Raw genomic sequence first — 71632 nt, forward strand, 5'->3', positions numbered from 1 at the left:
GCTACAGGAAGGAAAATTTTTTTTTATTTCCAGAAATAATACCTCGGGTTAAGAACTTTGCTTCAGGATGAGAACAGAAATCGCCCGGCGGCAGAGGGAGGCCCCATTAGCTAAAGTGGTACCTCAGGTTGAGAACAGTTTCAGGTTAAGATCGGACCTCCAGAACGAATTAAGTTCTTAATCTGAGGTACCACTGTACAGTGTAAGCAACAGGATAATGTCAATGGGCAGGGAGTTCCGAAGTGTAGGAGCCATCACACTAAAATATCAGTTACTTACAAGTGTGGAATGAAAATTCTTAAAAATGCCAGTTCTGCAGCTCTAAGTTGGGCATATGTGGTGTCAGCTGATGTTTCTGTAGTTACCTGAAGCTGCTTGCTCAAATGGCTGCTGATGGTTAGGCTAGGAGATGCTGTTTCACTCGCACTGATGGCTCAGGTGGCTACTGAGGAATGCTGTGCCCCGCAAAATGAGGTCTGGGAAAGCAGTTGAGAATGGCAATATTGCTAGCACAGGAGGCAGTTGTGCTTGTAGTCGGAAGGAGGAATCCAGAATGTAGCAGCTAGCCTGGTAACTGGGATTGGTTGACCAGTCCTGAGATACCTACATTGGCTCCCAGTATGTTTCCGAGCACAATTCAAAGTGTTGGTCCTGGCCTTTAAAGCCCTAAATGGTCCTTGGCAAAGTATACCTGAAGGAGCGACTCCACCCCCATCGTTGAGCCCAGACACTGAGATCCAGTTCTGAAGGCCTTCTGGTGGTTCTCTCACTGTGAGAAGTGAAGCTACAGCCAACCAGGCAGAGGGCCTGCAGTGGCACCGATCAGATGTCAAGGAGATTAGTAACTATGCAGTCAAACCTTGGTTGTCGAATGTAATCTGTTCCGGAAGCCCGTTCTGCTTCCAAAACATTTGACAACCGAGGCCCGGCTTCCGATTGGTTGCAAGAGCTTCCTGAACTCAAGTGGAAACCGCATTGGAGATTTAGCGTCCAAAAAATGTTTGAAAACCAGAGCATTACATTGCAGATTTTCAGCGTTTGGGAGCCGAAATGTTTGAAAACGGGGCCATTCAGGAACTGAGGTTTGACTGTATAACCTTTAGAAGACATCTGAAGGCAGCCCTGTATAGGGAAGCTTTTTCAGGTTTAATGTTTTCTTCTGTTCGTATATATGTTGGAAGCTAGAGTGGCTGGGGCAACCTAGTCAGTAGGGTGTGGTACAATTATTATTATTATTATTATTATTATTATTATTATTATTATTATTTTAAAGAGGAGGACTATGTAGATGCTGTTTGCTTTGGGGAAAAGTGATACTGAGTCACAGAGTAGTGCTATCTGAGTGCCTATGTTCTCCCTCCATGCTCAAGCCATATATATTTGTAAATATATAGATATGGGTGGGTTGGGGACTACTCTTAAGCATCCAGTGCTTTTTCCTTCTAAGCAACCCCATTATCATTGCAATTTTTACTGCTAAGAAGAGGAGGCGGGGAGGTTGTGAATGAAACTGGATTGTGCCAAACCAACAGGCGCAATGGCAATTCAAAAACCCTTTGCTTGAAATTGTAGGAGGGGAGAGTGCTCTTACATTTAGGTACTCTCTGCTCGTCAGGTTCCCATGGGCATGTGAAAGCCACTGTAAGAACATGATGCTGAACTAGATGGGCCATTGGCCTGATCCAGTTGACACTTCTTATGGTCTTAACTGGGTGAATATTCAGCCTATGACAGCTGAGTTATATGTGGCATGAAAACGTTTGCTGTGCCTGTGTAATAGCCCTAGTTGTAGGAGAGGGCCTAGCTATGGAGTCTGTAAAAGCAGAATACGGAAAAATGAGAGATGTACTATTTGGGGCATGCTGTTATATTTGACAAGGAGCAATATGGATCTCATTAGAAAGATCTTTCATCTCCCACCCCACCTCGCTGCCCCATCGTCATTATGCAAAGCCTTCTAAAGCTTAGGAAAAAGTATAACAGCATTTCTCTCTGGCTTCAATTTCCCCAGCACTAGGCAATCCAATCAATAATTTTTTTGGTCATTGGTTTAGCAGGGAGAATGAATTGGTCCTGCTGCTAAATTTTAAACTCAGTTTTGTTTTGAGTTTCTCTCTGGGTTTCCCTTTCTTTTTGATGAGGTTTCCCATCTTAACCATTTTCTGCATTTATTGCAGTTGACAGCTTTTCCCATTCAAATGCCTGAAACGTTTTAGTTTGGAGCTCAAGTTCCAATCTGGCATACAGAATGTAATCCTTGGGAATTCAGTTCTGAGCGATATTAAATTGTACAATTTCAGTTTTGATCTCAGCCTCTCTTTTTCTGGGCTTACTCTGTTGGATCAAACTGGGGAAGGAATTTCTATCTCACTTCCTGAATTTATTTACTGTATCTATATACCGCCCTAGATCCAGAGATCTTTGGGCTGTTCACAGAAAAGATCATAATATATAAAATCAAAATAAAACCAATAACCCAAATAACACCCCCCCGAAGAGCCACATTTTAAAAGGGCATAGTATGTAAATCAGATCAACAAAGGTCTTAAAGAGGAACGTTTTTCCCTGGCACCGAAATGTGTATAATGAAGGCGCCAGGCAAACTTCCCTGGGGAGAGCATTCCATGGATGGGGAGCCACTGCAAAGAAGGCCCTGTTCTCATGTTGCCACCCTCCGGACCTCTCAAGGAGGAGGCACACGAAGGAGGACCTCAGAAGATGATCTCAGGGTGTGGGTAGTTTCAGATGGAAAGAGGCGGTCCTTGAGCTATTGTGGTCCTGAGCCATTTAAGATTTTATAGGTCAAAACCAGCACTTTGAATTGGGCCTGGAAACTAATTGGTAGCCAGTGTAGTCGGACCAGGATTTCCAAACTGTCCTCAGAGGCAGCTCCACGTATAACACATTGCAGTAATCTAACCTTGAGGTTATCACAGCATAGACAACAGTAGTTAGGCTGTCCCTGTCCAGATAGGGGCGTAGCTGGGCCACCAGCCAAAGCTGATGGAAGGTGCTCTGGGCCACTGAGGCCACAAGTGCCTCGAGCGACAGCAAAGGATCCAGGAGGACTCCCAAGCTGTGAACCTTCTCCTTCAGGGGAAGTATAACCCCATCAAGAACAGGAGATCTCCCAGCCATCTGGTCTAGGGAACCACCCACTAACAGTGTCCCAGTCTAATCTGGATTGAGCTTCAGCTTGTTGGCTCTCATCCAGTCCATTACTGAGGCAAGACCCTGGTCCAGCACTTCCACTGTCTCACCTGCAGATGTAAAGGAGAACTAGAGCGGAGTGTCATCAGCATACTGCTGACAACGTACTCCAAACCTCCGGATAACCCCACCCAGTGGTTTCATATAGATGTTAAACAATATGGGGGATAGGATTGAGCCCTGCGGAACCCCACATTGAAGGTTCCATGGAGCTGAATGCACTCCCCAAGTAACACTCTCTGGGGACGACCATCCAAGTAGGACTGGAACCACCGCAAAGCAGTTCCACCCACCCCTACTTCGGAGAGTCGCTTCAGAAGGATACCATGGTTGATGGTATTGAAAGCCGCTGAGAGGTCAAGAACAATTAACAGGGACAGGTTTCCCTTGTCTCTCTCTCGACAGAGGTAATCGTACAGGGCAACCAAAGCAGTTTCTGTGCCAAAACTGGGCCAAACCCTGTTCCAGGAAATCAGTTTCTTAAAAAAGTGCCTGGATCTGGTCTGCGACCGCTCACTCCAGAACCTTGTCCAGAAAAGGGGGATAAGTTAGTTAGGTTTTCTGAATCCAGGGAAGGTTTCTTAAGGCACGGTTTTACCACTGCCTCCTTCAGACTGGCAGGGACCACCCTCTCTCATAAAGAGGCACTGATCACCTCCCTGGCCCAGCCAACTGTTCCCTTCCTGCTGGTTTTCACGAGGTGAGTCCCCCCCCCCCCGTGGAAATAATGACACATGACACAATTATTAAGGTTAATGGGCTAAATAAGGCCACAACTTTTATTGGTTACAGGTGATGAGCGCTATTGGCTTAGGCATTGGTCCTAACCGACTATATCCGACTATAGCCCATCCGCTAGAAGTCCGGGAAGGGTTAACCACCAGTAGGGGGAGTCCTGCTGATGCACATCAACTAGGAACTCCCCCAGGGTCACCGCTAGGGGGGCATGCCTTAGGCCCTCACCTCCTTAGGCTTCGGACAGGGCCACGCCCCCCGGAATCCTTCACTGGACTACCCTTCAATATGTGGGGCAGGTGATGGCGTAACCTCCCCTCTTCCATCTACAGAGCAATACCAATGCCTAACCGCCAATACCAAGAAAGTTGTAATGATTTGCTATGAGGTAGGCAAAAACCAAGTGGCTGGTGCCAATTTGCCAAGTGGAAAAATTCCTACCAGGCCCCTCAACGGCGACCAACCAAGGTCCATAGCAAGGTCAAAGAACGAAAACCTTATAGGGCAGGAGGGTGGGAAAAGCAGGAACAGCTGGTAAGCGGCAAAGAGGGAGATCCTTGGCCATGTCCTGCTTTAAATAAGGCAGGCCACACCCCCAGAGCCAGCTGATTGGCTGGCCAGGAGGTGACACAGCCAGGAATCTCCCCAATTGTGCGGGAGTTGTGTTCCAGCCACCACGCACATGGTGGGGCCGTGAAGCCTGCAACTCCACCTCCTCCGAAGGGCAGAAGTGGCTTTATCAGCCAAGAAGGGCAGGGGTCTAGAGCGCAAGTGGTTGCCCTGACTGATCCAAGCACCTTGTCCACATCCTCAAGCCTTACCAGCTGACTAGACTATGCTCTGGACGCGCCATGAGATTCATCTGCTTTAACAGCAGAGTCAAGGTCTTGGGGGATGCAAGCAATTTTATCCTCAAAATGCTTTGCAAACAAGTCACAGTGAGTCACCGTACAACCTGGAAAAGCTCTGCCGGATGACATAATGAAGAGTTGTTAGGGGTTGTTAGATGCTGTTCACAAGTTCAGTATGCTCAACAGCCATTATGCTCCTTAAAGAAAAATTTCTTAGCCCCTAGCCATCAAAAGCACCTGAGCAAGCAGCTTCAGCAAACTGCAGATCAGTTGATGACTGCTGTTCATTAGCAATCAACCAAGTGGAACAAACAAACAAGATCATAATCTCTTCACGGAGGCAGACAACATCGCAGCATTTTCATTGCACCAGGGATGGGGAACATGTAGCTTTCCAGTTGCTAATGGGCTGCACCTTCCACCATCCCAGACCATTGACCATGCTGGCCAGAGCTGATGGGAGTTGCAGTCCAACAACTTCTTGAGGACCACAGGTTCCTTATTCCTAATTTACAGAACTATTTGTCACAGTGATACAAAAAAAAGCATAGCTGAGTTCATTGGTACTCGCTTCTGGCTGAAATAGAAACCTTCAGTCCTCTGCAAACTTGCATGGGAGTAAGGGCTGTTGAACATGGTGGGAGTTAAGGTCGTAGTGGATAGCTTGATAAAGACATCGACCTAGTATGCAGCAGCTGTGAAACAGGCAGGAAAGGAACTGAAAATAAAAGTGACCGTATCTTGATGCTGTTATACAATTCTATGGTGTAAATGCGTTTGGAATACTGTTGGAATACTGTTCTGGCCACCTCTCCTCCAAAAGGATATTGCAGAGTTGGGGGGAAACCCAGTACAGTGGTACCTCGGGTTAAGTACTTAATTCGTTCCGGAGGTCCGTACTTAACCTGAAACTGTTCTTAACCTGAAGCACCACTTTAGCTAATGGGGCCTCCTGCTGCTGCCACACTTTTCTGTTCTCATCCTGAAGCAAAGTTCTTAACCTGAAGCACTATTTCTGGGTTAGTGGAGTCTGTAACCTGAAGCGTATGTAACCTGAAGCGTATGTAACCCGAGATACCACTGTAAAGGGCAGACAAAATGATTGAAGTGGTGGAGCAATTCTCCTATGAGGAAAGGTTGCAGCATTTGAGATTTTTTTTTTATGTTTACGGAAAAGGTGAGTAGGTGCTGGCATGACGGAAACCAATAAAATTCTAAATAGCATGAAGAAGGTAAAGATAAGCCCCCCCTTATAATAACAATATAACTTTTTGACATCCAATGAAGCTAAATGCTCAGGACAGATAAATAGCAGGTATTTCTTCACACAGCACATAAACTGTGGAACTTGCTTCTGCAGGAGGCAGCAATAGTCCGTCCCCAATTGAGATGGCCATAAAAGAGGATTGGACAAATCCATGGAGGGTAAGGCTAGCAATAGCCCTGAGTGCTCACTGGAAGGAGCACCTGAAGCTGAGGCTCCAATACTTTGGCCACCTCATGAGAAGAGAAGACTCCCTGGAAAAGACCCTGATGTTGGGAAAGATGGAGAAGGGGATGACAGAGGATGGAATGGTGGGACAGTGTTCTCGAAGCTACTAGCATGAGTTTGACCAAACTGCGGGAGGCAGTGGAAGACAGGAGGGCCTGGCGTGCTCTGGTCCATGGGGTCACGAAGAGTCAGACACAACTAAACGACTAAACAACAACTACAAAGGCTAGCAATAACTATTAGCCACAAGAGCTGTGCCTTGCCTTCATAGTTGGAGGCAGTAGTGCTTCTGAATACCAGTGGCAGGAAGCCACAGGAGCGTAGCTGTCAACGTTTCCCTTTTTCAAAGGGAAATTCCCTTATTCCGAACAGGATTCCTAGCAAGAAAAGGGAAAAGTTGACAGCTATCCACAGGAGGGGAGAGGTCTCTTGGGCTTGAATCCTGCTTGCAATTGCCAGTTCCCCACAGGCATCTGGTTGGCCACTGTGAGAACAAGACCCTGGACTAGAAGGGCCTGATCCACAGGCTCTAACTTCTGAGTAAACATGCATTGGATTGTGCTGCCAAGCATGGAAGAGTAGCCATATCAGTGCTTTCCTCACTGGTTGTTTTTAATCAACATTTACCAACCCAGTTCCCTCAGACGTTCTGTATTATTTACTCTCATCAGCTCCAGCTAGTGCAGCTGTGCTTGTTGGGGCTGATGCAGAGTGGTTGTTACCCAAAACACCTGGAGGGAAAATAGTTTGCTGAAGATTGGTTTTAATGACTTCATTTTCAGTGTTTTTTATTTTATTTATTGGTATAGAGGTTTTTGTCAATTTGGTGGTACAGTTGTACCTTGGTTTTCAAATAACTTAGTTCTTGAACGTTTTGGCTCCCGAATGCTGCAAACCCAGAAGTGACTGTTCTGGTTTGCAAACTATTTTTGGAAGCTGAACATCTGATGGGGCTTCCATGGCTTCCGATTGGCTGCAGGAGCTTCCTGCAGCCAATCAGAAGCCACACTTTGATTTCCGAACGTTCTGGAAGTTGAACGGACTTCTGGTGCATATTTTGTTCGACTACCAAGGTCTGACTCGATATAAATCTTGTCAAGTAAAATATAACGGGGATCTCATTTAAAAAAATAAAAAGTAGCTGGAAGGAATAAGCTACACTGTTGCATTGCTGAGAGAAATTACTTTCCTCAACAACTGGCTGTGCAGCATGCTAGAAAGGATGTTCCTTGCTGTATAATTTAGACTCCTAATGGCTAGAGGAAATAACTTCTCCATTGCTGCTATTAACCTGTTGACACTGTTTTCTTCTCTGCTTCTTTTGGGTGCCCCAACATTTCACAACAGCCTATTTTCTGAAATAGCACTCCAACCATCGCCCCTCCAGATGTTGCAGCTCCCATCATCATAGGTGTCAACGCTTCCCCTTTTTAAAGGGAAATTCCCTTATTCTGAATAGGATTCCTCGCAAGAAAAGGGAAAAGTTGACAGCTATGCCCATTATCCTGATCATTGGTTCTGCTGGCTAATGCTGATGGGACTTGCAGTCCAGAAGCATGGGGGGGGGGCGGTGCCACAGGCTCCCCATTTTTGCCATATAGAAAGCTGCCTTGCACTGAGTCAGGGCTGTTGGTCCATTTAGCTAAGGATTTGCACTGGCAGGCAGTGGTTCTCCAGGGATGCAGCCAGGAGCCTTTTCTGCCCCTTCCTGGAGCTGCTTGGGATAGAATTTGGGACCCTCTGCGAACAAACGCTCCTTTTTCTTAACAGGATTGCAGCTTGCTAGTTTGCCCCATCCTTTTTCGTACGGCGTGTTTCAAGTGTGTGTTCTTCTTTAATAGTCGGCAGAGTCCCTTATTAGCCATGGGCGGGGTGGGGGGGAGAGAAAGAGGCGGAGAGACAAACAGATGGTATTTAGGGCTCGAGATGCTGTGGTTTTGTAGAGTTTGAGAGAGACAGAGACAGGAAAGGGGAGAGTTAACAATTCTTACCCATGTATGGAACAAGCACAACCTTCTTTGAATCCTGTTAAGCAGAGCCCGTGGGCCTCAGATCAGGAACTTTATCTGGCTAGTAATCTATAGGCACGCTAGCTTTCGAGTTGGTGTGAGGGAAAGCCGGATGCTAAGTGCTTAGTTCTGATAGAAGGAAGCATCGTTATATGCACGTGAGGAGTTATTAAATATACCCTCACACTGTGTATGAGATACCATGGCGGCGTTCTACAGCTGTCTGAACTTTAAAAGGTAAGTGACTTTAATTATTCTTCGCTTCCCACCTCCTTCTCCCATATATCTTTTGCAGCGTGGAGACTTTTGCAAACACTTCTTTTTCTTCCTTTAATCATTGTATGATATTGTATGCAAGAACAGGGACCGCTTATCAATTGTTTTAGGTTGTAAGCCTGCAGGCAGAATCTGTTGGTTTTGTTTTGTTTTTTTTAAATGCTCTGTGTAAATGTCCAGGTCTTAGGTGTTTAAGAAAGACCATTCTTTTTTCACATGCAAAGGATGAAGCACCAAATGAATTACCTGGCTTTCCTGAAAGTGCAACTTTTGATATAGAAATGGATAATGATAATTAAGGTTGCAAATGTACCTTGGGGTAGTGTGAGATAGTGAGAGATGCTTCTGCATAAATATGAACTGAATCACTGCAATCCTATTAAGTTACCTGGAAGTAAGCCTCATTGAATAGAAGTGAACTTACTTCTGAGTAGACGCTTTTAACAATGCAAAGTGGGATTTCCAGTATGAAAGTGTATGTGCTTTTATTGTTTCTACAGTGTTTTTTAAATGTGCATTATTAGCTAGAGAAGATACTTTCAGGTGTGCAAAGTTGTTTGTGAAGTTGAAAGCAGGAAAATATGTCAGTGTGTCAAGTTCTTGGAAACTAGTTGGATTTAAAACACTAAATGGAATTGAAGATGAGAGTGTTCCACTTGCAGAAAAAAATGAAGGTTTTTTTAAAATTTAAAAATGAGTGTGATATTATAAAGCAACATCTTTGCAGTTTTAAAATAAATAGGTTTTTATTTGTTTTGATTAATTGCTCTGTGGCTGGAATCCATGCAGCAAATTGCAAAAGGGAAGAAGAATGGAACAAAGCAGGGTTATGTCTGTGTTCTTCTTCTTCTTTTTTATTAAGTTATGGTCCATTAATTTTAATATGTACTTGTCAATCACTGAAATTAGTCATTTAAAAATGTGTACTACTTCCAGTGTAGTATCAGAAGAGGTGTACCAGCTTCTGGGAATTGCAAGTTTGGAGAGTGCTGTTGCATCCATGTCTGGCCTGAGGATTTCCCATGGACATCTATGAGAATAGGATACATGGAGTTTTGGTGTGACCCAGCAGGAGTCGCTTTATGTTCTACAGAAAGCAGCTTTGCCAGTCCTATACATGGTGCATTGCTGAGCAGAGGGCCTGCAAAGTGCCTTTTGCTGTGGTGCCCAAGTGTCCAACTCCAGTTGGCTGTTGGGTACATGGGAAGCACTGTGGAAGGGAGTTTGATGGACAGGTGGTTGGCCTGCACAGCTGTGAGAGGTTAGCAAACCTTCACTCCTTTCAAACTATGGGTTATGAAGCTGGCTTTTTTCAGCAAACCATAGTTAAGGTTAGTTGCGCCATTGGGGTGGCAGAGACCCCCAAAAAATTTCAAGGAGGGGCCCGGGCCCCCTCAAAATTCCCTGGCGGTCATGTGCACATGCCACAGGGTGTCACACGTGCAAGCTGTGGGGTGTGCACACAACACATCAGCAAACCCTGTGGCGCATGCAAGTGACTTGCCCCACAGTGTGTGCATGTGGTGCGAGCATGCCGTGGGACACACTTATGTCATGTGCGCATGCCCCTCAGTGTGCACACACAATGTGCTGACGTCACATGGCCCCAGCCACCTCAATCACAGGGGCAAGGCAGTGTGCATGCTTAAGGTGAACTACAGTTTGTCAAGTCTGTATGCAACACTAAATTGCAGCTGATCAGAAATGGTAATGAAAGCTTCTGATGTCTTCCTTTTCAGGTGTGCTAAAGGAGGATAATGAAAGAAGGGGACATGCAAGGCTCACCTAGACACCTTCTGGTCACTCCAAACCAGTGGTGGCAAACCTATGGCATGTGTGCCAGAGAGGGCACTCAGAGCCCTCTCTGTGGGCACACGCACTGTTGCCCCAGGGCAGTAGCTTCCCAGCCGGGGGTGGGGGAGGAGGAGAGGAGGGCTCTTGCGTGCTGTCCAAAGCCTGCGCCACCAGGGCCTGGCAAGTGAGCGAGGGGCTGAGCAGGCATTGACTTTTAATGCGCCAGGGCCTCCCACCTGTCTGTTTTTCCTACTTGGGAGTAGAGATGGGAAGGCCTGGAAGAAAAAAAACAACCAGGAAAATTGGGGGGAGGAGAGAAACCAGGGTTTTGTGCCTGGTCTCTCCCCCCCCCCCCCAATTTTCCTGGTTTCTTTCCAGGTCTTCCAGCACCCCCACTTTGGAGCTGCCTGCCGATTGACACCAGGCAGGTGCTCTCACTGTACCTTTTCTGGCAACTGCTCAAAACATTTTGGTTAGGGCCAGCCTACCTGGACACGTAGAAGCTGCATGCGATTTACGGTACTTCCTTTTAACCACTGCTGACTTTAATCATCTTTTGAATACTCTTAAATACCTGCTTTTAACTGTTTTATCAATCATTTTAATATTCTGTTGTATATTTCTGTAAACTGTTTAGAAAGCTCTCTTACCATCATGCGATGTATAATATATAATAACAAATTCAATTAAAAACACACACACACACTCTCACTCCTTTTCCATTCAAACAGAGTTTGAGCCTTAGTGCAACATACTATTCAGTAACTGGATGTTGGTTACTTCTGGGCCTGGCATGCAGAAAATTTGCCTTATGCTTTGCCCCGGCTGTCCTCAAGTAGAGATGGAAAGGCCTGGGGGGGGGGGGAATTGGTAAAATTGGGGGGGGGGGACAGGTATCCATCCCACCCCACCCACGTTTTCCCCCAAAGCAGTTTTTTAAAACTCCATGAGAAAAATACGAAAGAGGAAGAGCAAGAAGAAATGGAAAATGATAGCATTACAGTGGTACCTCGGGTTACATATGCTTCAGGTTACAAACTCTGCAAACCCAGAAATAGTACCTCGGGTTAAGAACTTTGCTTCAGGATGAGAACAGAAATCGTGCTCCGGCAGCGCGGCAGCAGCAGGAGGCCCCATTAGCTAAAGTGGTGCTTCAGGTTAAGAACAGTTTCAGGTTAAGAACGGACCTCCGGAACAAATTAAGTATTTAACCCGAGGTACCACTGTAGTTCAGAAAATGAGATAGAATGAACCGTGTGTATATGTTGTGTCTTCTGGTTTTGTTTTTTTAAAAAGCACTGCTCAAAGGGTAGACTTTCTATGGAGCTTAAATATTGAGGCGGACCTTAACTTTATGTGCTGTTGGTGCTAAGGGGCAAATCTGATTATTTTTTATGTTTATGGTTTCTTGCTTTTTTTGTTGCTTTTGAGGGAAAGGAGGTGGCTACCCGTTTTATTGCAAGCATAATACTTTTAGCTACACTCTGTTTCACGCAATTTGTAAAACTACTCCACCCTGAACGTTTTTTTCAATTTTTCCAATTTTTCCATTTCCCCCCGGGGAAAAACAGGGCAAAAACCATTTTCCCCCCTCATGGCTTCAAAATTTCCATAAATTTTACATCTTTACTTGGGAGTAAGCCACCCTGAGTTCAGCAGAGCTTAACTCCCAAGTCAGTAAGCATATAAAGACGGCAACCTAAGACGGGTCTGCTGGGTTTACAAGTTCGCTGTGCTTTCCTGCGGAAGCCAACAGAGAAATCCATTCCGTGGAGGCTGCGATCAAACGACAGCCAAAGAAATGGCAAAATATAATAATAATATATATTATTTATACCCCGCACATCTGTCTGGGTTTATTTTTTTAAAAAATATTTATTTGTATGTGCGCACGCAGATAATCATTACTATCTCATATTAAAAATTGGGAGATGGTGGTTCTTAGTACAGCCCTCCAGTGTACAATAGTGGCCAAAATTGTGGAACCTTCTGGAAAAAATGTATTTCTGAGGTTTGATGGTTCATAACACCACTTTGTTTTGGAGTAATACCAGTGCTTTTTTTTTCTGTGGGGACGCAGGGGGATGCATACTCCCAAACATTTTGTGAATTTAATGGGCGAAGAAATTCACTGTATTTATTTCCCCCAATTTGAACTGTATTTATTTTCCCCCGGTGGCAATTTTCTTGAGTCAAAATGACAGTACCCCTAAACATTTTTATTTTTTTTTAGAAAAAAAGCACTGAATTATACTATAAAATTATATATCAATGGAAAGATAATTTAATGAAGAATGTAATACAATAACTTTTAGGAAGCATTTTTTATTACAGCAGCAGTCATAAAGAAGAAACGTGAAACGCACAGAAAAAATGAGAGACACAGGTTAAATTGCCGTGTTGGCACTTTGCGATAAGTGGGTTTTGGGTCGCAGTTTGGGCACTTGGTCTCTAAAAGGTTCGCCATCACTGCTCTAAACCATGGCAATAAATATGGTTGATTATGGCATCTGAATGCAGCCCATCTCTTGGTTGTGACCTGGGAAACCTAGTTGTAATTAGGAATGGGTGAATCTGCCAGTTTCAGTTTCCCATACTTTATCATTTTCCCCATATTAAATTCAGTTTGTCGCATTTCCACTTCAGTAGTCCTCATGAAAATTTGTCAGCGTTTTCACGAGCATTGCTTTTAATATATACGTTTTTGTATGCAGTTTTCCCTAATGTAACACATCTTTGCAAAGCAATTTCCCCTAACATAAATGCATTTGTGTGTGCGTTATCATTAATATATGCTTTTGTATGCACACTTTCCCTAATATACACATTATTGCACAAATTGGGTTTTTGTTTGTTTGTTGTTTGTTGGAAAACTACATCACAAAATTCAGAGAAATGAAAATTTTAAAGGATAGTTGTGTTGTAAATAACTATACAACTTTTGGAAGACCCCTGAAGACAGCCCTGTACAGGGAGGTTTTTTATGTTTGATGTTTTATTGGGCTTTTATATTTGTTGGAAGCTGCCCAGAGTGGCCGGGGCAAGCCAGTCAGATGGGTGGGGTACAAATAAGAAAATTATTTTAATAATAATAATAATAATAATAATAATAATAATAATAATAATAAATTTTGGTTTGCGTATTGTTTTGGTAAGTGTGAATCTGATTCACATTAAATTGCAATCCAAACTGAATATCTGCGCCCCTCCCGCATCCCTAGGTGTGGTCGCTGGTCTGTGAGATCTCAATCAGAATGCCGAAATAGGTAAGATGAAACTTTTAATTTGACCACTCTGGTGTTGTAGTGTGTGTGTGTGCATGGACACACACTCTCTCACACTCGTTAGGGTTGTATTGTACTCATTTCACAGAACATCTTCCTTCTGCATGGCAAGGGGTGCTGTATAACTCTGAACTTTGCCTATGCCAGCAAAAAACTCTGCTGTACTTATTTCTTTCTCTCTCTCTTTTCTTTCCCCATATCGTCTGCCTTTCTGGAGCTCAGAGTGCAAATTAAATCCGTGTTGTTTGCAAAAGTAGTGTAATTTTGATTGTCAAGGTTTGCTGTGTCTTAGAGAAGTAGGTTATCAATGACTGCTAACCTCGAGGAGTATGTTCTGCCTCCAGTGGCAGAGACTAGAGTACAGTACCAAGTTCTGAAAACCATGGTGAGGGGAGAGTTCTATTGCACTCACGTCCTGCTTGTGTGCTTTCCATAGACTTCTTGCTGACCACTGTTAAAATAGGATATTTGGCAAGTTGGTTCTAGAACCACAGATTCTTTTTTTGGGGGGGGGGGGGTTTCTTCCGCCCAAAAACGATCTTTCTTGAAACTTAACTTATATACATAATAACCAAAATTCCCAATGATTCCCTCGCATAAAATATAATATCTAAATTACAACAGCTGCATAATTATGCACTTAATTATAAAATGCAGCACTCACCCTCTACTTCCCTCCACAGCAATTCAACTTCTTTATATTTCTTTCTACCTTTCCCCCCTTGCATTCTGTAATAAATTATTTTTGTTAAATTCCGATTTTTCGTTTTCTTTATTGGTTTTGTTATTGCTTACATTTTTTATTCTAAGCCTATTAGCATGTCATTTTTAGAACAATATTTTGACAATATTTTGAACAATCGCTATTTAGCACCATTTACATTACAAAACAATAGGAAATTGTTATCGAAAATTTACACTCTGTTATTGGACTATGATTTGATGGATGAAGAGGTAAAAGAAACAAGGGTCAAATGGGCACAAGATATCGACCACGCTTTATATTTAGAACAGTGGGAGAAACTCTGGCGTGAGGATATTCGCTTTACCGCCTGCTATATGATAAGGAAAATTTTGTTAAAATGTTTTACAGGTGGTATTTAACACCAGTTAAACTCGCCAAAATTTATAAATTAAAATTCAACCTTTGTTGGAAATGTAACAAAGAACCTGGACTAATAATTCATATGTGTTGGGGTTGCAAGGAAATAAAGAAGTTTTGGGGAATAATCCAGGAGGAACTTAAGAAAATGCTAAAAAAAACCTTGATAAAAAATCACGAAGCTTATCTGTTAGGGTTGGTTGGCAAAGACATAGTACATATGAAAAAAATTTTTTTTTTTTAATATGCAAGAACAGCTGCCAGGGTAGTGATTACCACTAAATGGAAATCCCAGGACACGCCAACAAAGGAAGAGTGGATTTGTAAATTGAGTATAGAGAATGGGCAAAATTAACTTCAATTATAAGATATCAATCAAATCAAAAGTTAAGAATGGAGTGGAAGTATTTCGAAGATTTTATGTCAAAATATAGAACCACAGCTTCTTATTATATTCTAGCATGTCAGAAGCTACACAAAATATTTGGCATACAAACCTTTGGGCAGACTTGAGATTGGACACCCCTAAAAATGTGCCGTAAATTATATTTAGTTCTCCTCTCCTGTGCCTCAATCCTTTCCCCCTTATCTCAAACCGGCAGCACCGTCCTATTGCTAGTGCAAAGTGAGAACATAAGAAGACCTTCATAGACCGCAGTATGGTCAGGGAAATCCAGTCACATAATTTTTGTTGCATCAGTTATCAAATATGGAGGTGATCATTATTATATTGGAGTTTATGGATTGGGAACCTCAAGGCTAGATTGCTGCAATGCACTGTATATGTAGGGCTGCCCTTGGGCCTCATTCGGGAGGTCCAGCTGGTGCACAATGTGGTGATCAGACTATTGATACTTACTTTATTTATTTCTTTACACCATTTCTAGAACACACTCTCTCTGTGCAATGTGCAGAAAACTTTAGGCAAGAACAGACCACTTAAGCGACAAATATTACACAAATACAGAGTTAATTTATAAGAATATTACATTAATACGGTACAAAACATAAACAGATATCCTGCAGCAGAAGGAAGGAAGGAGGGAGAGAAGGCAGCTGGCTGGAAGAGGCAGCGTGGGGAGAGGCAATGGAACTCAAATATATGCTTTATTAACAATAGTGCAGTAACTCCCCCTTACATCTCAGACCAGCCAGTACAGAGAAATTATCTTAGTGCTCTAGATAGTATACCCTGTGGGTGTGAGCTTAATCTGTTTTCCGTCTGTTTTGATGCCATGTGCACAACTGCATGCAAGGCTTAACATCTGCACATTTACTCGTTCTAGAAGACAACACTTTATGCTTGGTAATTGTTTCAAAACATTTCAGTAAAGTTTGTAATAATAATAATAATAAAAATAATAAGAAGAAGAACTGGTTAACATCAGGCCACCTATCTACCTTGTAAAAAGCAGCTGCCCGTGAGAGGCTTTTGTTGGTGGGAGTTTATTTTCTTTTTCTTTTTCATGTTCAAAGACATTTATTGAAACTTAACATATATACATAATAACCAAAATTCCTAATGATTCCCTCATATAAAATATAATATCTAAATTACAACAGCTACTTAATTATACAGTTAATTATAAAAGCCACCACTCACCCTCTATTTCCCTCCACAGCAATTCGACTTCTTTATATTTCTTTCTACCTTTTTTCTTTGCATTCTATAATAAATTATTTTTGTTAAATTCTGATTTTTCCTTCTTTCTTTATTGGTTTTGTTATTGCTTTTTTTTTTATTCTAAGCCTATTAGCATGTCATTTTTAGAACAATATTTTGACATATAATCTTCAAAATACTTCTACTCCATTCTTAACTTTTGATTTGATTGGTATCTTATAACTGAAGTTAATTTTTGCCAATTCTATATACGGTACTCACTTAATTTGCAAATCTACTCTTCTTTTGTTATTGTGTCCTGAGATTTCAATTTAGTGGCAATCACTACCCTGGCAGCTGTTCTTGCATATAAAAAAATCGTGTTTTTTTTTCATATGTGGTATTTCTTTGCCCACCAACCTTAACAGATAAGCTTCAGGATTTTTTAGCAAGGTTTTTTTTTTAGCATTTTCTTTTTTTTTTTAATGATATTTATTAAAGTTTCACAAAAAAAAGAATCACATTAATAAAAAAAGAAGAATTTAAGAATAAAAAGAAAAATACACAATGCAAAATGCAAAAAGAAAAAAGAAAAAACAGTTAAAAACAATTCCGTCTTTTCATCACTTCTTTTACATTTACTTGTTTCCCGGACCTCCTCATACCTTCCTCTTTTGTACTCCAATTCAGTTTGTTAGTCCAGCAATTTCTTTCCCTCCTTTTTAATCCCAATCCTTAATCTTAATATATTATAACATTAAATTTTTACCTATTAAAAACCAATTTTTCCATTCTTTTAACCTTTTTAATCCTAATCCTTAATCTTGATATATTTATAACTTTAAAGCCTGTACAGCTAGAAGCCACTTAACTTCAATCCAACATCACTCTAACATTCATTAATTTTGCAATATTTCTGTAAATAATCTTTGAATTTCTTCCAATCTTCTTCCACCGACTCTTCTCCCTGGTCATGGATTCTGCCAGTCATTTCCGCCAATTCCATGTAGTCCATCATTTTCATCTGCCATTCCTCCAGTGTGGGTAGCTCTTGTGTCTTCCAATACTTTGCGATGAGTATTCTTGCTGCTGTTGTAGCATACATAAAGAAAGTTCTTTCCTTTTTTAACACCGATTGGCCGACTATGCCCAGGAGAAAGGCCTCTGGTTTCTTCAAGAAGGTATATTTAAATACCTTTTTTAATTCATTATATATCATCTCCCAGAAAGCCTTAATCTTTGGGCACGTCCACCAAAGGTGAAAAAATGTACCTTCAGTTTCTTTACATTTCCAACATTTATTATCAGGCAAATGGTAGATTTTTGCAAGCTTAACTGGGGTTATGTACCACCTGTATATCATTTTCATAATATTCTCTCTTAGGGCATTACATGCCGTAAACTTCATACCTGTGGTCCATAACTGTTCCCAGTCAGCAAACATAATGTTATGTCCAACATCTTGTGCCCATTTAATCATAGCAGATTTCACCGTTTCATCCTGAGTATTCCATTTCAGCAGCAAGTTATACATTCTTGACAAATTCTTAGTTTTGGGTTCTAACAGTTCTATTTCTAATTTTGATTTTTCCACCTGGAAGCCAATTTTCTTATCCAAATTGTATGCCTCCATTATCTGATAATAATGAAGCCAGTCTCGCACTTTGTTTTTTAGTTTTTCAAAACTCTGCAATTTCAATCTGTCTCCATCTTGTTCCAAAATTTCCCAATATTTTGGCCATTTGCCCTCCATATTGAGCTTTTTCAAGGCTTTCGCTTCCATTGGCGACAGCCACCTTGGAGTTTTGTTTTCCAATAAATCCTTGTATCTTATCCAAACATTAAACAGTGCTTTCCTGACAATATGGTTTTTAAATGCTTTATGTGCTTTGACCTTGTCATACCACAGATATGCATGCCATCCAAATACGTTGTTAAGACCTTCTAAATCCAAAATGTCAGTGTTTTCAAGAAGCAGCCATTCTTTCAACCAGCAGAAAGCTGCTGATTCATAGTAAAGTTTAAGGTCTGGCAGGGCAAATCCACCTCTATCCTTTGCATCTGTTAATATTTTAAATTTTATTCTGGGCTTCTTGCCCTGCCAGACAAATCTAGAAATATCTCTCTGCCACCTTTTGAAACAGTCCATTTTGTCCACAATTTGCAATGTTTGAAACAAAAACAACATTCTAGGCAATACATTCATTTTTACGGCAGCAATACGATCCAGCAGTGAAAGCTTCAAGTTTGACCAAATTTCTAAGTCTTTTTTCACTTCAGCCCAACATCTTTCATAGTTATCTTTAAATAAGTTCCCATTTTTTGCTGTCAAGTTAATCCCCAAATATTTAACTTTCTTAACCACTATTAAACCTGTCTCATTCTGAAACCTCTCTCTCTATTGGTGTTAGATTTTTCTCTAAAACCTTAGTTTTTACCTTATTCAATTTAAATCCAGCAACTTGACCAAATTCTTGAATCAATTCTAAAACCCTTTTGGTACTAGATTCTGGCTCCTGTAACGTCAATACTAAGTCATCTGCAAATGCTCTCAATTTGTACTGTTTGGCTCCAACCTGTATACCTTTAACCAACTGATCCCTTCTAATCATGTTCAGCAAAACCTCCAGGACCGAAATAAAAAGCAATTGGGAGATTGGGCAACCTTGTCGTGTCCCTTTTTCAATCTTAAATTCTTCCGTCACCACATTATTTACAATTAATTTAGCTTTTTGTTCTGAATAAATTGCACTTATACCGTTTTCAAAACCTTGGCCTACCCCCATACCCTGTAGGTTCTTCTTCATAAAACTCCAAGAAATATTGTCAAAGGCTTTCTCCGCGTCCACAAATATCAAAACTGCTTTAGTGTTTATATTCACTTCTAGTTTCTCCAAAATGTCAATTATGTTTCTCATGTTAACAGACAAATGTCTACCCGGGAGAAAGCCCGCTTGGTCTTTATGAATCTCTTCCAACAACACTTTTTTCAATCTCTTAGCCAAAATGTCTGCAAAAATTTTGTAATCCACATTAAGTAATGATATGGGGCGGTAGTTCTTAAGCTGCGTCTTTTCAGTCTCTGTTTTCGGTACAAGTGTAATATAAGCTTCTTTCCACGACTCTGGTGCCTATTTCCCCTCCATTATTTCATTACAGACCTCTTTCAAAGGTTGTACCAGCCATTCTTTCAAGGATCTGTAATATCTAGAAGTCAGTCCATCCGGTCCTGGAGATTTACCCAATTGCATATTTTGAATGGCACCTTCTATCTCCTGTTCAGTTATTTTGTAGTTCAACATTAATTTATTTTCTTGAGAGATTGTTTGTAATCCATTTGTTTTCAAAAATCTATCTACATCAGTTTCTTTCAATGGCCCTTGTGTATATAGTTGTTTAAAGTACCTCTGGAAACAATTTCTAATCTCAGCTGGGTTCTGTATATTCCTTCCTTCCACTTCTAAATTTGTAACTGTATTTAATTTTTGTGTTTTTTTTCATTTGCCAAGCCAACAGTTTCCCGCATTTATTAGCCGACTCGAATGTCTTTTGTCTCATTTGTTTAATTTTCCATTCTATCTCCTGATTCGTCATTTTCATGTATTGCACTTGATATAACTTTAGTTCTCTCAGAATCTCTTGGGACTTTAGTTTTGTTCTCAATCTTTTTTCACTTTCCTTTATTTTCTCCAATATTTTGTCCTTCTTCTCATTTTGAATTCTCTTCTTTAATGCATTCTGTTGTATCAAGAACCCTCTCATAACCACTTTACTTGCGTCCCAGATTACTCTTTTTTCCACATTGGTGCTCATATTTATCTCAAAGTAGTCTCTCAAGGTTTTTTGGGCCTTCTTAAGCACTTCTTCATCTCTAAATAAGGTGTCATTCATCCTCCATCTAAATGAGCCAGTTGGTGTTAGTTTCATTTCCATCTTGACAGCATTATGGTCGGAGCAAGTTTTCGGGCAGATTTCCACCTTTCTTGTCTAGAGGTGCCATTCCTCTAGTTACCCATATTTGGTCAATTCTTGTCCATGTCATTTTGGCTTCAGAAAAGAAGGTTCCCTCTTTAGCCATGGGGTTCCTTGTTCTCCAAATATCAGCTAAGTCCAAGTTGTCTGTCATCTCAAAAAAGGTTTTCGGTAGTCTACCATCCTTGGTGACTACCTGTCTTTGTGCCTTGTCCATATGTGTAGATACCACTCCATTCATATCTCCCATTTTTTAGCATTTTCTTAAGTTCCTCATGTATTATTCCCCAAAACTTCTTTATTTCCTTGAAACCCCAAAACATACGAATTATCGTTCCAGGTTCTTTGTTACATTTCCAAAAAAGGTTGGAGTTTATTTTCAATAGGGTCGGGATAGCATGGGGATGAGGGACCAACTCCCTTCTCTTGCGGGGGCCCAATTAGTGCCATTGCCTTCCGTTAAGAGTTTGGGTGTAATCCTTGATGCCTCCCTTTCCATGGAGGCGTAGGTTACAGCAACAGCCAAGGCGACATTTTTCCACCTTCGCCACATCAAGCAGTTGGTCCCTTACCTTTCCCACCCCGCCCTGGCCACAGTGATCCATGCGACGGTCATCTCCAGGCTTGACTACTGTAATTTGCTCTACGCGGGGCTGCCCTTGAAGCTGTCCCAGAAACTCCAGCGGGTGCAGAATGCTGCAGTGAGGCTCCTCATGGGGTCTCTGCCATGGGAGCATATTCACCCAGTGCTTTTCCACCTGCACCGGCTCCCGGTGGAGTATAGGGTCAGATTTAAGGTTTAAAGCCCTTCACGGCCTAGGACCCTCGTACCTACGGGACCGCCTCTCCCGGCATGCCCCGGAGAGCCTCAAGGTCCATAAATAGCAACACCCTAGAGGTCCCGGGCTCAAAGGAAGTTAGATTAGCTTCAACCAGAGCCAGGGCCTTTTCAGCACTTGCTCCGGCCTGGTGGAGACCAGGGCCCTGCAGGATCTGATTTCTTTCCGCAGGGCCTGTAAGACAGAGTTGTTCTGCCTGGCCTTTGGCTTGGAGCCAATTTGATTCCCTCCCTCTTTCTTTTTTCTTTTCCTTTCTCCTCCTGCCATGAGGCTACATTTTAATATTTTAATGTTTCAATATTTTAATTGTTGTATTTTAATCTTGTTTTTAAGTTGTATTCATTCAACTTGTTTTTATTATTGCTTGTTAGCTGTCCTGAGCCCGGCCTTGGCTGGAGAGGGCGGGGTATAAATAAAAATTATTATTATTATTATTATTATTATTATTATTAATAGGGCTAGACCCTACTGAGCCCACAGACCGTTAGTTTGATTAGCTGCAGCTGTTCAGGACTCTCCCCAAATCAGCCCACCTGAAAAGGAGTTGCCTCTTTGGGCCACCCACTTTATTGTTTCATTGGGCATGGTTTCGTGTGTGGCGTCCCTTTCTCTGGAAGGTTTATGTTTTCCTCTAGACCAGGGTTTCCCAAACTTAGGTCTCCTGCTGTTTTTGTACTACAGTTCTCATCATCCATGGCTACTGGACCTGCTAGCTAGGACTGATGGGAGTTGTAGTCCCAAAACAGCTGGAGACCCATATTTGGGAAACACAGCTGTAGGTCATTTCTTGGGTGAGAGGCTGGATGTGGTCTGGACTAGTGGAAGTGGTTTCATATTCCTGGAGTGCACAGAACAGTGGCCCTTCCCAGGTGTGAGGCAGAAGGGAATGTGGAGTTTTTTTGTCCCAGGTGAGAGCTGGAGTGTGAGTCACATCCATTTCTTATTTTTGTAAATTTCTCCTTGTGGATGTTCCCCTGACACAGTCCTCTGCTGCTTGTCTGGGTTCCTAAGGTAGGTCATGGACGTTGTGTGTCTGGGTCAGGGGGGTGGATGGGAGCTGGACTGCCAACCTTGTGGTGACAGGTAGGTGGGCATTCTCTGTGGTGGCCCCTAAGTTGTGGAACTTCCTCCACATCTGACACCTTCATTATACAGCTTCTGCAGGATGCTGAAGACAAATCTCTGTATCCTAGCTTTTGATACTTGAGGTGTACATTCTTAGGACCCACCTTATTTTTATGATTGTATGTTGTTTTAAGCTACTTTTTTGAATGATGTGTTTTAATTTTGTAACCTGTCCTGGGACTTTGGGTGCGAAAGGTGGATAATAAATAAATAAGTATAATCCCAGTTCAATCACTGAGATCAATGGCAAGAGTGTTGTTGGTCATTCCCCAAGCTGGTGAGGCTCATTTGACAAGAACAAGAAACTGATCCTTTAGTGTCATGGGCCCATTATTGTCAAATCTCTCTGCCAATAGAGATTCATTGGGCGCCTTCTGTGCCAGATTTCAAACGCCGCTGAAAACTTTTCTATTCAGTCAGGCTTATGCTGGCAATTAAGAATAGGTCTCTCTGTAACAGCTGATATCTGGTTCTAACTTTTTAATACAGTTTTAATTCTATGGCACTGTATTTTATTTTATTTTTAAAAAATCAGTAGTGATATCAAAACATTTAAAGTAAATAAGTAAGTAAATACAGTATTACTGTCCTGTGTTATCCTGCAGAACATAGTACTTTTTTTCCAGACAAGAAAGGCAGGCAACACATTCGTACCTTGGTTCCCAAACGCTGAAAACCCGGAAATGTTCGGTATTCAAATGTTTTTTTGGAAGCCAAACATCTGATACGGTTGTCTGCTCTTTGGAGTGGTGTGGGGGGGGGGGCCGCCTACACCAATCAGAAGCTGTGCCTAGGTTTTCGAACATTTCAGAAGTCAAACAGTCTTCCGGAATGGAATAAGTTTGGTGCTTTTGTTTTTGCTATTTATTTTGCATTTTTGTTTTTGAGACTTTTTCTGTTAATTTTTATCATCTACAATACTGTCTTATTTATTTTATAGTACAGTATATTGATTATTGCTTTTATTTTATGGATCAGTGGTCTCGTTAGATAGTAAAATTCATGTTAAATTGCTGTTTTAGGGGTTGTTTTTAAAAGTCTGGAATGGATTAATCTGTTTTGCATTACTTTCCATGGGAAAGGGTGCCTTGGTTTTGGAATGCTTTGTTTTTGAAATGGACTACCAGAATGGATGGGACGCGGGTGGCACTGTGGGTTAAACCACAGAGCCTAGGACTTGCCGATCAGAAGGTCGGCGGTTCGAATCCCCGTGATGGGGTGAGCTCCTGTTGCTCGGTCCCTGCTCCTGCCAACCTAGCAGTTCAAAAGCACGTCAAAGTGCAAGCAGATAAATAGGTACCGCTCCGGCGGGAAGGTAAACGGCGTTTCCATGCGCTGCTCTGGTTTGCCAGAAGTGGCGTAGTCATGCTGGCCACATGACCTGGAAGCTGTACGCCGGCTCCCTCGGCCAATAAAGCGAGATGAGCGCCGCAACCCCAGTGTTATGTGCTGAAGTTCTCACCCTGGGCCAGCAGGGGGATACTGTAGATAGTTATGCAAATGAAGGATCGAAAAGTGACGTTCAGTGATTGGATAGTTTTGTATGCAAATGAAGGATCGAAAAGTGACGTTCAGTGATTGGATAGTTTTGTATGCAAATGAAGGATCGAAAAGTGACGTTCAGTGATTGGATAGTTTTAGAAAATGGCAACAGTTGCATTGTTCTGGAGCTCTATATAAGCAGGCTGACTGAGCTCCTCAGTCTAAGTTCTGTTCTGGCATCTGAATAAAGAAGAGCTGTTTAAAGAATCTCTGTGTCGTCGGACATGTTCGCCCACAACTTAACACCCAGAGTCGTCCGCGACTGAACCTAATGGTCAGGGGTCCCTTTACCTTTACCTTACCAGAACGGATTAAGTTTGAGAACCAAGGTACCACTGTACTGTCTTTGGATGGTCTAAGCAAACACGAGGGAAAGGAGGTGTGGCCCATTGGCTTGATGTAGAAGCTGTCCTGTTCAATTCCTGACATCCCCAGTTACCTGGTTTGGGTAGCAGATCTCAGGAAAGCCTTCACTTGGCGAGCCGCTACCAGTCAGAGTAGATCACACTGGGCTACTGTTGTGGACCAGTGGTTATAGCTCAGTATGGCCTTCCTCAACCTGGGGCTTTCCAGATGTCGCTGAATGACAACTCTCATTGTTCCTGACCATTGGCTGTGCCAGCTGGGGCAGATGGGTATTGAGGTAAAAAAAAATGTGGTGATTACCAGGTTGAGGAAAGTTGGCTTGAGGCATCTTCCTATGCATCCTCCCAGGGGTAAGGAGTGGCTATTTAAAGCAGCGCATAAGCAGGCACTAAATGCCTCCCTCTCCCATGAATATGTGTGCAGCTTACTTTGCAACTGGATTCCCGCCCCCCCAACCCCTGGTAAGTTGACTGAAGAGAGCTTGTTGGCAATGCAAGAAGTGAAACCACAATGCCTGCCTTTCATTTACAATCTAGAGGCTCAAGGATGGGGAGCTGGGGTTTTTTTCCCCCAGGGGTGGGGGAAATTAGTTTTTGTTTTGGCTTGGAGATTAAATGTTTATGGCAAGTGTCCCTCCAGGAATTCGTGCCAAAAGTGTACCCTTCCATATTGGAATTCCCTGACCATGAAACATCTGCATTGAATACACTTGGAATCAAGTCTGCCAGCAAGCGATGGAAGGGGAATTCAATTTTGTCTAAACTGCCTCCTGTTCCCCATTGGAGCTGGTTGTTTTTTGTTTTTTTTTAACCTACCAATTGAAGCATAATTGACTCTTTTTCTTAGAACCTCAGAGTCTTTCCTGGTATTTTGAAAAGAAAGAAAAAACACCAAGCATTTTTAGACTTAAGCTCTGACCTAACACCAGAAATACAATACCATAACTTCCTTGTAATGGGTAGAGGTGGGAGAGAAAATCTGTTGGGAGAGGGGACAGAACTGTGCTGATTTTCAGTTTCTTTTCTTTTTTTTAAAGAAAGAAACTCCAATGTGGTTTTTGTACAGAGAAGCAATGGGTGGGTGGAGTGTCTCAGGTAAGTTCCTGAACCAACAGGGCAATAAAGCCTCAGGAACCTTATACAGAGTCAGAGCACTGGTTCCTCTACCTGAGTATTGTCTGTACTGACTAGCTGTGGCTCTCTAGGATTTTGGGGGGGGGGGGGTCTTTCCCAGCCCAACCTGGAGATACTGGGGATTGAACCAGGAATCTCCTGCATGTAAAAGCAGAAACTGTACCATAGACTTAGGATCCTTCCCCAGCTGTGGTGCATTAAAAAAAAAATCTTGGGTGGTGGAACTGGATGTTTGGTGCATGGGACCCGCTTCTCAACGAAGAATCAAGAAGAACCTCAAAATACTGTTTTAAAAAAGGAGTATTTTATGAAGTAGCAAAATCTCCTCTTAGAATAGTGTAGCACTTCTTCAGGGAGAAGAACAGGAACAGCGAAATCAAAAATAAATAGAGGCTGTTATAGACATATCCACTGGTTATAATTGAAGGACCCATCCTTTAAAAAACAAGCACATCTTAATACAACCCTAGTTCGGAGGGTGGATGTGCCACAGCAGGGAAGGTATAAGGCAATGGGCCTTCTTTCTCCTCCCTGCCCAGACACTGGATTCCTTCTGGAGACAGAACAGGTTTCTTCTGACTGGGAGATGCCCCTGTGCATGTGGAATAGCTAGTGGAGATGCTCCTTCATCCCCAGCCACATTGAGCATTCTGGATTACCAACGGTGCCCAGATTGTGTGAACTCACCAGAAGTTCAGAGTGACCAAGTGACAGGAGCCAACTGCGTCTCTTTAGGATGTGTATTCGTTTATGACATTTGGCTTGCCTTGAATGCCTGTGTCGGGTGATTTCTATTACAGAGGCGGTGCCGTATAGGTGGGGAGAAATCGAGGCAGCATGAAATTCAAGATCTGTGGCTCAAAGAGGCGTTTGTTCCCTTGGCTTGACTGCTACGTACCAAACCATTTATTTTCGTTTCTTTCACCAAAGAGACTTGCCATGTCTTTCATTCCCTTTGGCTTCCCCAGCTAAGCCTGTGTAATTGTATGAAAAGCATTTCCTCCTGTTACGTTTTTTTAAAGGGGGAAACCCACGAAACCAGCTGTTTTCTATTAGATTTTGTTTTACTTGCGCATGAACACACACACAAAACTCTCTCCAGCAATAAAAGGCACTGCAGTAAAGCCTGTTCAATGTGGATGGCGGGAAAATCACACACACTTCTCCATACAGATGTACTTACTACTATTCCTCCTCCTCCTCCTCCTCCTAATACATTAATGTGTAATTGTATTTAATCAAATTCCTTTTTATAGGAATTGTATGGGCCTTTGTGGTGCACCCAGAGAGCTCATTTTAGTGTGATGTCCATTGATATTTGCAAAAAAGCCAACATGACCTTTTAATGATCCTAACAGAATGCTTTCATTAATATTGAATGTCACTTGGCTGCTAAACTCGACTTTCTTAATGCTATTATTATCTTATTATATTTGTGATACTTAAGAGAGAGCTTGGCATCTTAGACCTACCTCAGCTCTGAATGTGACCTATAGCTTGGAATGTGTGTATTCTTTAGTTACATGAGAACGTGGGGCAGGGGAGCGGGACACTGGGGAAGCTGTGTGCCACCAGATGTTTTGGACTACAACTCCCATCAGCCCCAGGTAAAATGGCCAATGGCCACGGTTGATGGGGCTTGGAGTCCAACAATATCTGGGGGGACAGAATCTCTGACTCCTGTCTAGGATGTCAGAATAAGTGCAGAATTGAACTTCTTCAGCTGTCCTCTTTACATACATAAAAGTTTTCAAGTAACTTTCTGGCCCTTTGATTGTAAATATATGCTTGAAAGTGTATACATGGTTTGCAACCTGTAATTGATTAATTGGTTATATTAATTGATTCTAAAACCTTCTTTTAACTGATTAAAAGATTAACTGGATTATCAGTCAGCACATTTCAAAAAAGTTCATTATTTTTAATACAATACTTATATACAGTGGTGCCTCGCAAGACGAAATTAATTCGTTCCGCAAGTCTCTTCGTCTTGCGAGTTTTTCGTCTTGCGATGCACGGTTTCCCATAGGAATGCATTGAAAATCAATTAATGCGTTCCTAGGGAAACCGCCTCTTCTGAAGGCTGGGGGGGGGGGGACAAGGGCTTTTCTTCCCACCCCCAGCATTTTAAAAAACCCCGGGACAGCGGAGGACTTCTCCGCTGTCCGGGGCGATCTTAAAATGCTGGCGGGCGGCATTTTAAAATCGCCCGGGACAGCGGAGGACTTCTCCGCTGTCCGGGGCGATGTAAAAGCCCGTGGCAAGGCAGGCAGGGGGGACAAAGACTTTCGCCCCCCACCCACCTTCAGAAGGTGTTCCCGCCCCCCCGCCCCGCTTCGGAGCACCGGGAGAAGCGATCTCCCCGCAGCCCCTTGCTTCAAAAGAGAAGACCCGCTGTCCCCGGGGCAAGCTTCGTTTTGCGAAGCAAGCCCATAGGGAAATTCGTCTTGCGAGGCAACTCCAAAACGAAAAAACCTTTCGTTTTGCGAGTTTTTCGTCTCGCGAGGCGTTCGTCTTGCGGGGTACCACTGTAAAGGGTTGTATCAAGTGTTTGTCCTCCTTACTGTAGACCTATTGACGGGCACGACTTAGGCCCATTAATTTCAAGTAAAACTTAGTTGGCTGCAACTCAAAAACTGTAACTGCTAGGTACCATCTTAAAAGAAGGCACACCCTCCCCCCCTTTACTTCCTTACATGAGCATGCCCACAACATTTAAAGATTCTCCATTCCTGGAATGAAATTAGGATCCACAAGCACACTTGGTAGCTCGCCAGTGATACCAGGCAGAATTCAGGAGAATGTGGAAAAGGCAGGGGCAGCCCAGGATGCAGTACTGAACCTTGTTATCAGGGCTGAAGCCTGTCTGGACCTCTGCCGTCAACTGCATAGAAATGCAAGAGAGGAAGCAGATGGTGGGTTGCGGAGGAGAGTGTTTTGCAAGCTAAGCAAGTATGCAACCCTTCTGACTTCTCTGGTATGTGGGCATGATGGAAGGGCAGTCCGGTGGTTGCACTGCAGAACTGGGATTTTTGCAGCTCCGAACTGAGGGACCCTATAATAAAGCACATCAGTTTAGAAAGATAGTTACATGAGGGAGCTCTGTGGCTTTATCTATCTTTGCATTCCCCCGCGCCATTGGATCAGATCTGCCCCCAGTTTCCACTGCTATCATCTGGTGGGACTTGAGCCTAGTCCTTTAATGAACCCAGTAGTTAGGTTAGCCAGAAACCTCTCCACTTTGAAGAAGAAGAATTGTTTATTATACAGTCACAGACCAATAAATTTTTGTACAGAAACAGAATATGTGTCACAACAATGGGAAAACAAATACTTCTAAATATGCAGCCAAATCAGATGTGGACAGCAAGGATAAGTTCCTATTTTAGTCCCTGCTCTGAGGGGGGTTAGACACAGTCCTGTTTCTTTTAAATTTATTTCTAAATGACCTGGCTGCTTATCTGCATATTGTTGATTCTCATGCTCTGTCTTCACATCTGCTGTTTTCTGCTGTTGCTGCTGTATTTCCATTTATTGAGTGATAGCTCATATTCTCCGTTATGTAGATCCTTTAACCCCTTGGCACAGAGGTGGGGGTTTTTTAAGTCTAAAAAAAAGCTGTAGAGTCTGATCTGTGAGATTCTTTTGCCCACGGGAAAGAAAAAAAATTAAACATTTTAAGCATTTACTGTTTCTTCCCCCTCTTAATGCGAACGTTGATCCCAACTTCCTGAAAAGTGGTACATGTCCTCTTGAGAAGCAAGGCTGTTTGTTGTTTTTGGCTGGAGAATGGGGTGTTATTGAAAAGTGAGGGAAAGACCGTTTAGCTCCTGTGCAAACATATCTGTGAAATAACCCTACACCCCACCCCCCGGTTTGGTATGCACAGAGTGGTTCTGTAGGACTGCATCAGAGACAATGTTTTCCTTCTTTGCTGGGTGTGAAACTATATCCCAGTCTATCATGAGTACTTCAGAGTGTGTTCACATCTAAAGTAATCTTTCCTTTTATCCTTGGAAATTTCAGAGAGACTGTCATGGCGACTGGAGTGTATGAGATAGAGCCATGTGAGGTTGAAGAGACAGAGGAAGAATGTTCAAGTAAGTAAATATATTGCACTTTTGATGGCTGTTTTGAAGATGTCCTGATCTATGGGTTGGCAACTGTCAGTCTGAACTAACCCCCAATAAGCTGATGATAACTGGCCAGCAGCTGAGTCACCACTCCCACCAACTCCTCACCACTTTCTCTCGTGTAAGCTGAAACTCTGGCAAGGGTCTACTTTCTCTCCCCCCCCCTAGAGTAGCCTTACTGAACTGTGGTCCTCTAGGTAATTTTGGGCTACCACTCCTATCACATTTGACTATTGGCCATGATGGCTGGTGCTGATGAGAGTTGTAGTCAAAAAAAAGACATGGATGCCACTCTGTTGGGGAAGGCTGTTCTAGAATGGCCCTCATGAACAGCAACAGAGGCCTGAATGGCAGCATGGAACAATGGCTGGCTGACTGCTGTCCAAAAATGTTTTTCAAAGTAGCAGCTAGGGATGGGGGAGCAATTTGATTCAGTTCCCATTGAAAGGTGTATCTTATCAAATTTGCACTTTCCAAAACTATATGAGAACTGAAAAGCAGCCATTGTTCAAAATTCACGCTTATCCAAATGTTGTGCTGCAGTGCCCGGTATCAACCAGCGTTTTTTTTTAAAAAATGTGAGTATATGGGTAAAGTGTGCATGAAAAGCAAATTCTCAAATGCATTGTATTAATTAGGAGAAGTTTCTTGCAGAAATGGGTATATTAGTCAAAACCGCATACGAAGATACGTTTCTTAGGAGGGATTCACACTAAAATGCTAGCAAACTTTCACTAGGATTTTAAAAAAATGCAGATTGCTGCATAAGCGTTGGGAACTGGATTTAAGACGGGGGGAAGCTGAAACTGAGAGAACTGAAATAAAACAACAACACCTGAAATTGACAGATCCTTCCATCCCTAGTAGTAGGGTCTAAAATTTCCTGTCTAAAATCCTTTGGGGCAGGCTGCAAATGAGCCTCCCCCAGAAGTTGTCCCTATAGTCTAGGTGCCACCATCTGTGTTTTGCTTTCTCGCATGCACGGCACACACCAAACTATGGACTGTGTATGGTTGTCCTTAAGATATCCTGATGTTACACTGTTTATGGAAGCCTTTAACTGTGAATTCCTGGCAATTCCAAAACACAAACATGTTTGGTGATGAACAAAAGCGGATCCTGCAAAGTCTACTGCTTTGCCAGTTTCCCTGTCTCTTAGATCAAGATGCCTAATCACTATCTGCATCAAACTACGTGGCTTAAGTCATGTTAAGTATGTTGGCTGTGGCTGACATCTCTCTCCCACAGAGCAAGGCAGAGAGAGAGGGCAGGTAGCAGCCTGGAGTCATTGTTCACTCCACAAAGCAGTTACTGTGCAAGCCACTCTGCAGCTGATGGTGGCACTATCTTGCCCCTGCCATGCATGCTGGCACGAGGCGGAGAGAAAACATTGCTGACAAAATGATTAGCTGGCGGGGAGGGGAGGAGATGAATTCCCATTGAAGTGATGCTTTTGTTTTCGAAGGAGCCCACCAGCTGTGAGGATTTTAAAAATGTCGGGTGCCCCTGTTTAGTCAAATAATAGAATATGTGTCGAGCCAGGTTCTGGTCATCTCATGACTTCTTTGCATCCAAGATAGTGCAATGCAGCTGGGAAAAAATTCTCATCTTAGAGGGAAAGAATGGGGGCGGCGGCATGGAATTATGTGTAATAATCTACACATTTAACAAATGTATGAGTTAATTGTTAGAGGAACAGCCCAATGTTTTCCAGGCATGTGAAGGAGCATAAGTTTCCTCCAAAATCAGACAGATCCATATTTGCTGCCGAATGAAAAAAATCGAAACTTTTGCTATCTAGCAGGCCACGAGCCTTCAAAAAACCACCACTGCTAATTAAGGAAGCAGCTGAACTAGTTTCGTGCATTGTTAATATGTGATATTTTAGCATAATCTTGTGTATTGTTCTTGAAATCTTCAGCTGGAGTGGAGGCTATAAATGGCTTTTCCATCACATTATTATTATTTCCTCCAGGGCTGCTAACAGCAATCAAACAAATAAAATCAAAGTGAATAAACTACAGCTCTCATCAGCACCACCAAACATTGCTAGTGGCCAGGGAAGCAGTACTGTAGCTCAGCTACATCTGGAGTGGCAAGGTTTCCCAACACCTGTTTTAATTGCTGTGGGTATTACAGTGTTGGGTCTTTAAGCTGTACGCTGCCTTGCTATATTTCTTACAAAAGTGCCATTTATAAACAAACAATATTTTAAACCAATGCAGTATAATAAGAATGAAGTAATAAAATACAATGGACGCGGGTGGCGCTGTGGGTTAAACCACAGAGCCTAGGACTTGCCGATCAGAAGGTCGGCGGTTCGAATCCCTGCGACGCGGTGAGCTCCCATTGCTTGGTCCCAGCTCCTGCCAACCTAGCAGTTCGAAAGCACATCAAAGTGCAAGTAGATAAATAGGTACCGCTCCGGCGGGAAGGTAAATGGCATTTTCGTGCGCTGCTCTGGTTAACCAGAAGCGGCTTAGTCATGCTGGCCACATGACCCGGAAGCTGTACACTGGCTCCCTCAGCCAATAAAACAAGATGAGCGCCGCAACCTCAGAGTCGGTCACGACTGGATCTAATGGTCAGGGGTCCCTTTACCTTTACCTTTAATAGAATACAATACAGCAGGCAGCCATTAGTTGGACATACTGTTGTCTTCCATTTTCTCACAGTCATTATAACGCCAGAGAGGTTTCCCCCCTTCATGCCAACTGCTTTGACGTGACACTTTTAAAATTTTCTTTGTGCAGAGAAGAAGAGATCAAGGTTTCAGACTTTTAAGAACTTTTTCTCCAAGAAGAAGAAAAACAAGGAGCAGCCGTCCTCCTTGGGAGAAATAAAATTAAAGCCAAGTCAATCCAGTAGTGATGTCAGCATCCGAAACCTTGATTCCTGCATACTCCATTTGCCAATAGAGCCTGGGTAAGGTAGTGCAATTGTCTTGTAGCAACAGGTTAAAAGCAAGAATTGTCCCACAGCAAGCTACACATTTCATTCATGCTGGTGCACAAACAAATCCCAGCGCTGCAGCTGGAATGCCAGGAATTTCCTCTTTTCCATTTGCAGCGTGCCTCAAAACAGCTAGTGCAGTAAAAAACACACCCTCTGGACTGTTTTAGCTCACAGAAGCGCTGAGAGATGGGATTTGACCGTCTGTTGTCTAAAATCCACCCAGACAGCACCAATTAGCATGGGTGCTGCAGGTGGGTTCGTCAATATTTTATTGTTATCATATGGTACCTGAAATATTATCATGGCCTGAGCAGCTATTTCATACCACGATTGTGGGAGGAACATGACCTTATCCCTCCACCTCCAATATGCAGACAGTGGCAACACTCTGCAACTAATAAAAAAGGATCTCTATAGCCAAATCTTGAACTTGCAGCAGTCCAAAATACAGAGCGCAGATGTGCACAGTATTATTGACTAATACAAGGTATTATTTTAGGCCACATTTCCACGAAGAACAAAGTCCCCAAGGCTGCTTTGTATTGTGTATTGTTGTATGCAGTAGTGAACACAGGAAACACAGAGTTGGAATGGGCCACCAAAGGTCCTCTAGTCTGACCACCTTGCCAATGCAGGACAGTCTGGCAGGCCAGTGTGAGAGCAGAATGCTGGACAAGAAAGCTCTGACTCAACAGAGATCTTCTTACATGCTTATTTGCTTCTCTAGCCTCTGCTCTTAAAAACCTCTAGCAAAGGAGAGTCCACCACATTCCAAGGAGGCCTGCTCCTCTGAGCAGTGGAAACTACTCCATTAGGATCAATGGTGCACTGCTCCACCAACCTCACTCTGACCCCCACCTTCCTGCCTTCTTACTAACAAGCAAGACAGTAGATGGCACTGTGTGTCAGCTTCTGCCTCCTCCTTAGTCTCAATGGTGCCCTTGCTGAATTCAACAGGGAGGAGGATGAGAACAAAACCAGGAAGAGTTGGCTGTGCCTGTCGTTGGGTCTTGCTTCACCTACTGTTGGGCTTGCTGCTTTCTGCCCCAACCCTCCCAATGGGCACCAGAAACCACTGCCATGGAGTCAAACCACTGGTCTTTCTAGCCCAGCAATGGCTGTTCTCCAGGGTCCCCTTACAAAGGACTTTCACAGCCTCTGATTATTTATCTGGCTCTTCTATAGGCACTAAACTAAGGGTCCTGCCCTGCTTTCTATGTTACTATGGTTTTTATGGTTAAGCCACCTTGGCTGCTACTTGTAGAAGCACAGCAAGTAAGTTTTCTTAAGTATATATAAAATAAGAGTTATAATAAATAAAGTGCTTTTGGTGGCAGACCCACCCAACCAGGTGCCCTCTAGATGCTGTTGGACACCAAATCCCATCAGCCCCAACAAGTAGGAGCAATAGTCAGGCATAATGGGAGATGTAGTTCAGCAATATCGGGGGCTCCAGCTTGGGAAAGCTGGAGTTACTCTCTAAGACCCATGAAGCCTCTTTTCCAGCTTAGCTTTGAACACTCTGAGTGCCTTTTTAAGCTGCTATTTCTTAGCCTTGGTGCCCTGTGCATGGTATGTAGGAAAGACAGCCCTACCTTACAGGACTGTTGTAAAAATTAGTATGTGTATGTGGAGAATGTAAGGCAGAGATGGGAGCCATCCGGGCATTGTTGGACTCAAATTCCCATCAGCCCCATAAACCCTTGCCAGCAAAGACAGTGGCTAAGGATGCTGGGAGTTGGAGTTCAGCATCATCTGGAGAGTCATAGCTTCCCCGCCTGTGACTTAAAGAAACATTTTTTTAAAAGCATTAAAATATAGTTTTTTTTAAAAGTCTGAACTCCCCCCTTTTTCCCATTTCAGATCCAAAGGGAACATGGGAAACAAAGCCTTATCGCATGACAGTGTTTTCACAGTGTCCTCTCCAGAAACCTTTCCAGGGAAGGTGAAAGCTTTGCAGGTAAGAGGACCTTCACCTCTCCCGAGGGTTGTGGTTTCTTGGTTCAGTTGAGGACTCTCCAGGATCCCCCTTTCCTTCCAGCACAGTTCTGTCACTGAGAACCAGATGCTGCCACTGTAAGTGGGATCATATGAACCCACCAAGGAGGAGCATGTGTTTCAATGCATGGTGGCCTCATAAGGTGAGAGAATCTCTCAAGTGAGCTCACTCAGTCTTGTCTTTTAAAGCTTGGTGGGAGGGGAGTGACAGCTGTTGGGACACCTCCCCACCACCCTTCAGTCTTCCGTCTTTTTCCTTTATCATGTATCTTGGGAAAATGACTTCTGGGCCCATGCTTGCTGCCAAGCCTGTGCCATTATTAGTAAGAGACACGGTTGTCATGTTTTAGGATGGGAGCATGGCAAATTAAAGCATTTCAGCATAGCAAAAGCGACTTCCTTTTCCAAGTCAGAACTCATTCTTTGAGTGGCTGTGGATATATGCAAATTCCACATGAGGATGTGCATCAAGACATTTGTCTGAATGAAGATATTGTACAGCCGCCGTTGGCTCATTTCTGCCCCTTCCTTTTTCGTGTGTGTTCTCTGAATGAGCACATTTTTCATTGGGTTGATACAAGTGCCACAGATTTCAGAGCTCAGGCCAATTGACACTGCTTTAGAGAGACCACACAGCAGGACTCAGTTACCCACCAGGAGTTCTTTGGCGTGCTGGAGATCAACTTTTGGAACGTTGCTCCCCTGTCTCCATGTTCCATGAAATGTGCATGTTATTATTATTATTACAAGCTATGCCCAATACAATTGTAACCATCAGGAACTCGTTTCTTGCCCTCCATATCTGATAAAAACTGAAGTTATTGGTTTTTGCAGCCTTTATCACATTCTGAAGTTTGGTCACTTCCAGGTGACCTGTTTATTGAGATTTGTTTGCTGGGAGGTTAGATGATGTTGTACTGAGCAAATGTTATCCCACACTTCCCATTGCATTTCCCCAGTAGTTTCCTTATTGTAAAAAGTCCAGCCTTGTGTGGAAGTAGATTTGACATTTATGAGCTCCAAGTCGACCTCAGTGGTGCAACCTGAATTTGCCAGGATGTCCTTGATCCAATAGGAATATTATTACGTTTGTGTCCTCCAAGGTCTGTCCCATCCTGTTGCCCACAAAGCTAGCCTGCTGTCCTCAGGTACAGTGGAGGAGGATGCTATCATTGCCAGTGCTGAAGAGCAATCAAACTCTCAGGACAGCTGGTTTTGAATGCATATAGAGCTGTGGAAATGAAGAGTACCATCCTGTCCTAGGCTTCAGGTAGCAAACTCTCTTGGGCTGGCCCAGGTTGCAATGTAAGGGTAGAATGGAAACCGAAGCAACCTTAGCAGCATTGTACTTGCCAAGAGGGCTGCACCTCCTAGTTAAAAAAAATGTTTGACGACTCCTGTGTACTTTTATTCCTTCCTTTCCTTCCACCCAAACAGCTTCAGTTACAGCCGAACCTCGTGTTTCGATCGCCACCGCTTGTTATCCCCAGCAAGAGAATGGAAGAGGTGGGTGGCATTTCGGAAGACGATGGCTTACCCAGAAGTCCTAAGGGAATTTCCACCCTCCATGATGTTCTGATTTGTTCTGCGAACAAGGTATGTGCTGTGCCCTTTTGAACACAAGGGATAATAGAGAATAGCACTTTGGGGGCACTTTTCCCTCACACTATTACTGATCTTGAGGTGTGGGGAGAGGGAGTGGGGTATGCTGCTGGCCACTGTCCTCTCCTGCATGGTGTGTGTGTGTGTGTGTGTGTGTGTGTGCGTGCCAGTCACTGGGAATGATCAGCTTTCATGCATTAGAGCAGGCTGCTTCCAACAGGGGATGAGGACATACAGTGCCACACTCACAGCCCTGCTCTCTCCTTCACACGTTTTAAATTGTACTATTGCATTTATATTACCACTTTCCTCCAAGTAGCTCAAGGCATAGCACATTGTTCTCCCTCCCCTTCCATCCCTGCTTTATCCTCACAACAGCCCTGTGAAGTAGCTTATGCTAACAGAGAATAACTGGCCCAAGAGCACGCCATGAGCTTTATGGTTGGGTGGGGATTTAAACCTTGGTCTGCAGTGTTTTAACCATGGCACCACTGTTTAATCATGTGAAGGATAATGCCCGAATAGGTCTATTATATCATGAGGTGTGGTGCCTCTGCCATTTGGCAGGCAACAGCAAATGTTTCACTACACGTTTCCTTTTCCTCCATTCCAGCTTTATTTAATATTAATTTGGACAAATCCTGATAGTTCTCCAAATCTTTATGGTCATGGTGGTTTCCCTCCCCACCCCTTTTTAATCCAGTCCTCAAATCAAGAAAAGAAAAGAAAAGTGTGTGTGTGTGTGTGTTAAAGGGTAAAAGTGAAGGACCTCTGGACAGTTAAGTCCAGTGCTCATCTTGCTTTTCGGGCTGAGAGAGCCGGCATTTGTCCACAGACAGCTTTCTGGGTCATGTGGCCAGCATGACTAAACTGCTACTGGTGCACATATACATGTATATGAATAAGGGAGGGGAGCAGGGTTTGAAACTCCCATTGTTCTTGGCGCATTTTGCGACAGGGAATTTCATTAACGCGAGCATTTTCTGAGCTCTGGGCGTAGTACTGCGCCTAAGATTTCAGATTAAAACTGCAGAGTGGAAGGAAAGGAGGACCTTTTTCTGCCTCCCCACTTTCGGCTACTCTCTGAAGCTTGGAGAAGAGACCCTCTTAAGAATATTAGGTGGGTGGGCAGGGGAAGGACTAGACCATGTGAAAAATGAACATAATATTTCAGCTGCAGTTCATTCATTTTCAGCTTTGTATTCTGGTTATAAAAAAGCGTGCTTAGACATTCCATTGCTGTGCCCATAACTTAGGTTTAAGGTGCCATTTAGCTCCTAGCTTTCATATTTCAGTTGCTAATACTGGTGGGGAGAAAGACATTGGTCTGCTGGAGCCCTTCGTATTTTACAAAGTGGTGGCACTGAAATGCATACCGAGTGTTCTTGAAGCGTGGAAGAAACATAGGGTTGTATTCAACGAAGTCCTACTCGGAGTAGAATCACTGAAATTAATGACCTGAAGTTAGACCTTATCTGCACTATCCATTTAAAGCAGTATCATACCATTTTAAACAGTTCCTACAGAGAATCCTGGGATTCATCGTTTCTAGAGGGTGCTTGAGTGTTGCCAGGAGACCTTATTTCCCTGACAGAGCCACAATGCTCAGAGTGGTTTCACGGTCAATCCCTCTTCACAGGGAACTCTTCCCATGGAAAACCACCCCTAGAAATTGCAGCTTGCAGCTTGTGGTTTTAAGCCCCCTGTTCCTCTTTACTTTCATTTTTATACGAATCTGATTTGGAGACGTCTCATGAAGCCAAAAGAGAAAACTCTCAGGAGAGCCCTGCTGAACCAGACCAAAACACTGTCTAGTCTTGCATCCTCTTTTACACAGTGGCAAGCTAGATGCCTCTGGGATGGCCAGAAGCAGGGCATGGGGGCAAGGGTCCTCTCCCGCTGTTGTTGTTGCATAGCAACAGAGGTCCGTTGCCTCTGCTGCTGGAGGCCATAGCTAGCTATCATGATTAAGAACTTTAAGGAGACTTGGCTAAAGCTTTCCAGTGCACCCCAAAGCTTTGGAAGCAGCAGTTTATTGAAAACACTTGCCAGGACTTAGAAACCAAACATAACTTTGCACTGAAACGTAACAACTTTGTCCTTGCTCTGCGCAGGCCCTTTCCTGAAGAGCACTGGAGGGGTTCAACTCCCCAATCAGCTATGAAGTCCCCTGGGTACTGCCCACTGTCTTTCAGCCTAGCCTACCTTACAGGATAAAGTTGAGGATAAAATGGAAAGCAGGAGAAGGGTATATGCAGTGCTTTTTTCCTGGGGGGATGCAGGGGTACACATACCCCTAAACATTTTGTGAATCTAAGTTTGGCCTCATTGAGGGGCAGTATTTCAATATGAGTATGAAAATGAGGGTACCCCTAAACATTTTTTTTAGGGGGAAAAACCACTGGGTGTATGTCACCTTGAGCTCCTTGGAGAAAAGGTGGGATATACAGTGGTACCTCAGGTTACAGACACTTCAGGTTACAGACTCCACTAACCCAGAAATAGTACCTCAGGTTAAGAACTTTGCTTCAGGATGAGAACAGAAATCGTGCGGCGGCAGCAGTGGGAGGCCCCATTAGCTAAAGTGGTGCTTCAGGTTAAGAACAGTTTCAGGTTAAGAACAGACCTCCGAAACGAATTAAGTTCTTAACCTGAGGTACCACTGTAACAGCAACAAGTACAACCTCATCTGTCCTAGTGGCAGCTATTTTGGCAGTGCAACGATAGTTGCCGGCAATATTGTCATAAATGCATGAGTGATGGGTGCTTTGTTGACATTCCTCCCTCCACCCGCGATTTCCCCCACCCCCTTTGTGTTTTCTCATAACTGTCCTTTTTATGTGCCATCCTGGAGAACGTTATGCCAGCACCACGTTTCCCTGACTTATCCCTTTCCCTTGTTTTATCCTGCGGTCCTCAATCCCTGCCCAGCGCTATAACTCTTTGAGTTTAGGTGGCACAGACAGTGAAGATGACCAGGTAAATAGCCATTTTCCCAGCTGCTGCTGAAGTGGCAGCCTTTTGTACTTTTCCTGCTGCGGCAGAATTCAGTCCCACACAGAACCAGACAGACCCTCATTCCTCCATAGCTTCACATGGGTCTGAAAGACCTGTCTTTTTTCTCTCTTTTACTTCTGCCTTCAGGGTGTGTGTGTGTGTGTGGCTAATTGTAAACTGAGCTGTAGAAATAAATGGTCCTTTGGTTTAATTGGTTGTTTTATGTATAAGGCTTGTGCTGGGTGATTGCCATGTCTGTGCTGGCTTTGCTTTTTCTTCTTCTTTTAGTAGCATTATGAAATAGGTCTTTTAAATGGAACTCTGGGAACTGTAGCTCTTTGAGGAGAATAGGGATCTGCTATAATTCTCAGCACCCTGAACAAACTTACAGTTCCTAGGATTTGGGGGGGGGGGGGCGGAGCCACGGCTGTTTAAAATTGTGTGGTGTTGATTTAAATGTAGAGTATAGCACAGATGGTACCTACCTTGTGCACACCAGGCCAATGTCTGACCTAAGTTCAGCCTGTGAGTTTTGTGGGGATTGGAATCCTTAACTTTCAAAGTGTGTAGTCCAGCAATCTCTATCAACAATATTACACTCACTTGATTGGACAACAGCCTACTTCAGTGCAGTAATTTTCCCAGGTCTAAAGGTGGAATCTTACTTACTTATAATGTTTGTTACGTGCTTACATCTGAGTATTTTAGCTTCTGAACCCAAATTGTTGTTGTTGTTGTTTTTAGCGCAATAATCACATGTATAGGGGAGGCCTGAAACCTATTAAACTTGTCTGTCTGCATTTTTCAGGTCACCTCAGAATCTGCCTCCAGACCCCTTAGCCCACAACCCTCTGCAGTTGTTGGGAGTCCTACCTTGCCATACTGCCACTTGCTTCCTGTTGATTTCAGCCGTCCACCCACTCCGCTGGGCTGCCTCGACACATCAGCAGCCAAGCACAAGATTGCAATAAACCCGCGAAAGCAGAAAGCCTTCACTCACAAAACCCAAGCTATTTCAGTAAGTGCCTTCTGGAGGTTGGAAGAAATTCTCTCTTATGAGCCTTCCTGTTTGTTACGATATTCACACAGGACTCTGCTCCAAGAATGTTCTTGCCCAGATCTCGTCAATGCTTGCAGCATCAGAATTCTGAGCTGACAGCAAGGACTGTACTACTTTGGGTTACTGATGGGGAGCATTGCATTTTGAATTGTTGCCTTTTTTATTAATTGCAAGAAGAAAACTAGCCTCACAAGGAATGGGATGGGCTAGTTTTCTTCTTGTAGGTTGGTAGATTATTATTTTTTTAAAGAAAGATATGAGGGATGATCCAATTCCTTCCTGGTTCTTTTGGAAGAGATTCTTCCTTATGGTTTTTTGTAGTCTGTAATTTTTGTAGTCTGCCAGGCTTTGGGAAGGGTAGGTGTTAGATTCATGCCACTTTATCCATTCTACTTTGTCACATTTTATTGGTCTATTGTCGTAAGCTGCCTTGAGGTCAAGGGGTGTGTTAAAACAAATGAGTTTCCTTTACCTATGGTTCCATCAACACTGTTCTCTTTGGATCTTGTACAGAAGCTCTTGAAGAATAAAAGTTTGATGCAAAACAAAGGAATCATTTCCCCCTTTCACTTTCCATTCTAAGTTCCCAACAGCGCCTTTCAATATTACATTGTGAAATTGGTTGGCTGCCTTAAAAAGGCAGGCAGCTGATCAACCCCCAACCCCCTTTTTGTTGGTTGAAAGCCCTTTTTGTTTATGTTCAGTTTAAAAAATGGAATCTGTGCCCTCTGCAAATTGTCTGAAATGTCTTTCTCTTTAACAATAGGTAAAAGAGGTGGCAAAACAGCAAGGCCTTCTCAAACCCAGAGAAGGAAAACCAGACCATGAAAAATTACTTGAAGAAGATGGTAGAAAAAAGGAGGGCTTGGCAGGTAATGGCCTGTGTGTGTGTGTGTGTGTGTGTGTGTGTGTTTGCGTGCGTGTGCGTGCGTGCAAGAGTGTGATCATGCATGTGCCAGCACATGTGGGAGAGTGTGGGGAAGAGCGTTGAGGTTTGTATTGGTTCTGCAGATCAGAGACCTATGGAAGAACACATTGTTTGCAATGCAAAAAGTCCCAGGTTCACTTACCAGCATCTCCAGATAGGGATGGGAAAGACTTCTGTGTGAAACCCTGCAGAGCCAAAAGCAGCTGGTACCTCCCCCATTCCTCTGCATCCAGCCAGCCCATGACATGGACCAATGATCTGACTCTGCTTCTTGTGTTCTTTAACCATCTTCTTCTCTCCTCCTTTCTTACTTAGGCCTATCAATCCAGAATACCAGTAACTTAAATGGGAGTCAAACTAATGATGCATTATCCATGACAAGGGCCTCTGATGCTTTGCATTATTCTTGGAATGCTGGCCCTGGTGCTGAGGAGAATTGCAGATTAGAATCTGAGAACCAGAACCGTATGGAAACAGATCTCCAGGCTTCTGTAACAGTGTCCTGTCCAAATGCACTGTCCTCTCTAACAAAGCACAAAGAAGAAGAGATGGAGGAGGAAGGGGTGAAAACAACTGGGCAACCAACTGATAACGTCACGTCGAACTCACAGAGCTCCGTGAAAGAGATCATTGAGAAATTTGAACCTTTGCAGACTGAAACAGAAGATATTAGATGCTTAGATGCTGCCTTGCCTGGGAATAGCATGGATAAGGACCCTGATGCAGCAGAAGAGTGTCACAACATACCTTGCCTACAACCTGTAGATCAAAAAGCAAAAGACTCCATTGATGGCAGTGATGCAATACATATTTATAAAGCAGAAGATAGGCTTGGTGACAGGGACACGCTTCAGGAAGACCCTGCACTGCACGGTCCACAGTTTTCTGCATCCACTATGGAGGCTCCCACAGAAGCAGAGAAGGCTGTAGACTCAGCCCTTGAAAAACACCAGATACCCAAAGAAGTTACAGGAGGACGGTCTGCAGATATGGAAATTCAACTGTGCAAAGGCCACACAAAGCCAACAGCTTTTCCACAGGGAGGACCAGCCATCTCAGATTCCCAAGTAGATGAGCTTCCACTTCACAGTGCCGTGGGTGAGAAACCTATCCACCCAAATGAACCTTATTGTTCTGATTTGAACAGCAGCCGAGGCGGGCAAGAGGATGCCAGCTTTAGAAACCTGAGCAACCCTTCTCCGGTAGGTCTGTCCTCTGCAGGATCCCCCAAGGTTGCTCCTAAAAGTAGCTGTTCTGATGACGAGGCCGGAGACTTACCAGGAAGTGTGAAAATGGAAGAAAGCAAAGGTCCAGATGAGATTGCCAAGGCCCACCCAAAGTCCTCTTCTGCTAAGCCTGCCAGGTTCACCATTGCATCAGCCTGGCAGAGGTCTCTTTCGGGGGGTTCGAGTTCCATGGATAGTTCCTGCCCTGGAAGCACCCCTTCTTCACCCATAAGACCAGAGTTATTTGAAGGAATGCCCCAGTTGGATGCAGCCACAGAGGGATATATAGTAAGGAGCCCAGAGTGTCTTGACAAGGGTAATGGGACTGTTGGCGCCAACTTAAATTCTGCAAACGAATGGCCAAAAGAAAATATGCTTGACCGTGAGAGCCCATTTGGGGTTAAGCTGAGGAGAACACCCTCTCTATTGAAATACCGAACCCAGCAGAAGTATCACGAGCCTGCAAAGCAACTGACATCTGTGGTTCCAGGAACCTCTTCTACTTTGGTCAAAGAAGATCTGATGCCATCAAGTTCTGGGAAGCCTCCCCAAAATCTGACAGGTGGCACTCAAGCTTCGGTTCCAAAACCCATCTTCCAAAAGGAGAACCACCCCATCAAAGCCACCAAACCTGACGAAGATGAAGCCAAGCAGCAGATAGGCAAGCTCTCAGGTATTTGTGTTATTAGAGGCATCTGCTTGTTGGCTGCTTGGTAATGCATGAATGCTCAGGAGAGTGCTACACGTTATGGCAGATGTGTGAAACAGCTGTGTTTCATGCTGCAAACATCTGCATGTCGCCCAACAGATGATGCTGGAATCCAGCTTCCATTGGCCTGAGCCAGCATAGCTAGTGCTCATGTACGATGGGAGTTGTGGTTCAACAAGTTGTCTGTATTTGGTGTACATAATTACCTTTATTTCTTAATGTGTAGGTTGCATTTATGCCAAAATTCCACCCCTGTATATACATTCAGAAAACCACGTTTTTATACAGGTTCTGTGGGCATGGCTGCACTATGAACACAGTGGACTTTTAAATTGTTATTTTTGTGCATATATACTATTTCAAGTTCACAGAACGTTGGGACATAATAAACCAATAAAAACATTTGAGTTTACTTTCATTCATTCCAAAAATCCATCAGTCAGATACATAAGCACTACGTCAGTTAGAAATAGATCATCTGAACCATAGCTTGAACAGTTTTTGCAGTTTTTAGGATGCATTTTGACGTTTGAGGCTTTGAATAACTGTAATGCAGGGTTTGCTGTTCAGCTGTGCATTGACATGATTTGAATTCCTCTTCTTGGAATTATGCACTTTGCAGAGTCTGGATCAATAAAAGGGTGTTTAATAACTTTCCTTTTTTACAAACTTTGTGTGTGTGTCTGTGTGGACTTGAACAGACTTACTAAGGATTAATAATATACCTCTATTTCCATGGGCAGTAGCTTTGTCATATCAGCCACCCTCTGGTCTGCCACTGCTGCTGTTGAATGCTAAGTCAGTGCTGAATAAGACCTCCCTCACCACAGAATCTGATTGTGGATGAGGAGGCTGAACTAGTCTGTATCACTGAGACCTGGGTGAGCAGGGTGCAGTTGGTTTCAACCAGCTTGTACCCACCTGGGTACTCAGGGCAGCATCAGGGCATGAAACAGTTGAGTTGGGGTAATCCAGAGTTTTGGAGTTTTCTTTTACATCTGCTGGTGTGGCAGTAGATGTGCTGGACTGTTGTCTTTCCTCTATAATGGATTGGATGATAGTCAACAAACTGAAGCTCAATCCAGATAAGATGGAGGCACTGTTAGTGGGCGGTTCCCCAGACCTGCTCTTAATGGGGGTTCACTCCTACCCATTAAGGTTCAGGTACATAGCTTTAGGGTTCTTCTGGATCCATTGCTGTCACTTGAGGCTCAGGTGGCCTCAGTGGCCTGGAGTGCCTTCTATCAGCTTTAGTTGGTGGCCCAGCTGCACCCCTTTCTGGATAGGGATAGCCTATACTGTTGTCTATGCTCTATTGGTTAGATTACTGCAATGTGTTAGAGGTGAAGCTGCCTCTGAAGACAGCTCAGAAACTTCAGCTGGTGGCCAGGTTGTTCCAGGACCACAATACCTCAAGGACTGCCTCTCTCCCTATGAACCGACCCGGACCCTGTCATTATCATCTGGGGCCCTGCTCTGTGTAGCTCCTTCACAAGAGGTCTGGAATGCGGCAACATGGGAACATGTGGCTCCCCATTTATGGAATACTGTCCCCAGAGAGGCTTACCTGGGGCCACCTTTACATATCTTTAGGTGTCAAGCAAAAACTTTCCTCTTCACCCAGGCCTTTCGCTGATTAAACAATCTACAGCCTTTTAAAGTGTTGGTGGGCGGCAGCGGGGGTATTGTTTTCTTAATTATGTCATGTATTTTGTGTTTTTATGTTATGTATTTTGTGTTTTTATACTGTGACCTTTGGATGAAGGGAAATATATACAATTGATGAATAATAATAATCTTACATATTTGCGATTGTGCCTGTCCGTGTGTGGATTAAGTGTATGTGATCGTGTGATTGCAGTCCCCAAACAGATTTTTTTACCAAGGCTGCATGGCGCTCTGCATGCGTCAGGAGGGAGGCCAGTGTGAAAGTTTGATCAGCTTCTCTTCAATCCCTAGGGCAAACCCCGGCCTCACATCTGGAAAGCACATCCTCTGAACCAGCATGGATTCTGATGGCAAAACTAAAGCAGAAAGGCTTCCAGGGTCACCCTCTTGCGAAAGAACAGAAATGCGAGGATAAAACCTCTGCCAGAACTGAACAAGGAGGGGAGAAGCACAGCAGCGTTTCTCAGCAGGAAAAGGTAGGTGCATATTGATCCTTGTTCATATCATTTAGCGGGATAGTTTTGTAGGATGCTCTCCGTTGGTATACTCGGAGATTGACTGATTGTTTTATTTCTGATTTTAATTTTCAGTAATTGTGCACCTTGTCACATGAGTACGTGTGTGTGTGTGTGTGTGTGCGTGTGTGTGTGTGTGTGTGTGTGTATAGTTATGTAGAAAGCTGCTTCATCAGGTCAGACTGTTTGGCTCTTTGGGTTTCAAGCAGGATTCTTCCAATCCAGGGCCAGCACCAAGGGCAGGTGTTACTGGGCTCTTTTCAAGGCCCTGGCCCCTGACCACTGCCACACTCTGCATACAGACTTATCTTCCTGCTCCTCTTTGCTGTCACTGCCTGTGTTCACCTTCTGTCTCTGAGCATGCAGGCAGTGATGAGCGAAGGGACACGGCTGCACCATCCACAGGCCTTAGTAGGTGGTTGTCTGGAGCAAGGAATGGGCAGCAGTGCCTCAGAGAGCAAGAGAGGAGCCTAAGAGGTGTCCAAAGAAGCACCTTTGCAGAACCTAGAACCAGCATTGTTCCCATCATCTGCTACTTAAGTACCCCTTCAGCTTTGGCTACCAGGGATTAAACTGCCTATGCTCTGCCACTGAGCCATGGCCACTCTCACTAATACTTTTGGGTATCAGGATTTATTTTTTTTAAGAGCCTAACTCTTCAAAACTTGACTTCAAAATTGTGACAATTGCAGGGAAGGAAGCACAACCTGCTTAGTTTAGACATGGTCTCTGGGTTTGTGTGTAGGGTACTTCGTTTTGGTGTCATGTGAACAATGGGTTAAAGTACACAGTGCTTGGGCTCTTGAGTTGAGGAGCACATCCCACACGTCTTGATGTTCTGAGATAATGCTTCCAGGTGCACTGGGTTACCATAGTAACACCAGCGGAGGTCGAGCGTATGACTTCCTGAGAGCTTCACCCTCTCCTCAGTATAATGGTCTCTAGGGCAGGGTTTCCTAAACTTGGGTCTCCATTTGTTTTTGGACTGCAGCTCCCATTATCCCTAGCTAGCAGGACCAGTGGTCAGGGGATGATGGGAACTATAGTCCCAAAACAGCAGGAGGAGACCCACGTTTGGGAAACCTTGTTCCAGGGCATTGTGTTCATTATGTATGTCCTGATGTCTGTGTCCTGACGCATGTCCTGATGCTACCCTGGTTCCTGTCGGGAGCTGACTCTGAATCTGTGAGAGTCAGCAGAAGAGGCTGTGGGTCTGCAACCTTAGAAAACGACTGTTAGTCAGTGGATGGAACAAAAGTCTTTCTCAGCATAAGTCACTTTCTTATGTTTCTATGACTGTTGTGGGAGTACTTTATGCACAGAAACTGTTCATGGCTCAGCCAACCCATTCATCTTTCAGATGGAACAGTCCTGCTGTGGTAAATCTTTGTTTAGGAAGCCAGAAGCCAGTGCCAAGTCTGCACTCCCCTTTGATGCTTCAACCCTGGTCTGTATAAATCAAAGTTACTTTTTATGTCTTTCGTCTCCGGGGTCTGATATATTGGACAGAAGTGGGAACTGAGCCTGTAATTAAGGCTTGATGAAGTTAGGCTGGCTCTTAAAACGTTTATGTACGTGTTTTTCAAATGCTGCTCAGTTTTAGATTTTTATAGTTTCTAATTTGCATATAAGTTTAGTGATAGGATTTTGATGGTGACTTGCAAAGTGGCATACAAGCTGCAATGTAGGAAGAATCCCTCTGGATCATAGCTGTCAACCTTCCCGCTTTTGAGGGAAATTCCCTTATTCCATCACCGTTTCCCGCTGCTTCCCGCTGCTATCCCGGATTGTTAGATATCCCGTAGACTGTCCCCGAGACAGGTGAGGCTGCTGATCCCTTATTTTCAAGGCTGCTGATCCCTTATTTTCAAATCTGAAGGTTGACAGCTATGCTCTGGATTTGTGTTGGTTTGCTTACTAGGCACTTAAACAAGGATTTGACTGTGGCTTAGAGTCCTGATTAATACACTGACATTAAACCAGAGTTCCCTATTTCAGTAGTAATTAGGATGCAATTGCAATGGGAGGAAGGGAAAAGGAGTGCCTAGGCCTGAAGCTCACTCCCAACTTTCTAAACCACTGTTTGTTAAACTGGAAAAACCATTGGGTGAAATCCAACACTAGTCATATGTTACTGATTGAAGTCAATGGACTTAAGTCACTCAAGCTTCATCTGCTCTGCAGTGCATGAATTGCATTCTTCTTCTTTTGCCTTATAGCAAACAAATTTTACCAGTGAGAATATATTGAAGAAGACCAGCGCTCCTCAAGTACGTACACTTGAGAGTAAAGTCCCATTGAAGATGGCTCCATCAGCTATAAAAGGTATTAAAAACTGGAAAAAAAGAACAGGAGTGGTTATTTAACCTTCCCCCATTGAGCTCAACTAACGTGGAAGGGATGTTTAAACTTTGATATAGCACCGTGCTTGGATGGAAATAGCAGCTATATTTGGATATATTGCAGGATGATGCATGCATGCAATTCTTCCATGGGCAGTGAAAAACTTCAGGGGCAGTCTTCACTGAGACTTGGGTTCATTTTGAAGAAGATTCCTGCATAGTGGGAGGTTAGCCTAGACAACCCTTGATCACCCAGGACATACGACTTATTTACAAATAAACAAGCAGAGCACAGGTGGAGGTACAGCGTTGACAGTTCTTCCAGGAAAGAAGATCCACTACCTCCCCTTCAACATGTTTTCCATCTTTCCAGGAGAATTTCACATCTCTTTGTGAATTTAGAAAACTGCCTTTTACTTAATCAGGCCATGGATCTATCTAATTTGGTTCTGTCTACCCTGATAGGCAGCAGCCATCCAGGACTTTAGGCAGAATCTCTCCCAAGGATTGCCAGGGATTGAAGCTGGGACCTTCTGCATACAAAGTAGATGAGCTATAGCTCTTCTTCCCCTTCTTACTCTGCCTTAACCACAGTTTATTGAAGCACAGCGACACAGGCACCACAGGCACCATCCCTTAATTGAGGAAGACAATAATTCCTGCACTCTGATGACCCCCACTTTCCAGGATCAGGAAGCCATCCCCTAACCAAGGGATGGGGAACCTGCAGCCCTCCAGGTGCTGTTGGAATCCACTTCCCACCATCCTTGACCATTGGGCATGCTGGCTGGGGCTGATGGGCCACCTCTGGAGGGCCACAGCTTCTCATTTATTGTTTTAAGCCAGTGTTTCTCAAACTTGGGTTCCCAGCAGTTGTTGGGCTACAGTTTGCATCATCCCTGACCGCTCATCCTGCTAGCTAGGGATTGCATCCTCATTATGCAAAACTTTCCCGGGTAGCATGAGACTTTTTACAGTCTGGCCCAAAGGAGGTAGCAAAACTGATTAGAGCTCACTGTGACTTGTTGACAAAGCATTTTGAAGAATAAATCACTTGCATCTGCTGAGAACTCATCTCCAGTGTTACGCAGTTTAATCTCAAGGGGGTTACATGGCACTGCTTTGTCCTGTTGGATGAGTTTCAGTAAGGCCCAAGGACACAGACATAGCGCTTGGATCGGTCAGAGTGACCGCCTGTTCTCTGAACCCCTGGCCCTCTTGGCTGATAAAAACTAGCAGGGAGGAGACAGCTGGCTCAGCCAAGGAGGTGATTAATGTTTTCTTGTGAGGAAGTGGTTCGTGCTTGCTTGAAGGATGCAGCGATAAGACCACTCCTTAAGAAACCCTCCCTGGATTCAAAAAATCTGAGCAATTTCCTGTCTGTTGTCAATCTCTCCTTCTTGGGCAAGGTTCTTAAGCGGGTGGTGAAAGACCAGATCCTTGCTTTCTCAGAGGAAACTGATTTTCTAGATCCATTTCAACTGGAGTTTAGGCCCAATTTTGACACAAAAAATGCTTAGGTTGCTCTGTATATTGATTTTTGTCAGGAGAGAGGCAGGAGAATTAATTCTCCTTGACTTCTCAGCAGCTTTTGATGTCATCAACCATAGAATCCTTCTGTAGCAACTGTCCAAGCTGAGGGGTGGGCGGCATGTTTTGTGGTGGTTCTGTCCTACTTGGGTGGTTGTTTCCAAAGGGTGATGCTTGGGGTGTGCTCATTAGCCCCATAGAGCCTACTTAATGTCCTCCTTTTCTCCCCAGCAACATCTGTTAGAACAAAGCCTCAGGAAGCCCCTCAAATGGAAAAGGAAACGAGGCCATTGCCAAGCCTACCAATGTCATCGTGCAGCCCTGCTGAGCCACCTTGGCTTTCTCTGGCTAGGAAAAAGGCCAAAGCATGGAGTGAAATGCCTCAGATTGTTCAGTAGCCATTCGGAAGAACTGTCTACACTGCCAATAGCTGCATTAATAGCATATACTAATGTTTTCACTGTGATCATTTATTGAGGGTTTGGAGGGATGATGGGAAGCACTGGTGAATTGGGGGGGGGATTTCTACCACACATTTAATATGAGGGTAACCATTGGAATTATTAATACACTGGGTGCTTTTCACTGTAAGACAATAATTGCTCCAGGAATCTTTGGCCATATGTTACAGTATCAGTGTTAAGGTCAAAGACTCTGCTGAGAAGGACCTTGAAGGTGGTTACACATTTCCCATTAAAAAAAAGCCACCTGAGATACAGTATTCCTGCACTGGGTGGAAAATATTGTGCTGGTATTTCTGGCTTTTCTGTTTTCTGCCAAAAAGACAGAAACCCTAAGCAGGCCCTGGATTGCCAGTGGCTGATGGTGAGGCTACAAAGATGGTGGCTGTGTTCTGTTCTTCAAATAGTGAACTTAGTTTTCTGACAGCAAGTGCAACACCAGTGCCTGCTTTGATAGTAACCAAAGACATCTCTCACACACAGACTTCCTATTGTATGGGAGATATGGTTGTGCAAGGAGACGGATTGTACCGATTTTCCAGATGTTTAGAGCCAGTCCAAAGTACTTGTCGCTCAATGGAAGAGGTACCCAATGTGGTGCTCTCAAGATGCTGGACTACAGCTCAATCCACCCTGGCAAGTGGGACCATTGGTAAAGCATGTTGGAAGTTGTAGTCCTAGCATCATCTGGAGGTCATCATATTGACTGCCCTTGTGTGGAGACCCAATGGCAATTCATGGTAACCCTTTCAACTCCATTTTCCCCAAACATCTACTGCTGCCCAGCCTAGTTTTTACCTATACAGGCAGCAGAATAGCAGCCATGACTTCAAGGTGTGTTTATTTGTGGGAAAGGGCACAACTGGATAGTGCTGCTCTTGGCAATGAATGATTGCCAGTAAAATAGCACTTGATTCAACCATTCAGGAATGTCCACATGCCTATCCAGAACTGTCTGCAAATACAACAAATCTAGCTTAATATTTTTTTCAGGCTTTGGCATAGATGTCTGAACCAGTTATGCATTGTAAAGAGCATACGTAACACCAAGCAGAGTTGAGTTTTCTGGCTGAGCATACTCAGAATCTGAATCTGCTGCAGCCCCTCAGATTTTCCAAAGCATCTTGTCGCTGGCGATGGATGAAGTGGATAGGTTGTTTCTGTTCCCTTCCAAGGAAAACAGGAAGCCTTATAGTTGCTCAGGTCTTCCCCTGTTCCTTATGATCCTTTTGAGCCCCAGTCCAAGAAACTGGCTGTGAAATTCTAACTTGGGATCAACCTCCGATACCAGACTTTGTTAACCTGGTGCCCTTCAGATGTTTTGAACTACAACTCCCATCAGCTCCAGTTAGCACATGCTGGCTAAGGCTGATGGGGCTTGTAATTCAAAACACCTGGAAGGCACCAGGTTGGCAAAGGCTGCTCTACACATAATGATGTCTTCCTTTTGCACTAGGTATTTAAAGCAGTATCATACCACTTTAAACAGCGGTGGCTTCCCCCAAAGAATCCTGGTAACTTTGCCATGGGTACTGAGAGTTGACCCCTGTTCCCATCACAGTGCTACAGTTCCCAATCAATCCTTCTTCCCAAGGAATGCTAGGAATTGTAGTTCTCTGAGGGTTTCCTAACAAGTCTCAGTGCCCTGAACAAACCACATCTTTCAGGATTCTTTGGGGGAAGCCGTGACGGTTTAAAGTGGTATGATACTACTTTAATAGTATAGTGCTGGTGGGCTATTGTCTTGGAATGCTGTCCTGCCATTCCTGATCCTCTTCTTCTATGTAAAGGATACACAAATCAATACATTCCTGGTTTCTGTTCAGTTCTTTATTCTTTATTGTTTATTCTTTAAAAAAGAAAGAAAGAAATGTCTCTTTTGAAATGTATGGAATGTATATATGTTTTTGTAATCCTTGCCTTTCTGGAGCACATTTTCTTTTTCTTTTTTTGTATTTTGTTCCCACACTTTGTTTACTATTAAATTCTTTTGTCACAATTGGCTTTTTGGTTTGTTGTGGTGGCAGGGAGAAACACATTTTAAAAGAAGACAACACCTTTAAATATCCAAGATATTTAATATCCCAACACATTTAAATATCCACTTTCAACTGCCTCTCTCACCCATTTGCTAAGCCAAAGGTACACATGCTGTTTATAGCATTAAATAGATGGCGATGTGGGACGTGGGTGGCACTGTGGGACGCGGGTGGCACTGTGGGACGCGGGTGGCGCTGTGGTCTAAACCACAGAGCCTAGGGCTTGTCGATCAGAAGGTCAGCGGTTCAAATCCCTGTGACGGGGTGAGCTCCCGTTGCTTGGTCCCTGCTCCTGCCAACCTAGCAGTTTGAAAGCACGTCAAAGTGCAAGTAGATAAATAGGCACCGCTCTGGCGGGAAGGTAAACGGCGTTTCCGTGCGCTGCTCTGGTTTGCCAGAAGCGGCTTAGTCATGCTGGCCACTTGACCCGGAAGCTGTACGCCGGCTCCCTCGGTCAATAAAGCGAGATGAGCACCGCAACCCCAGAGTCGTCCGCGACTGAACCTAACGGTCAGGGGTCCCTTTACTTTTACCTTTAGATCTACAGTGGTACCTCGGGTTACATACGCTTGAGGTTACATACTCTGCTAACCCAGAAATAGTGCTTCAGGTTAAGAACTTTGCTTCAGGTTGAGAACAGAAATCATGCTCTGGCGGCACGGCGGCAGTGGGAGGCCCCATTAGCTAAAGTGGTGTTTCAGGTTAAGAACAGTTTCAGGTTAAGTACAGACCTCCGGAACGAATTAAGTACTTAACCTGAGGTACCACTGTATATTTTTGCTTTGAAAGTTTTCACTTGGGTTCCTCCCCTTTGCCTGCCAGTAGAGGGCAATAGGACACCATTTCGGAAAAGTTTTTTATTATTTCGTTTTATAATGGCAATAGACACTTTTTTAATACAATTAATTTTTCATTGTGGATTTCTGTTCCAGGAAGATAAAAAAAAATCCCTAAATCAGCTTGTTCTATTTCATGTGTGGCCCTGGTTTGGTTTATGTAGTTGTACAGTGGTAGAGAACTTAATTCGTTCCAGAGGTCCGTTCTTAACCTGAAACTGTTCTTAACCTGAAGCACCACTTTAGCTAATGGGGCCTCCTGCTGCTGCCCCGCCGCTGGAGCACGATTTGTGTTCTCATCCTGAAGCAAAGTTCTTAACCTAAGGTACTATTTTTGGGTTAGCGGAGTCTGTAACCTGAAGCATCTGCAACCTGAGGTACCACTGTAGTTAAGGCTGCAATCCCATGCATCTGTTAAGTCCCATTGGATTCACTAGAAATTACTTTAGGCTGCAATCCTTTGCCCGTTTTCCTGGGAGGAAGTTCTTCTAAGAAGGGTGTGGAGTATTAGGGGAAGAGGAGTACCTCTGGTGGGGGAAAAGTTGTGCTCCTTCTGAGGTAGTTTGTCCATCTTTGGCCCCCACCCTGTGCTCAGAGCTCACCTGTGGCCCCTAGAAACTGTCAGCATGACAACATTGCAACACTGACAGCGGCCACACCACAGGAAAAGGCTTTGACTGGCTGATTAAAGCAAGTGAGGGCAGCTGTTGGGTCCCAAACCCTCGGTGAGTAAGGCACTTCCCCTGCATATGAAGAGAGGCTCTGGTGAATTGAACAGAGGCAAGGCCAATAGTGGGTCTAATGGTCAAGAAGAAGGTTTCTGCATGTGCTGAGGAGGGAAGTGAGGGGCAGATGGGACATGTCAACCTGGGAAAGGACCCTTTTCAGATTATCTGAGAAAATATAGTCAAATGAAATCACAGGCAGGACTTGAGGAATGATAAAGGAATGTAATATAGGGTATATGTTTTGGAGACATACTACTTTTATGGCAGGAGATGAATGATTTGAATTGAAACATCATGGAATAAAGGGTGGGAAGCCAAAATTATAAGGGCATATTGTATTGAAATTGAACTGAATTTGTTAAATGGTTTAAAAACTCATAAAATTTTATTAAAGCAAAAAGGATATTGTAAAAAAAAAAATACTTTTGAGTAGATATGCTTAGGATTATGATTGTTAGTCCCAGCGGAAGTAGTGAGACTTGTTTCCAAGTAAACATGCATCGGTTTGTGCTGTAGGGCTACTATCTGCACACCTATCACAGAACTCTCTAGTATTTATGGCCAAATATGCAATAGCTTCAGACAGTAAGCCTTATGAACATCTGCACAGGACTGTGGATTGCATGTCCAACTGAAAGCAATGGAAGAAATTAAGTTGACTAGCTGGCATCAGTGGTGGAGCTTCATGCTCTGGCACCGGGGGGGGGGGTTGGAGAGCAGGCGGGGGGGGTCTGGCATGCATCCTGGGGGCGGGATGCACTGCCTGCAGGGGCGTGTCCTGTGTCCTGGGGGCGGGGCGTCCCACCCAAGTTGTGAGGCTGCTGCTCCAATCAGCCCTGACCATTGACCATGCTGACTGAAGCTGATAGGAGCTGCTATCCAAGGACAAGGGGCTTGGACCATATGACACTTGTGGCCTGCTGTACAATTCTATGAGTCTATGAACAAAAAAAATCCAGAGAGCAACAGGTTCCCCATCCCTACATCTGAGACTTGTTAACCCCTCCCACATCAGCATCATCTTTTAAAATTTTAAATAGTTCAGCTGGATTATCATCACTTCCACTGGCCTTGTTATTAGCAGTGCTTTCTAAGGCCCATTTGACTTCACTCTCCAGGATGTCTGGCTCAAGGCCAGCAAGCACACTACCTGGGGTGTATGAGACATCCATATCTTTCTGGTATAATTCCTCTGTGTATTCTTGCCCCCTCTTCTTGACGTCTTCTGCTTCTGTTAGGTCCCTACCACTTTTGTCCTTTATTATGGTAATCTTTGTACAAAATGTTCCTGTCAGTTAGGAGATGATGTTCTAAGCTTGGACCTTGTAGCTCGAAGACAATGCCTGCCTGAGGAGCTTCAAGGCCACTGACTAAATCCCTCAAGGAAATAAAACAATGCACAGCTCTGATCTATGGGGCCTTGACATTTCTGCATGGAACTCAGTGTACAGTGGAACCTTGGGTTGCAAACATGATCCGTGCGGGAGGCACGTTCTCAACCTGCACTGTTTGCAACCTGCAGCACCGTGTTTGTGCACGCGCGGGTTGCGATTTGGTACTTCTGTGCATGCGCAAAGCGCGATTTGGTGCTTCTGTGCATGCTCGAGTACTGAAACCCAGAAGTAACCTATTCCAGTACTTCCGGGTTTGGCGCGGTGCGCAACCCAAAATTGCGTAACCTGAAGCGTTTGTAGCCCGAGGTACCACTGTACTGTATGGAACTCCTGCACGGAACTCTGTTCACTGCAAAAACACAGAACCCAACATCTCCAAGAAAGGCTGGGGAAGGTTCCTTATCTGAAATTCCAGACAGCTGCTGACAGTCAGTCTTGACAACACTGACCTAGACAGGCCAATGGTCTGATTCTGTATAAGGCAGCTTCCTATGTTCACATCTGCCCACTTTTTCCATATAGACTGCAACCCTACCCTCACTTATTTGAAAGAAAGTCTCATTGCAGTGAATGGTGCTACTTCTGAGTAGGGGTGGAAAGACCTGACAATTTTGTTTCTTACAGATTATCATTCCACCCATGTCCCACCACTGTTTCAGATTCAGTTTTCCACATTCTACAGCAATTTGCAATGTATTAGGAGAAATTTTAGTGCAAATTTTTGTATGCCATTTTGACTAATGTATGCTATTTTTGCAAGCGATTTCTCCTAATACTATGCATGTTTTTGTATGTGATTTTCACTAATATAGTTATGCACACTTTCCTCTAATATATTATTTTTTGTAAACATTGGTTGAAGAGCTGTCTTAAAAATCTGGGCAAGTGTGAATTTGATAGATTCATCTTTAAATGCAAACTGAATCAAATTTATTCCCCATCACTGCTACTAAGTAGACCTAGATGGGATTGTACTGTTGCTCATTCACCTTACTGGCTTATCCAGTTAACACTTGTACATTTATTGACATGTTTTAAAATATATCAATTTTTTTTTAAGTTTTCCTCCCAACTTTCATTGCAAATGTTGGGAGAGAATCCACTTATCTCTTGTCCCTAGCTTTCATTAAATCTTTGAACTTTTAGACTTCTGCAAATCGACAACTGACTTCTAGCGATTTGGGTGGCTATGGAAGGAGATGAGATCTGACCTAGAAAACAAGAAACAGCAGCTGCAAACTGACATTGGCTGCAAACTATTACAACAAACAATATAGGTGATGAAGGGAAATAAGCTGATCTGAAAAGGTGTGAGGAACTGCAGCAAAAGTAGGCTAAATATTATACCACATAGTAATAGAGTCTATTACACAGAATGAGCAGAACAAAGCAGAACATTCATAATGCAGGGATTATGGCTAAAAAGGAATACCACTGTAACTTAACCCTTAGGAAAGAGCATTAGGCCTTTGAATTCTCCAGCGGAAAATACTGGAAAGCTGAGAAACAGAAAGCATATTGCTAATGTTTTATGTCTCTTTATGTAGAGTTAGATTATTCTGCTGGAACCTGAAACCCCTGATGTTACAAGGGGTATATTTTCATTCAGTTTCCTTTCCCTGTCCCATTAAAAGCCAAGCCTTCAGTATTTGGTTGTACAGAACCACTCTGTAAGGCAGAACAGCCAGTTTTGCTGTTGTCATCATTCAGAGTGTAAGTTGACTTGCTTGTTGCAGGTAACCTCTTGCAAAGCTTAACTTAGTTAGCAAGGGTGACTTACTGCCCTCCCACTGCTTCTGGACTTTAAACCCCATTGTATTATACCATTGACCATGGGGAGTCCATCAAGAGGTCTTCCATCCTGTCCTAAAGACTAAAATGATCCAACTCTTTGTCCAATTCTAAACCAGTTCCATGGTTCTGGGGAGCAGGAAAAAATGGTTCAGTTTCAAATTCTGCTGTTACAGGTTGTCAGAGCTGCTTCCAGATCCTAGCTCACAGAGGATCACGCTAGCCAGCGATCATTAAATAAAAGTCTTTATTGAGTTACAGTTTCCATTCTCAAGCTGCTGCGTGCAACTCTACGTCTCATGGTTAGATCGGCGAAGCTCCATCTGAGTCTCCGCCCCTTGTACACCAACTTAATATCCTAGCCTTGCTCCACCTTTTCCGCCTGACTGTTCTTCTCTGGGTCCCTCTGCCCCCCGGGGTCTCTTCCTTCCGGGATTCCTCTGACGCTGACGCTGACCCCCCTGACTCTTCACCCTCCTTTCGGCGGGCTTTAGGACCTGGCTCCCTTTCCGGGCTGCCTACTGCGCCACCTTCCTGTGCATTTGAACTTGGCACGCGCGCCCAACCTTCCACCTTCCGTCTGACCGTTTCTTCGCTCCCCGATGGAGGTGTGGCCACTCCTGACTCGTGCCCTCCCCCCTGTTGTGAGCTGCCAGCGCTTGATCCCTGGCGCCCTTCCTCTTCCCTGCTCTCTGGCGGTGACGCTGGTCCTGATTTCCAACTGCTCCCCTCTGGCTCTATCTTCCTGGGGTGTCCCCCTAGGCTCCCCCCTTGCCCTGGCCACTGGTGCTCCTTTCTGTGAATCTTCTGATTCACTGGAAAGACTCGGAGATCTCGGGTCGTCGTCATCACTCATCTTTTCTTCTGCCTCCTCTCCCTCGCTCTCTGTTTCCTCCCTTGCCCTTGCCTCTGCTCCTGAACCCCTGACATCCATCCCCCCCTCGAAGCCCCCTCTTCCCCCCTCCCCTCCTTCCGGTGCGGGATCTGGGTGCTGCCGTGTCAGGGGGACGAATGTCGGATACAGTTCGCTTCCCGTGGCGGGCCGCCATCCGAAGTCTTCCGGTTCTTCCTCCCTGCTCTCGTTGACGACGGTCACCTCCGCTTCCATCTCTGTGCCGCCGTGCTCGAAACCCGGGTCGTCCCCGAAAACGTCCATGTCCGTCTCTCCCTCGTTGCCTTCTGGAGACGTTGCTCGTCCTGGACCCTCCAGCCACCTTCTGCGGAACTGCTCCTCTGGTCGATCATCCCACCAATACGAGGGTTCTGAAGCAGATCCTGAGGGTGACCCCTCTGGGGAACGGGCGTCTCGTGTCGGTTCCTCGTCCGAGTCGAACCCCCGGAACGTGCTGGCTGAAAGCGTGGGCGTGAAAAGCCAGTCGTCGAAAAAGTCTGCTGGCATTGGCCTATGTGGGAAGAGGGCATGAAACTCTTCTTTGAGCAGAGGTTCGTCTAAAGCGTAGCCCGGCACCCAGCTGTTGGCACTGGCCGGGGTGCCCTCCTTGGCGAGAAGGTATTCTACCCCCTCTTCCCCCCATCTGGAGTCCAAAATCTCCGTGACTTCGTTGATGCGCTCCTCCTGTGCCACTCCCCCTTGCCCGGTTCTCTCTCGGAGCGGACCCGGTGCCGTTCCTGGTTCCTGAAACCTGTGAGGTGCCTTGTAGGGAGTGAGCACCGATCTGTGGAACACCGGATGCATTCTGGAACCCTCCGGAAGAGCCAGCCTGAAAGCCACCGGGTTGACCTGTTCGTCGACTTGGTAGGGCCCCAGTTGTTTATGCCCTAGTTTCTTCTTCGCCAACGACCTGGCCGGCACTGCGTGGGCTGCTAACCAGACCCAGTCTCCCACATGGATCTCTTCGCCAACCCTTCTGTGTTTGTCCGCTTGTACCTTGTATGCGTGTTTAGCCAGCTCCAGGTGCCGCCGCAGCTGATCGTGGACCTCCTGCAACTCCGACGCGAACGCATCTGCTGTCTGCGGCTCCCCCTCCCCCATTCTTTCCAGTCCCGGGAAGGTTCTAGGGTGCCTCCCGTTGTTGGCGAAGAACGGCGTGACCCCCGTGGACACGTGCTTCGTGTTGTTGTAGGCGAACTCAGCGAGAGGCAGGTAATCCACCCACGTCGCAGGCTGTTGATTCGCATAACATCTCAGGTACTGCTGCATGATGGCATTGACCCGCTCCGCTTGCCCGTTGGTCTGCGGGTGTCTAGCCGACGCCAGGTTGATCTTGACGTTCAGGAAGCCCATCAGCCTCTGCCAGAAGTTTGAGATGAACTGTCGCCCTCGGTCGGACAGAATAGACCGCGGCAGACCGTGAACCTTGAACACGTGGTCTATGAACAGTTTGGCGGTTTGTTCCGCCGTGGCCACCTTCGCACACGGAATGAAATGTGCCATCTTGGAGAACAAATCCACCACCACCAGCACAGCCGTCTTGCCCCTCGAGCTGGGCAGATCCGTGACAAAGTCCAGGGCCACTCTCTCCCATGGCTCGAACGGAGTTTGCAGCGGTTCCAGCAGTCCGGCCGGCGGTCTGTGCACTGGTTTGGCCCTCTGGCAGGTGTCACACCTCGCCACGTAGTCCGCGACTTCCCCTCTCATTCCGGGCCACCAGAAGTCTCTGGCTACTAATTCCACCGTCTTCTCCTTGCCAAAGTGCCCGGCAGTGGGCGCGTCGTGCAGCTGCTGCAGTACCTTGGCGCGAAGTTCGTCTCCCGGCACGTAGATGGCCCCTTTACGGATGAGCAAACCATCTCGCAGCTGGAACTCGTCGGTCGCTGCCGTGCCCCTGTGCACCTCTGCCATCTTTGCTTGCGCGAAGGAGTCATCCTGCAACGCTCGTCGCACCGCATCCAGGTCAACTGTTGCCGCCGCGCACGCCCACACTGTCGGTGCGAAGATGTGCATGGCGGCCGCTGGCGTTGCCTCCTCCAGATACTGTGGCTTACGGGAGAGAGCATCCGCCATGATGTTGGTGTCCCCCGGGACATACTCTATTCGGAAGTCGAAATTCGCAAAGAACTCAGCCCAACGTATCTGCCTCTGGTTCAGGAACTGTGCCGTGCGCCAGTGCTCTAGATTCTTGTGGTCCGTGCAGACCTGCACCGTGTGCTTGGCGCCGATCAGGAAGTGCCTCCACGCTTTGAACGCTGCATGAATGGCCAGCAACTCCCTGTCCCAGATGGTGTAGTTCTGTTCGGACTTGCTGAGCTTCCTTGAGTAAAACGCTCCCGGCCTCCAAACCCCCTGTGGATCTTTCTGCAGCAGGACTGCTCCCACGGCTCTGTCCGAAGCGTCTGTCTCCACCCTCATCGGCCTGCTGGGGTTGACATGAAGCAGCTGCTCTTCCGACGCGAAGAGACGCTTGAGTGCCTGAAAGGACTGCTCCGCCTGCTCTGTCCAGATGAACTTCTTTTTCTTGGAGCTGAGCGTGTCCGTGATGGCCGCTGTCTGCATCGCAAAGCCTTTGATAAACTTGCGATAGAAGTTCGCGAAGCCGACAAACCGTTGGACCTCCTTCCGGTTGCGTGGGCTTTTCCAATCCAACACTGCTCGGACCTTGGCGCTGTCCATGGCGAGCCCTTTATCAGACAACTTGTAGCCCAGGAAATCCACCTCGGTCACGTCGAATTGGCACTTCTCCAGCTTGGCGTAAAGCCTATGTTGCTGTAGCCTGCTCAGCACTTCCTTGACGTGTCTGTCATGCTCCTGCTGCGATTCCGAAAAGATCAGGATGTCATCCAAGAAACAGACGCACGTCTTGTAGAGGAGCCCCGCCAACACGTGATGCATGAAAGCTTGAAAAACGTGGGAGCCATTTTGCAATCCAAAAGGCATAACTCTATATTCGTAGGTGCCCAGGGGCGTGAACATGGCTGTCTTCCACTCATCTCCCTCCCGCATGCGAATGAGGTTGTATGCCCCTCGCAGGTCCAACTTGGTGAACACTCTGCCCTTCCGTACCTTTGCGAGGAGGTCGTCGATTCGGGGCATGGGGAAGTCCGATGGCTTGGTCACACTGTTCAAGATGCGAAAGTCCACTACAAGTCTTTTTTGGGGCGTGTCCCGCTTCTTAACAAAGAATACCGGACTGCCCCCCGCTGCCTTGGACTCTCGGATGAAACCGCGCTCCAAATTATGATCTATGAACTCTTTGAGTTCCTGCAGTTCGTCCTCAGACATGGAATACAGCTTCCCTTTGGGCAGCGCCGCCCCCGGCAGCAGGTCAATTTTGCAGTCATATGGTCTGTGGGGGGTAGCCTGTCTGCCTCTTTCTCGCAGAAAACCTCCAAAAATTCTGCGTACTTGTGGGGAACCGCTTGCAGCGTGCCTAGCTGCAGCTGTGACTCCTCTTCCCCTCCTTCCTGCCTGGGCACGATGCAGTGTTCAGCGCAAAAGGAAGAGCCGAAGGTCAGCTGCCTCTGGTACCAAGCCAGCGTCGGGCTGTGCTTGTCCAGCCAACTCATGCCCAATACAATGGGCGTGTCCGATAGTTGAGTGACATTGAAGCTGATGATTTCCCTGTGATTCCCAAGTCGCATCACCATTGGTGGCGTCTGCTTCACCACTTGCCCCCCTAGCAGCTCCCTGCCATCCACCGTGACAACCTGCAGGGGCAGCGTGGCAGGCAGCAACTGTATAGCGTGCCGGTCGACAAAGTCCTGCCCTATAAAGTCCGCATTGCTTCCGGAGTCAATGGTGATTGGCACGTCCATGGTGATTCCATTGGGCAGCTGGAGCGACGCGGTGAGCTTCACTACCGGTTTGGGCGGGAGGGGGTCCATGGGCTGTAAAATCTCTGGGGACTGCTTCACTGACACGTCTGGCTGGGCCCCAGTGCCTCTTCCTCCAACCAGACTCCTTCGTTTCCCTGCTGTGGTTGTCCTTGCTGCGTTGCTGCAGTTACCATTGCTGAGGCTGCAGTGTGCTTGTGGAGCCTCTGGGGACACTCTTTCGCCATATGCTGTGGATCATCGCAGATGTAACACTTCCTGTTCCCTCTAGGAGGCTTCGCTTTCACTGCTGCCGGTGCTAGGGCTCTGGCTGCTGACTGAGCCCTTGCACCTCCAACCTCCATAGGTTCCGCTCCTCCTCCTGGCGGAGGCGTGGATTGCGCACGCGCTGCTTCTCTGGGAAGGAAGGAGGAGCCCCTGGCTGGTTCGCGCCCTCCACGCCCTTCGTCCCTGCTCCACGGACGTCCTTCCAGCCGCACCCCCACCGCCAGCGCCCTCTGAACGATCTCCTGCGTGGTCCGGGGTCTCTCCCCCCTCGCAATTTCATCTTTAACCGAGCCGTGCAATCCCTCCCAAAACAGGTCTCTTACAGGAGCCGAATCTCTGTCCCATTCCAGGGCACTGACCAAAGCGAAAAAGCGGGCATGGTACTGCCTTACGCTGGCCCTCCCTTGCTTCAGTCCATGTATCTGCTGCCGAGCAAGATCCACGTCAATGCTTGATAAAAAGCACCCATCCATCGCTTTAATAAAGGCATCCGCATTTTGGAGCGCCGGATCCTTATCTCTCCACAAATTGCGCAGCCATGCTTTAGCATCTCCATGCAAATGGGACATGATGAATCCCACCTTCTCTTGCTCATCTCTAAAGTCTTTGTTCAGCAGTTGCAGTGCACACATTACATCTGCTCTAAAGTTGGGGTACTGTTGCAAATTCCCATCGAAGTGAGAGACCAGACCGCCTGTTCGTCTCCCCAACCCAATCCCCTCCGGTTTGGGTGTCAGTTGCCCTTGCTTCGTAAGCACTTCCAACCTGACCTGGAGATCCCTGTAGGCGGCAGCTGCGTCCTCCTCTCTCTTCCTGGATGCAAGAGCCTCGGCATTCAGTCGTGTCACTGCTTCTCTGAGTTCCACTATCTGCTGTTCGGCCGTCATGTTGTCTGCCGTTCGTGAGCTCGCTAGTAGGCACCCGCTTTCTCTCCTCTCCGCGAGGACGTAGATGCCCACAATCTAGAGATGGAGCTTACTGTCAGAGCTGCTTCCAGATCCTAGCTCACAGAGGATCACGCTAGCCAGCGATCATTAAATAAAAGTCTTTATTGAGTTACAGTTTCCATTCTCAAGCTGCTGCGTGCAACTCTACGTCTCATGGTTAGATCGGCGAAGCTCCATCTGAGTCTCCGCCCCTTGTACACCAACTTAATATCCTAGCCTTGCTCCACCTTTTCCGCCTGACTGTTCTTCTCTGGGTCCCTCTGCCCCCCGGGGTCTCTTCCTTCCGGGATTCCTCTGACGCTGACGCTGACCCCCCTGACTCTTCACCCTCCTTTCGGCGGGCTTTAGGACCTGGCTCCCTTTCCGGGCTGCCTACTGCGCCACCTTCCTGTGCATTTGAACTTGGCACGCGCGCCCAACCTTCCACCTTCCGTCTGACCGTTTCTTCGCTCCCCGATGGAGGTGTGGCCACTCCTGACTCGTGCCCTCCCCCCTGTTGTGAGCTGCCAGCGCTTGATCCCTGGCGCCCTTCCTCTTCCCTGCTCTCTGGCGGTGACGCTGGTCCTGATTTCCAACTGCTCCCCTCTGAGTCCCCTCTGGCTCTATCTTCCTGGGGTGTCCCCCTAGGCTCCCCCCTCGCCCTGGCCACTGGTGCTCCTTTCTGTGAATCTTCTGATTCACTGGAAAGACTCGGAGATCTCGGGTCGTCGTCATCACTCATCTTTTCTTCTGCCTCCTCTCCCTCGCTCTCTGTTTCCTCCCTTGCCCTTGCCTCTGCTCCTGAACCCCTGACACAGGTCTATGGCTGAATAAGTGCAAGACAATATTGCCTTTTGAAACCTCTGTGTGTACACAGCTTTCTTGAAGCATTACCTTTCTTTTCCTCATAGCTCTGGTGTTGTTTTTCTTGCAAATTTGGTTTCCAACTAGCTACGGAAAGTTATTTGTGGAGGCAGCCATGACTAAGATTGGATATTTATTTGTTACCTTATTTCGGGGGGGGGGGCACACAGACTTTTAAAAAAATCATTTCTTTTCATCTAGGACTCTGTAACCTTTAGTTACAGAGGCTGTGGTTAGGACTACAGGGCCTGCTCCCTTCCAAGGCCTTTTCCAACTGGAACAAACTTTTGGGGAAGTGCGGGAAGTTGTTCTGCTGTTGCTTCCCTGTTCCAAGTGGCTAATATGTTTTAAAATGTCCTTAAGCAGTTGGCGGCATTTTTAATTTTTCTTTCTTTTTCTCCTTTTTTGCTTTGTTGGGGGTGGGATGGATATCTGGTTGAGGATTAATTTTAGTATAACTGTTCTGTTTTTGTTTTTTGTTGTTTTATTGGTTGTTGTAAACTTTGTGTTTTGTTTTTAAGGGGTGGGATGAGGACTGCCTGGGAGTGGGGCCCCAGCCAACACGATGGCAGGGACAAGTTCCACAGGGGGAAGTGCTGGGACATCCGATCTCGGTGATCATGGGCAGGAGGAGGAGTTACGCTAAGACCAGACCATGTCATTACCAAGGAGGCAGGTTTAGTCATTGTTTGAAGACTATCCCTGCCTCCGGGTCTGGTCTTGACCGGATGGATACTGGAATCAACAAGGGAAACCCACATGACCTGAAGGTGTTGCTGTGTAATGCTAGGTCAATGATTCATAAGAGCACTGCCATCCATGACTTGATTGTGGATGGAGGACTTGACCTGGCATGTGTAACAGAGACTTGGTTGGATGAAGCCGATGGGCCTCTCTTAGCTGCTGCTTGTCCACCAGGTTTCTCTTACGCACAGCAACCCAGGTCATGTGGGCGGGGAGGGGGGGTTGCAGTGATTTTTAGGAAGTCACTAGCTTGCATCAGGTGTCCTACTGGGAAGACCCAGTTCTCTGAGTGCATGTTCTGGAAGTTGGGCAATAGGGGCAGTACAGGATTCCTTTTGGTGTACTGACCTCCCCGCTGCACCAAGGATTCCCTGCCCAAGCTGCTTCAGGTCATGGCGGATGTTCTCCTGGAGACACCTAGTTTTGTTATCCTGGGGATTTTAACATCCATGCCGACAGGACCTTACAAGGGGCTGCTCGGGACTTCGTGGAAAGCATGGCCTCCATGGGGCTGTCCCTGAATATGTTTGGCCCAACTCATAGTCACGGACATGCCTTAGACCTGGTGTTCACCTCTAGTGACGTGGGTGATCTGACACTAAGTAAAAGTGAAACAAAAGAAGTGCCATGGTCAGATCACTTCTTGGTGCAACTGGACTTCTCCATGACCCTTCCCCTCTGCAGGGAGGTGGGACCGATTCGGATGGTCCACCCCCGCCACTTAATGGATCCAAATGGTTTCCAGAGAGTGGTAGGGGATGCTTTATTCCATGTTGATGGCCTGTCAGCTGATTCCCTGGTGGCACGCTGGAATGCGGAGTTAACCAGGGCTATTGACTGTCTGGCTCCGAAGCGCCCTCTCCGATTGCATGGAGCCCAGACAGCCCCGTGGTTTTCTTCGGAACTGAGAGTGATGAAACAATCGCTGAGACGGCTAAAGTGTCAGTGGCAGAAAACTCATTCCGAATCTGACCGGACATGGATTAGAGCTCAACGTCGAGCCTACCAGGTGGTGATAGCGACGGCAAAGAAGACTTTCTTCACCGTCTCTATTGCATCTGCACAAAATAGTAGCAGGAGACTATTTCAGGTGGTCCGCAATTTAACAGAACCACCTTTACCACCGGGGCCTTGTAAAGACCCCAAGATCTCCTGCAACAATTTTGGAAAGTTTTTTGCAGATAAAGTTGCTCATATTCGGAAGGAGGTAGACACCACTGTGGGAGCAGGGCTGGGGCAGGAGAGTGCCAGAGCCCTGTCTGGTCAAGTTGCATGGAATCAATTTCAATCCGTTACCCCCGAGGATGTGGACAGTCTTCTTGGACGTGTGAAACCAACCACCTGTCTCCTTGATCCTTGCCCATCCTGGTTAATAAAAGCAAGCCGGGAAGGGCTGGGCGATGGGCTCTGCGGGGTGGTGAATGCTTCCCTCTGTGAGGGAACATTCCCAGATCTGCTGAAATAGGCGGTCATTAAACCGCTTCTTAAAAAAAAATCTTTAGACCCAGCCAGTATGGCCAACTATCGCCCAGTCTTAAATCTTCCATTCTTGAACAAGGTGATTGAGCGGGTGGTTGCTGAACAACTCCAGGCACGCCTGGAGGATACGGACCATTTGGATCCCTTCCAATCGGGATTCAGGCCTCATCATGGGACTGAAACTGCCTTGGTCACACTGGTTGATGATCTCCGGCAGGCTAGGGACAAAGGTGAGAGCTGTTTCCTAGTTCTGCTGGATCTCTCAGCGGCCTTTGATACAAACAACCATAACATCCTTCTGGACTGTCTAGAGGGGCTGGGAGCTGGGGGTACTGTTATACAGTGGTCCCGCTCCTTCCTCCTGGGCCATGTTCAGAAAGTGGGGGGGGATGAGTGTTCAGACCCCTGGGCTCTCACTTGTGGGGTGCCTCAGTGTTCCGTCCTCTCCCCCATGCTTTTTAACATCTATATGAAGCCGATGGGAGAGATCATCAGGGGGGTTGGACTGGGTGCCCATCAATATGCAGATGATACCCAGCTCTGCCTCTCTTTCACATCAGAACCAGTGAAGGTCCTGTGTAAGTGCTTGGAGGCGGTTGGAGGCGGGTCCTGTCACCTTGGCAACCTAGGACTTCCATGCACACTGCCTAGGCTTGAGCCCCAGGAAGGTCACATCCGTGTTACTAGCACAGTGGTTTGACTTCACCCGAGAAGCACACTCCATTGTCTCTTGGATGGCGGCTAACAGATTGAGGTTGAATCCTGACAAGACAGAAGTACTGTTTTTGGGGGACAGGAGGCGGGCGGCTGTGGAGCACTCCCTGGTCCTGAATGGGGTAACTGTGCCCCTGAAGGACCAGGTGCACAGCCTGGGAGTCATTTTGGACTCACAGCTGTCCATGGAGGTGCAGGTCAGTTCTGTGTCCAGAGCAGCTGTCTACCAGCTCCATCTGGTACGCAGACTGAGACCCTACCTGCCCGCGGACTGTCTCGTCAGAGTGGTGCATGCTCTAGTTATCTCCCGCTTGGACTACTGCAATGCGCTCTACGTGGGGCTAACTTTGAAGGTGACCTGAAAACTACAACTAATCCAGAATGCGGCAGCTAGACTGGTGACTGGGGGTGGCCGCTGACACCACATAACACCGGTCTTGAAAGACCTACATTGGCTCCCAGTACATTTCTGAGCACAATTCAAAGTGTGGGTGTTGACCTTTAAAGCCCTAAATGGCCTCGGCCCAGTATACTTGAAGGAGCGTCTCCACCCCCATCGTTCTGCCCGGACGCTGAGGTCCAGCACCGAGGGCCTTCTGGCGGTTCCCTCATTGCAAGAAGCAAAGTTACAGGAAACCAGGCAGAGGGCCTTCTCAGTAGTGGCGCCCGCCCTGTGGAATGCCTTCCATCAGATGTCAAAGAGATAAACAACTACCTGACATTCAGAAGACACCTGACATTCATGTGAGACATCTTAGTGTATTTTTGGTCTTTGTGGAAGCCGCCCAGAGTGGCTGGGGAAACCCAGCCAGATGGGTGGGGTACAAATAATAAAATTATTATTATTATTATTATTATTATTATTATTATTATTATTACCCCGGTTATGTAACTGGGCCACAATGCACACAACATGTAGTTCTAATGACCCCCCCCCCCGAACTCCATGGGTTCAGAAAGGTGTCATCTGTCAGGTTGGTACAGCAGCAATAGTTTTCCTGGCTTTGTTATGCAGGTATGCATAAAGCAAAGAGAGCTTTAGGCTGGAGAGAGCAGAGATTTAGACAGGTTAGTAGGTCTTTGAGTACAGCAACCTCAGCCAACCTTGGTGCCTCTGGATGTTTTGAACTGCAGTGCCCATCAGTCCCAGCCAGCACTGATGGGAGTTGTAGACTCACAGAATCTTAGAACTGTAGAGTTGGAAGGGACCTTGAGGGTCATCTAGTCAAACCGCCCCCCCCCCCCGCAATCTCAACAACATTATACATGACAGATGGCCATCCAACCTCTGCTTAAAAATCTCCAAGGGAGGGGACTCCACAACCTCCCAAGGGAGTCTGTTCCATTATCAAACAGCTCTTACGTTCACAAAGTTCTTCCTGTTTAGTCAGAATCTCCTTTTTTCTAACTTGAAGCCATTGGTTTGAGTCCTACACTCCAGAGCAGGAGAAAACAAGCATGCTCCATCTTCCATGTGATAACCATTTAGATATTTGAAGATTTTATCATAACTCTTCTCAGTCTCCTCTTTTCCAAGCCATACATACCCAGCTCCTTCAACTGTTCCTCATGGGTTTCCACACCCGTGATCATCTTGGTGGCCCTCATTTGCAAACATTCCAGCTTGTCAATAACCTTATTATAATGTGTTGGCCAGGTGTTGTCTGACCAAGGCAGAATAGGTAAAGGTAAAGGGACCCCTGACCATTAGGTCCAGTCGTGGCCGACTCTGGGGTTGCGGCGCTCATCTCGTTTTATTGGCCGAGGGAGCCAGCGTACAGCTTCCGGGTCATGTGGCCAGCATGACTAAGCCGCTTCTGGCGAACCAGAGCAGCGCAGGGAAACGCCGTTTACCTTCCCGCCAGAGCGGTACCTATTTATCTACTTGCACTTTGACGTGCTTTCAAACTGCTAGGTTGGCAGGAGCAGGGACCGAGCATCGGGAGCTCACCCCGCCGCGGGGATTCGAATTGCCGACCTTCTGATCAGCAAATCCTAGGCTCTGTGGTTTAACCCACAGTGCCACCCGCGTCCCAGACCAAGGCAGAATAGAGTGGTACTATTTCTTCCCTTGACCGTAGCACTATACTTCTGTTGATGCAGCCTAGAATAGCATTAGATTTTTTTGCTGCTGCATCACACTGTTAACTCAGGTTAAGCTTATGGTCTAAGACCCCCTTGATCCTTTTTACATTTCTGCAGATGGTTCTTCCTGCCTAAGTGTAGAACTTTGCTTTTGTCCCTGTTGAAATGAATTTTGTTGGTTTGGGCCCAGTTCTCCAATCTGTGAAGGTCATCTTGAATTCCAATTCTATCTTCTGTGGCATTAGATACCCCTCCCACTTTGGTGTCATTTGCAACTTTCCTGAGCATCCCCCCAACTCCCTCATCCAGAACTTTGCAGCACCCCACTTGTCATTTTCCCCCCAGGATGACAAGGAACCATTGGTTCGGTCAGCCAGCCAGCTACAAATCCACAGTTACCTTGTCCAGCCCAATTTTGCCACCCTCTCTGTAAGAATATAATGGGGGACTTTTGTCAAAAGCCTTAATGAAAACAAATACACTACGTCCACAGTATTCCCCTGATCCACCAAGCTTGTAACTTTGATTAAAAAAAAAAAGACTTGTGAATTGTAGTGGTGAGAGCATAGTTGTACCCACTCGGGAAGAATGGCAGATGAAGTTGATGGACTATATGGAACTGGCGGAAATGACTGGCAGAATCCGAGACCAGGGAGAAGAGTCGGTGGAAGAAGATTGTAAAAAATTTAAAGACTATCTACAAAAATATTGTAAAATTAATGAATGTTAGAAAAATGTTGGAATGAAGTTATATGGCTTTAGTAGAAATGTTATAAGGAATTAAGTACAGATAGATTAATAGAGCATTAAAGGAAAAAATAAGGTTAGAATGGGTTAAGATAATTATAGGATAGAAAACAGAGGAAGATGGAAAGGAATTGCTGAAATAATTAACAGAAGTGGAATACAAAAAAGGAGGTGGGGGGAGGTCGTGGAAATAAGTGAATGAAAGATGGGATAATGAAATTGTTTGATTTATTTTATTGTTTTTGTTTTGTTTTGTTAATTTAATGTATTGTATTGTCTTTTTACTGTTTAAGTTTTTGGAAAAATAATAATTTATTTTTTTTTAAAAAAAGAGAGAGCATAGTTGGAGAACGTCAGGCCTGTGGGCCAAACGTGGCTCTCCAAAATTCTCTGTCAAGCCGTCAGGACTTTCCCTAGGCCATGTCTCCTCAGGCTGCACCTTTCATTGGTCCCCCTCAAGTGCTTTTACCTGGCTGGAGTGGGTCTGTGCAATGATAATACCTGGCTGGAGAAACATGTCCTTGCGTATATCTGATTTTATATCTGAATGTAACTTCACACCACCCACTTTTGTCTTGTTCCCACCTACCAACAACCCTAAATACACTGGTTTATGATCTTAGGCCATTTTCTCTCAGACTAAACCTACATCATAGGGTTCTTGAGAGGACAGATTTGAGGTGGGTTAGAGGAATGGAAAGAACCCTGTGTGATGACTTCGTGGAGGAAAGGTGAGCTATAAAATAGATGCATACATTAAAAGCTAGACTGTACTATGAGAAGTGTGGGTTTAGCTAGCTCTGAGCTAAACTGTGCCTCACTTTATACCTATCAAAGGGGTGTGTGTTTTCTTCACTCTCCAGGTATTGGGTGTCAGATTTCTTTTGCAGAAACAGAATGTGTGCCTACGCCCCAGTCAATAAGCTAAGTAATAATGTGCAACCTTATGTTACAAAACAACACAATGACATCCCATATCAGTTAAGCCACCAACACACGTTAGTCAACAAACAATTTTTTTATTAGCAAATCACAGATCACCAAAGCTTTGATGCAAAATGACATAAGAACACATACAGAATTTTTTTTTTTTTAAACTAGACTATGAAATACATTTATAACATGACAAATCAGAATGCACTCGGGAAAAAATTCCTAATCAAACCTAACAGAAAGAGGTAGCTGAACCATGATAAGAATTTTTACTTAATTTCACTTCAAGTTCATTGTAGTGCAAACTTTTGCTTGTTTATTAATTCATTCATTTTTAAAGAATGCTGTACAAAGTGATGTAATTTTGCAATTTCACAGGAGGTTGGCTACCTTGGGGCGGCTTAATTTCTGGCATCAGAAACATTTTATTGTTAATGCAGGGCTAAGACAACTGAGACCCTCCCGATGTTATTGGATTGCAACGCCCATTGCCCATACTGACTGGGGCTAATGGGAGTTTCATTCCAGCAACATCTGGAAGGCCAGAGGTTCCTCACCCCTGGTTTATGGGATTGCTGAGGAGCAGCATCTTAACCTATTTGAACTTTGGCCTGTTCTACACATGCAGACTAGCTGAGTTGTTGAGAGTACTGCAATAGTAAAATGGGCACTCCTTCCATCTCTGATATTTAAATGCGACTGCTGCGGCATATATAGCTAGAGCAGTACGAACCACATGAAAGAATGAAGCTTCAGCAGGCTTAAAAATACCAACACCTTAAAATCTGCAGAACAGCAATAAATCTTTAGAAAAAGCCCTAAAAGGGGCGGTGCAGTGTGTGTGTGTGTGTGTGTGTGTGTGTGTGTGTGTGTGTAAGATGTAGAATTAAGCATGTTCAGTGACCAATGCTGGGAAAAAATGGAAAGTAGGTAGAAAGGGAAATGGAGTGGACATGGAAATGAACAGGAAATGTTAATGCTGCAACATTTTGTTGCATGCCCCACCTGTACTACTACAAACTACAGGTGAGGTGCCATTTTAAAAAATATACATTTCATTAAACAAACCAACATAACTCATTGCATGTAGAAATCTTATACAGCAGAAACCGGGTTGGGATAAAACCTACTCCCCCAGCCAGTAGGCTAGTTTTCTACTTGCAGGGAGTTCCTAAACCAACCAACCCTTAAAGGAGCATTCAGACATGGTGCAGGGCAACTCAGGAACAATCTGCCACCTTGTTCTGCTGTTTGTGTAGACTAGGCCAAAACCTTGACAGAAAACATTTCAAAGCATAAAACACTGGTTTTGCTACACTACGGCTTTGTAAACCTTTTCGTTGCTCAAAATTTACTCTCAAACTTATTTTCAAAATCTTCTTCAAAAAGTAGTATATGGCTCATGAAGTCTGAGAAGCTCATAAATAGCAACTAACAAAAGTATTCAGGCACTTCAAATCCAGGAGTTAAGTCATTCTTGTCGTATGAAAACTTCAAAGTTTAAAGGAACAACAGACATCGACTTTGCCAATGCCTATCCAAGTTTTGTGGGCTCTAGGAGACTGTACGTCAAAACATCCTGAAAAACCAAGAGAGAGACTGAGACAGGTCAGTCTACTAACTATCACAACTGCATATTGTTAGATTTCAGGTTTTAAAAGTCTCTGCTGATTAATTGTATGACTTTTTAAGGCCCACTCAGGAATTCCACTGGCACTGCCCAACAGAGGGAATTCTAACAAGAACCCCCTCGTCCTCCTCTTCATTATTGCAACAGACCAGTTCACATTGGTGGTGAAGAGGAGTACATCCCATGGCTGCTTGCTCACTGATTAGCCCCTGCCTGAACAGCACGCAGGTGTGAGCAAGCGATGAGGAAAGGGAGAAGCAGAAGCAA

The 71632-nt window shown here is 45.2% G+C and overlaps 1 protein-coding gene across 2 annotated transcripts; it reads left to right on the forward strand.

Moving 5' to 3' along the window:
- Nucleotides 1–8249: 8249 nt before the first annotated feature.
- KIAA1210 lies at nucleotides 8250–51459 on the forward strand. Of its 2 annotated transcripts, XM_080991092.1 has the most exons (14): nucleotides 8250–8534; nucleotides 13589–13633; nucleotides 29360–29433; nucleotides 32220–32391; nucleotides 34285–34381; nucleotides 35857–36014; nucleotides 38934–39000; nucleotides 39827–40036; nucleotides 40845–40950; nucleotides 41322–42905; nucleotides 44901–45085; nucleotides 46485–46571; nucleotides 47344–47449; nucleotides 49228–51459. In XM_080991092.1, exons 1-14 carry the CDS (start codon nucleotides 8500–8502, stop codon nucleotides 49392–49394), a joined length of 3093 nt encoding a protein of 1030 aa, XP_080847218.1. In that variant the 5' UTR covers nucleotides 8250–8499; the 3' UTR covers nucleotides 49395–51459. The 2 variants fall into 2 exon arrangements, with proteins under 2 accessions (XP_080847218.1, XP_080847219.1); XM_080991093.1 differs by lacking the exon at nucleotides 38934–39000 and having other exon boundaries at nucleotides 13589–13632; nucleotides 29350–29433; nucleotides 35857–36015.
- The last annotated feature ends 20173 nt before the right edge of the window (nucleotides 51460–71632 follow it).

The sequence above is a fragment of the Podarcis pityusensis genome (assembly GCF_964106645.2).
Source record: "Podarcis pityusensis genome assembly, chromosome: Z".
NCBI lineage: Eukaryota > Metazoa > Chordata > Lepidosauria > Squamata > Lacertidae > Podarcis > Podarcis pityusensis.

Excerpts from the sequence above, each read along its gene's own strand:
- KIAA1210 (XM_080991092.1), top strand. The coding sequence starts at position 8,500 with ATGGCGGCGTTCTACAGCTGTCTGAACTTTAAAAG. Across the intron at positions 8,535-13,588 it reads AGCTGTCTGAACTTTAAAAG|GTGTGGTCGCTGGTCTGTGA; the intron begins GTAAGTGACTTT and ends CCGCATCCCTAG. Across the intron at positions 45,086-46,484 it reads GCGTTTCTCAGCAGGAAAAG|ATGGAACAGTCCTGCTGTGG; the intron begins GTAGGTGCATAT and ends TTCATCTTTCAG.